Below are 66,410 nucleotides of genomic sequence, written 5' to 3'. Positions count from 1 at the left end.
AAACAACATTGATAAAGGGAAATAAACAATGAAGTGAAGAGGCGTGTTTTGTTGGACAAGGGTTTGGCATTTATGTAAGTCCCTAGGGAGAAGTGACGATCCTCGAGAAACACAAGGAAGTAACAGGATAGCACGCAAAGAGTGTGCCGCGGGAATCAAGTGGGGGAGAATGTTAGTTGCGATTTTTCTCGTATTCATGTAGGCTGAAAAGCGGGTTTACGTGGCATTAGGGTGAAGTGTGAGAAATGAAGAAGGGTCAATACAATCTAGTTGTGGGAGTAATGTTGGGGGATTTGTGCTTTGAATTTAGATTAGGGATGATTATCATCATCTTGGAGGATTTTAGTCGAGATTAGTCATCGATGCACAAACTATTCAAAAACCCACCCAATGATGGATACAACAGGTGGAAAATAGCTGTTATATTGAAAAGACTAGTGTGTCTCGCTCTAGAGACTCGATTCTCAAGTCAACTAGGGTGTGGCATGGTCAATAATGATGAAGTGATTTGCCAAACTTTTATTCAAAGTGAAGGTTGGCATGTCGTTCCGATTCATATAACGTCGCATGGGTATGCCTTGGTTAGGAAAATTTTGGCTTGCGATGCCTTGAAAGAAGGTATGTAAATTCACTCTTTTTCATTTTTGGCATATTGTGTTCAATTGGCTTGTTGCGGCTCCTCCCCCCTCCTCTCCATGACCCGAATGGCCCACTAAGCCTAGAATCTCTGAACCCTATGACCTCTTCCAAGCAAACAAACGGTGCGGTGGTTGCAAAACGCTAGCGTGGAGGTATGCATTGAGCTTGCGAAATCGCACACCGCACAGACACATGGATACAGAAAGATCAGCGAGCGAGTGATGCCCGGGTGCCCAATAGTTCTTTGACGGCGGGGCAGAGAGAGAGAGAGAGAGAGAGAGTTTTGACAATTATGTTTGTGTTAACATTTCTAAACTTTTCATTTTGATGAAGTAATGACAAGTCGGTAATATGCTTAGCCTAGATTCTTTAGCCAACTGCTTGACATGCCAATAATTTGAAGAGTAATACAATACGTGAACGTGTCCCTCCTCAAATTTGATCTCTTGTACGATCGACATTGCGCCAAATCAGTAGAACCGACAGAACTCGAATTTGAGAGACACTCAAAGCTTCTTTGCGAGAAACATCCAAACAGGAAAAGCAAGACAATGAAGGCTGTCTTGTTCTTTTTGGAGTCGAGTCCTCCCTGTCTTTTCTGGCCATTCACAAACAATCTCATTGCATCCTTTGTTTGGTACAACCGATAGATATCTTCCCTTGTATTTTGGGCCCCGTTTTAATAATTCCCTCTGTCCCATACGGAGCACCAGTCAGTGCCGGCCCCAGATTTGATATATCAAACTGAAGGATAATAAGAATGCAATGTAAAATGAAAGGACAACTCTGCAAACCATTTCAGTAACGAGTTAATGAATCTGTGGTTCCAAATACGGAAGAGACATAAGGCTAGGTAGAGTTGCTTGAAAAAAGACAATGTTCTTGTATCTCTGCATCAGAATCTGGAGAGGGGTCCGAGCGATTCATCACGATCTTGCTACTCTCATTGCCTCCCCTTTTGACCCAGTCATTCGAAGCACCGATCTCTCTATGTTCATTAGCCATAAATTCATCTTCTCGTCATCATTCTTTAGGGTGCCAAAATTAATAATTTTAACATGACGTGACATGAACTATTGGAACGAACTATATCATGGAATCCAATGCAAGATTTCAAGAGTTTCTGACCTTGGAAATCTGTCCATTACTTTAGAGTGAAGCCACCAGTTGTCGGGTCCTCTCTCTTCCGCAACATCTCTTGTCCGCAGATGGCTCGGAATAAGAGCAACCTGGACATCCAATCGGTTCGAAAACGCACATGATGGCGTACGCCTCAGCAGCCACTAGCGATCCATGAACCTGCACGGAAAGAAATACCCAACAGGCAACAAGACAGAATCTCGGTGTTCTTGGAATGACCCACAAGAGCGATCATTTCGCTGGGCATTGCATGGTAGGTTCGCTTTCGCTTTCTGCCGTTCCTGGAGGAATCGATGCCTTGATCTAAGCTTGCTTCGTCCACCGATTTAGGATTTGGAACTTTGGTGGGTTTTGAATTGGTGGGCTCTGTCGTTTGGAGTATCTTTTACCTAACAAAGCTGGCCCAAAAGGAAGGAATAGTATAAGCAGCTAAATGGGTGTAAAGTTCCTTCAATTTGAAATCGAGGAGTTTCACTATCAAGTTTCGAATGGTCCTACCATGGGGAATGAGATCTCATCACAATCATGAAGTCTTGTCTTTTCTTAAGTCTTGGATCCACTTGAACACATTATATTAGGGCAGACATTAATAACGGATCGCCTTTGAAATGCTATATTGATAGGGAAACAAAATAATTATATATGATTCAATCCAAGTTTTTCAATGAACCCGAATCGGCAAGTTTCGGGATTTTTGAACTCTGATGAATACAATGATGAACTTCTCTTATTGCTCTACCAATTTGCATGGACAAGTTTATTTCTTAGAAGATGGGTACTTTATTACAAATTCGTACTATAGATGTCAACTATGTAATCTATAAATTATCTAGGATTATTCATAAATTTGTACTATTGTCCTTCATGGATCATGCTTTGCTTGACTAAAGTATTCATTTTGCTCAGGACAACGTTTTCCTCCATCGCTAGTTAGAGGAAATTTTCTCCAACTGTACCTCTGATCCAAAAACTATGAATACGGATGCCACCCTCTTTTAATTTTAGCTCAATTTCAATCAAAATGATGCCTATTTACCTATAATTTGCCAATCGAAGACATGGTTAGACGAAATTTCCTTATATTAGAGATGGAGGAAAGCATAGTCCTCAGCAAAATTGCGTGCGTTACGCATGGTAACTGGATGGGCTCAATAAGCCCATCAATCATTTGGGCTGCCTTAAACTAATTTTGAGTCTAATCCTCCCGGCTTGATAAGCTGTATTTGCCCTTTTAAGTAGGATGGGCCTATGTAATGCATTAAAGATCCAATTCGACCCACCAGAGCCCGATTCTTTTTATACATAGTCGTTCTTTTTCATTTCATCTTCTCTGCTGTTAATGTCCTGAGCGGGCTCGAGCAACGTGACTAGAGCAAGGTTTCATAAAATACTCATAATCTAAACAAAAACAACTTCCGGAAAAATGTTTATCGGATTTTCAAACCTTTTAGTTCACAGAAATAAGCTAATTAAAGAAAAATTTTCGATCAATGAGATAAACACCTTCAAAAGTGGGGAAAATAATTCTCTCTTTTCAAAAAGAGGAAATCATTTTTCCTTTCTCCTCCTTACTGCATTCCCACATCGTTTTGCCTGCAAATTTGCCCTTGACAAACTTCAGGCCATCTCCTTTGCCTTCCCTGTTGGTCCCGCCCTCGCCCCGGCTGATCCTCCCTCTCCCCTACTCGACCTCTCCCTCTTTGACATTGATCTTGTCTTCCAGCCCCTGATCCTTGCCCTTGACTCCGCCTACGGCAAGATCGTGGAGCCCGTGCTCGAGCGCGCCTTCAAGCTCTTCTCGCTCAACCTCATCTACAAGAAGATCAGTGACGGCGCTAGCTATGGTGATCAGGCGAGCGTTGGTGGAGGTTCGGGCTCGACTTTGAGGCTGTTGCAAGGCATGAATCAAGCAAGATCAAGGAGGAGGCTATCGAGTTCGATATGCTAAGGGTTGCCAGCGATACGGCCGCCTTGCATTTTGATTCGAGGTGATTGCTTGGTGCATATACTGAAGACTTGTTACAATGCGTATCTTGGTGAGGTGGAGCCTCACCCTAGGCCAGTTCCTGGTCATTGCTATGGCAAAGCCGGTCGAGGAAGAAGGAAAAACAAAAGGAAAGAAAGAAAATGAAAAAAAAAATCAAATTTTTTGGTCATTCTCCCAAGATAATCAAATTAGATTTTTTGCACCAAATTGTGGAAAATATTTTTTAGTTCATTTTCAGGTTTAAGCTAAAATCGAAAAATATTGTCATTTTATAGAAATGTCATATTTTTTTTGTGAAATAAATGGAGTATAATTTCGAATTTTACCGTATTGAAAATTTACCATCATAACGTAAAGATATCATGGCATTTCAAGAAAGTAAAATGGAAATGTTTTCATAATTTCTTTTTTCAAATAGATGATTGAGTTGAACATGGAAAGTTTTTGCATTTCATTAACTGATATTATGGGAATACAGGAGATTAGCTACGGAGCATAATAAATATCAAAGGGTCTAGGGAATTTGAGACCAAATGGCGAGAAAAGGTTTTCCAACATTGGGCTTCGAGAACTCAAACCGCTATAGTATTAGTCTTTCTTGAGCAATGAGCTATTTGGACATATACATATATAACAACTTGGTCCAACGAGAGCAGGAGTAATCGTCGGAGCCAAAAGGATCGGGATAGAGTGCAGCTTTGACTCTAGGATAGTGATGGAGGCAAGAATGAACTGAATTCCACATTACTTGAGTATGATAAGGTGAAGTGCCTTATATGTGATCGCATTTGTCTTTCTTGAGCAATGAGCTATTTGGACATATACATATATAACAATCTAATCCAATGAGAGTGGGAGTAATTGCCGAAGCAAGAGAGGACTGAGATAAAATGCAACTCCAACTCTAGGATGGTGATGGACGCGAAAATGAACCAAATCCCACATCGCTTGATTGTATGTGATGACATGTGTTCTAACTTGAAATGGGACATTTATTGAATGAAGCACAGAGGAACAAAACTTTGTAGCTTTCGGCCCAGAGCGGATAATATCATTTACAAGCAGGACTAAGCTTAACAATATTCAAGTAGGTCTTGACATTCTTTGGTAGGAGCTCTCTCTTCCGAGGCCAGGTGATCGGAGCCAAGAAGTGTGCTTATCAGTCTGAACTCTCCGACTCCAAAATCCGTCTCTCTTCAGATTGCAAACTAATATATCTCAGGGCTTCGACGCACGTTAGGATTTTGCTTGAGACGCAACAAAAGAAATTAGAAAATTGAGAAGCTTTACATAATTTTTTTCAGAAAAAAAAAAGATTTAATTTTACGTTCTCTTGCCGATACATGAGGCGAATTTCTATAGTTAGGTTTAGCCTCCAAACCGTCGCTGCATATTCAACTTTTGCTTTGCAGCATCCATGAGAAATTAATAAATTCTGGAAATTGGCTTGTACCCACCTTCTCGGTTTCTTCACCTATTCTCCCGCCTCCCTGTGTGCGCATTAGACTTCCTAACTCACTTTAAAACTTTAAGCTTCATCTTCAACCCTCGTCACTCTTGCATGCGCATCCCACGACCAGCAAACCTCACCATTTCGTGTTGTTGAAGCTACCGTGACTGCGCTGACATTGATCTGATTATATCATCTTACATGTGTTGGATATTTCTAGTAGTTTTGAAATAATTAGAAATTATGATCATCATGAAAGTCATTATTTTTTTAACGACTTTCTAATGGCCATATAACGGCTTTCTAAAGGCCGTATAATGGTCTTCTAACAGTTTTATAACTTTTGATTTATTACTTCATAAACTCTTCATTATTTTATAACGGTCTAATTACCAATCGATTTATGACGATCTCCTAACGACTCTCTCTTTTTCTTGTTTAAATATAAATTAAACTTCAAACTACAATCTTTGAACATACAATATGTTCTCATACCTTTCCTTTTCTTTTTGCTGGTTACACACAAAAAGTTATTTTGTTTCCTTCTAATATTTAGTGCGGAATATTGAGAAATGTCTGTTGTATCTTGGGAGGATAGTTGCTAAAGCCTTACGCACCGAGTTTCGTATTCCGAGGAGCAGCATTATTCTTAAAGACAATGCTTACACGCCTCGGACATTTCATTTTATTTTCTAATATTTTGTAATGTATTTTCAATATTTATTATTATTTTATATATCCTTATATTTTTCCAACAATCTTAAGGATAATTATTCCCTAGTCTCGTCATCTGGCTCCAGTTTCTCCGGCAGTTTGATGTTGGCTCACAGTTCTACTATCGTTGCGGTTCTTCTTAATCAACCGCAACTCACTTCAATCCATTGATTGCAATTCCAATGGGGCTCCGGCAGCTTTATACTCAATCTTCCATTGCGTCTCTAGCTCTACCGTCGTATATCCTGCTCCATGATGCTCAAGAAATGACGAATCCATCAACTGAGAACCACACATACCAGAAAACAAAAGGACCCAGTAAGCTTCACGACATTTGGTGAAAATGAAGTCAGGGCGTAGAACGTGAATGTTGACACCTAAATTTTGGCGACCCAGTTATTTCTTCATAGAAAATTAGGGATTAATTTTTAAGCTCTAAAAAAACAGAAAATAAAAATAAAAATTGCATCAGAGCAAATAAAAGGGAAATAAGGAGAGGATCAATTTGATTGATTATGAATGGAAGGAGGAATTTCTGATTAGCCACCCTTGTTCCAGTGAATATTCAAAACAATAGTAAATGTGGAAGCAAATTCTCAGTCAAAGAAATCAAGTGAATAAAAAAGGCAAGAAGTTTGATAAAAGGCAATGAATCAAAGCATTCGAGGAAAAATCGTTCTTCGATGTGCAATCCATGAATTAAGGCAATAGAGAATGGAAGCTCGAAAATTACTATGGAAAGCGGCGTTTGAAACCACTATAAAATGGGGACATTTCCTAAATAGAAAAGGGGGAGCGACGAAAGGGAGAATTCATGAGAGATAGAGTGAAAAAAAAAAAGAGAAAAAAAAAATCCCTCTCTCGTTCAAAGGACGAAGAAGCCAAGATTTATTTTCTAACAATTTGCAGAAGAAAAAGAGGAGAAGTTAGTAGGGAGGAAAAAATCCATAGCAAAGTCCCAGGCGTCCGATGAGCCGTGCTCTGGGCTTCTTTCCGGTTTCCCTTTCATCATCTCCAGCGCCCTTTAAAAATCCATCAACCTCGGCCCTAAGTTATCCAACCCTTTCCTTAGGCCGAAACCCACCCAACATTCCATCGTAAACCTCTCCCATGAGTTTTGGGTTTTCCTCTATCGTATGGTAGTTTTTCGTTGATCCCTTCGTGCTGGCGCCATCGCTAATTTGCTTCCGCTCCAATCCTCCCCCTAATCTCCATCCTTTTTTAAATGAATCGGCTCACCCTGATCGCCGCCAATTCCTTGGAATTTCAGACTTTTTATCTCATTTTTCCTGTGCGAAGAAGCTTCTCACATAATCACTCCTCCAAACCCTAGTTGTGCTCTGGGCTTCTTTCCGGTTTCCCTTTCATCATCTCCAGCGCCCTTTACAAATCCATCAACCTCGGCCCTAAGTTATCCAACCCTTTCCTTAGGTCGAAACCCACCCGACTATCTTGCTCGAATCCTCATTTTGCTCTTTCCCACCTTCAGCCCAACCCTTTCGCCTTTGCATACTCTTCGCCTAACCATCTATTTATACCCCCTTCATGAAACCGCCTCGCCTCGATGTATTTGGCCCGGCTACCCTTGCAGAAAAAAGAAAGCACGCAGAAAATATTTGTCTGTAGTCCCGATTTCTTCCATAATCAAGTATCAAAATCTTAACCAATGAGCTTACATCGGTCACCATCAGTCATCTGGTTTCAACACCGCGGCTGGTCACAAGATCTCTGTCCTAAGGTATTATTTACTTCATATGGCAGATTCTAATTTTGAAGCGAGCAGGTTAGAGGCACTATGTAGAAGCTTGGGTAATTTATGGTCTGAAGATGATGTTATAGATGTTTCGAAGGGTATCTCTGCTGAAAAGTTAAAAGAATGTCAACTAACATTATTTGGCAAACTCTACTCTCGACCGAATGTAAACTTCCAATGCCTGTTTGGCAACCATCCAAAACGGGGCCAAATGCTTGATTCTTTGTTTCGGAATCGGTTTCGGCTTAGAATCGCGTTTGGTAAAATTTTTGTTCCGGGGGGCATTGGAATAGAATCAAGAACAAAAAAAAAAGTTGATTCTTATTCCGAGAACGAATTTGAGAATCAAAATCAAGAAATTTTCTTCTTCCCTTCAGCCAATCTCGCGATTGCCGTCCACCACCGCCTGCCACCGTCCGCCGTCTGCCGCCGCAGTCCACCGTCGCCGCCGACCGCTGGTCCGCAAGCTCGCGGAGGCAAGCCCGACCACCGGCGAGCTCGCCGGTGGCCGGAGGTGGGCCTCACTGGGCGGCGGGGTTGGGCAAGCCTCGCGACACCTAGCCCCACCGGTGGCCGGGCGAGGCTTGCCCGGCCCGCCGGTGGCTTGGCGGGCCTCGCCCACCACGAGGCGGCCGGCCACCCTGGCGGGGCTAGGCGAGCCTCGCCAGTACCGGCGAGGCTCGGCCGACGAGGGCGGCGACGCTCCGGTGAGGTAGTCGGCGGGGAAGAAGATGAGAAAAGAAAAAAAAAGGAAAAAAAGGAAAAAGAAAAGAAAAAAAATGAAAAAATGAAAAAAAGAAAAGAAAAAAAGGAACAAAGTAAAAAAATTATTTAAAAATTAAAAGAAATTGATTTGGAACTAATTAATGAACACGGTACAAACACAATTCTATTCCCGGAGAATCGGAAATTTTGGACAGTTACAAACGGCTTAAAATGCTTAGAATCGGTTCCGGGAACGAGAGAATAAAAAGAATCGGTTCTTATCGAATCTACTCCAGGAACGAATCGTTACTAAATGGGCGCCCCAAGCCTTTCTCGGCCACAATGAAGCGGGCATGGAAAAACGAGAATGTATCACGCACGGTTTTAAAACCAGGTTTTTCTCATTCTCTTTTAAATCGGGCGATAAACGAGAGGTCCTCGATCTTTGGGCCATGATCCTTCTCCAGCAACCTACTAGTGCTCCAACAATGCGACCCTGACACTCCCGATATTTGCTATGACTACTCTCATTGTCCTTTTTGGGTGCAACTATTTGATAGAATTACAATGGTTGTAGTCAGAGAGATCGCCTCCAAGCTTGGTGAAGTTCTTGAAGTGAAGCTGGAAGCGAGAGGAAACAATAACTACAAGGTTGGAAAAGCAAGAATCAAAGCGAATCTAGCTACACCTCTCAAAACGAGTTAGTTGTTAATTTGGGAAGCAAAAAGCTATGGATTGAATTCAAGTATGAAAGGTTGCCACATTACTGTTACTCTTGTGGTCGAATTGGCCATTATGCCACCACCTGCAAAGAGATACCATACAAACAAACAAGGTTGGAGGAAGATATACCGGGTAACTATGGTAACTCGCTACGAGCTGAGGTTTGGGAACTCAGCCTATATGGAAAAATTTTCTATGGTAAGCAAACCCCACTCTTTGAAGATGTAGAAATGGTGCCGGAATCTCCACGATAGCGGAAGCCCATGAAACACAGCAAACACAGAAAGTACCAGAGCAGCCCCTTTTATCTCTCCACGCCTAACATTTCTCGGAGGAGGCACACGAGCAGCAAACTGAACGCCCCATCTCTTCCTGAGCTTTAATTATTAAGGAAGGCAAAGCTCCATAAAAGCGAGATAGCAGTTGTTTAGATGTGGATTCCATGCTGTTAATGCACAATGAACATATCAAAGAAGTTGAGAAAGAGAGACAACTCTATCTAGAGTCAGAAAGAGGCCCAGATAGGGCCAAAACCAGATCTATTAAGCTCTCCACATCAAAGAAAGGTAAGCGCTTTTGTCCGTATGGAGCCCAAGCTTCCAAAACAACAATTTCTGACCGCCTACAACTAGTGGACATTCCTGTAACAGAGGAGGACAAATCAACTCAATGGACTTTGGTGGCTAGCCCTAATAAGCCACCGGTGTACCCATGAAACTATTAAGTTGGAATTGTCGGGGTTGGGTTCTCCCCTGACAATTCAGGCTCTTAGGGTCCTTGCAACCTAGGAAAGGCCTAATATAATATTTATTATGGAAACTAAAAATCAAGAGTATGCAGTGCGAAGACTAAAAAGACGACACAAGTTTTCTCACAGCTTTTTGATAAATCCAGTAGGGACATCGGGAGGTCTAGCTCTATTTTGGGATGATCAGGTAACCATTTCAATAGATTCACACTCTGAATACCTCATCAACCTGCAATGCCTACCTCATGATAGTAGAGAGTATATGCGGATCACTTTTCTCCACGCTCCTACTGCTTTCAATGATAGAATTATACTCTGGGAGGAAATACAAAGAGCAAGCGTATACAATCACCTTCCTTGGTTGTGCATTGGAGACTTTAATGAAATTCTCTATCATTGGGAAAAAGTGGGAAAAAGGATGGCTGAACACTATCGACTTACTACATTCAGGGATTTTCTATATGCATGTTCACTAATGGATTTGGAAAGTAAGAGATGTGCCTTTACCTGGACGAACAGGAGAGAGGGAGATGAAAATATTAAAGAAAGGCTGGATAGAGCTCTTTGTACCATGGATTGGAGAATAGCTTATCCAAACGCCGAAGTCACAGCCCTACCAGTTATTGGTTCCAACCACAGTCCTCTCATTCTATCAACTCTACCCAACCTGGCACACAAACGGCGAGAATTTAAATACAAAGCATATTGGGTGGAAGATGAATATTGCAAGAGGATCATCAAGCAAACATGGGAGGACTCTCAAAGGAAGAATTTGGTTGAGAAATTGCACATTGTGGCTACCCAATTAGTGGCATGGAGTAAAAAACGATATCCCAATGCGCATAAGAAAATAGAAGAGCTGAAAAAGGAGCTTCTGACTCGGATGAACAACCATACGTTGTAGTATGACCATGGCAGAATTCAGAACATACATAAAGAGATCGAAGCACTTTGGCGACAAGAAGAAATGTTCTGGGGATTACGATATAGAATAAAATGGCTCAAATGGGGGGACAGGAATACAAAATTCTTTCATGCTACCACTATACAATGAAGAAACGGAAATTGCATTACCATGTTGATGAATGCCGAAGGAGATTGGGTGAGGGACAATGAAACTCTCAAGCACATGACGACGGATTTCTTTAAAAATTTATATACAACTATGGGTCCTCGAAATTTCCAGCCTATCTTGAATAACATACCATCGTCAGTTGATGCAACTATGAACCTTAAACTCACTGAAGCTGTGACTATGGAAGAAGTATATGAAGCAACTCACCAATTGGGTGCTACCAAAGCTCCCGGACCGGATGGTCTAAACGGCTTATTTTTTCAACAACATTAGCAAGACATCGGTGGGGATATCCTGAAGGAAGTGCAGCTTTTCTTTGAGTATGGAACCCTTAGCCCATCCTTGAATAAAACCCAAATTATTCTCATCCCTAAGAATCAAATTCCAGAAAAGTTAGAACACTTCCGACCCATAAGCCCGTGCAACTTTATTTACAAGATCATCTAAAAAATCCTCACAAACAGACTAAAACCATTACTACCAGACTTAATTGCTGAGGAACAAAGTGCATTCGTGGGGAGCCGCCTAATTTAGGATAATATTCTGATTGTCCAAGAAGTTCTCCATAGATTAAGAACTCGAGACAAGAGAAGAAAATTTCAAGCTATTCTCAAGCTCGACATGCAGAAAGCTTATGACCGAATAGAGTGGAACTTCCTGCAGGAGTGCCTAAGAAAGATGGGTTTTTGCGATAAATGGGTGCAGTGGATTATGTAATGCGTCACTACAGTGTCTTACAGCATCAAGTTTAATGGGGAGTCCTCTCAATACTTCAAGCCATCACGGGGTATTCGCCAGGGGGACCCTCTATCCCCGTATTTGTTTATTATAGTAGCTAATGTCTTATCCCACATGATGAAACAAGCCATTGCAGAAGATACTATCCAAGGAATTAAGCTGAACAGAAACTGCCCAACCCTCTCTCACCTACTATTCGCAGATGACTCTATTTTTTTTCCTAGATGGTACAGTCAAGAAATGTCAAAGCACAGGTAACCCTACTCCACCACTATTGCTATGCATCGAGTCGAGCCATAAACCTAAATAAATCGGGATTATTTTTAGCAAAGGGTGTCCGAGAGCCTTTGAAGAAATATGACGTCGATCTTGAGAGTTCCCGAAATTGCGAAAATAGGAAATATTTAGGAATACCTTCGGATTGGGAGGGCTTTAAAAAAATATATGTTCGCTTGGATTCTTGCCAGGATAAACTCGAAGCTGGAGAGTTGGAAAGAAAATTTGCTATCGCGAGCAGGTAAGGAAACTCTCCTCAAGTCAGTTGTTCAGGCAATACCTCAATATGCAATGTCAATTTTCAAAATCTCAGTTTCCATTATCAAAGCCATTGAAAAGAAAATAGCTAATTTATGGTGGAGAAACACAAATAAGACAGCTGGTATTCACTGGAGAAAATGGAGTCTCCTAAAGCTTCGCAAGCAGGAAGGCGGCCTTGGCTTTAAAGATCTTCAAGCTTTTAACACCGCCATGCTAGGAAAACAAGCTTGGAGAATTTCTCAGTATCCGAACTCACTTTGGGTCAACTCATGAAAGGACTTTACTTCCCAAGCTGTAACTTTTGGAGCGCAGGGAAAGGCTCGCGCTCTTCGTGGGGTTGGCAAAGCTTATTAGCAGGAAGAGATGCGATTGCTCCTCAAATTATGTGGGCAGTAGGTAATGGTCAAAAATTTCGATTCGAGAAGATAAGTGGCTAAAGAAAGGAAAGATTGGAGGAATAGTGAGACAGAATGAACCCAACAAAGTAGCCGACTTAATTGATTTTAAAACCTCAACATGGAAGGAAGATCTTCAATATTCTATGTTCGATGACTCCATAGTGACAGAAATCAAAGCAATCCCCATCGGCCTCCCAAATATAAAAGATAAATTGGTTTGGGCAAATAACAACTCGAGGACTTATACTGTGAAGAGTGGTTATTTCTTGACCAAAAAAACCTACTACTCATCAAGAGACATTACTGACAACATCTCACCAGATTGATCCACACATATGGAAGCTGATCTGGAACTCCGTCGTACAACCTAAAATCAAAATTTTCCTATGGAGTGCCTGCAATAATGCTTTGCCTACTTCGGACAATTTACATAAGAGAAAGATTGTACCTGCTCCAACGTGCCCGATATGTAATCTGGAAGCAAAGACGGTTGAACACACCCTGCTCCTTTGCCCTTGGACAGCATATATCTAGAATGAGCCAACCCTGCAAGTCCACATAGATCGGGTGGGTTTAACAAGATTTGATGACTGGTTGAGCAAACTTTTTGTAGGGCCAAGGAACTCACGCAATTTTGAACTGGTTGCCACAATTTTATGATATATATGGAAGGATCGCAACCATTTCATCTTCAACAAACACCCCCTTAACCCACACCAAATCATGTCCAGAGCTGCGACGTCACAGGAATGCTTCACAACGTGGAATAAAAAATCGCAGCATGGGAAGCAAGGCCAAAATCTACCTCACCTTGACAAGTGGCGTCCCCTGCCCCCAGGTGTTCTCACAATAAACATTGATGCTTCATTTGAAGATGCTTATTCAAATACCAACTCGCCTACTATGTTCCAAGAGGATGACGTGTGTAACAGTGAAGACATTTCAATCTCTACCTTGGCTTCAAGCTCCATTAGTGGCACCTACTCCGACAACCCAACTGACTCCCCATCCTCCAACTTTGACAACAAGAATGGCTCAGAGAAACATTGACATATCGCACAATCCGCAAGCAAACAACAATACCAAAAAAAATAAATCATATAGAGCTATTCTACCTAGAGCTGAAGAAAGAAATCTAGAATGGGAACGATGTTTACCTGGTCTACACAGAGAGGCAAGCCGAGAATCTCTTAACCAGCATGTGACGCCCAGCAACTGTCGAAAGCAAGTTCACAGGAAGTATCCCCTGAGTGGTGGCCCCAACACCGCCTGCCCGGTACCATCTACATAGCCCTTTCACAGTTTAATATATGCAAATGTAGAAAATAGAGCACAACTCCAAAGTTGGAGGCCAAACCAAATTGACTCAACAACCCATGGCGGCAGACAAACAGAGAACGGAGCTGCCCCTGCTTTTTTGGTAGGTCAAATCAGAGCATCACAGATGGTTTGGGGCAGCCCTTACCCGAACAACAGCGACGATGGAGAAGAGTCAAACATCCCGGAGTCGCCCAGCCTAGCCCAGATCTGGACCAGAGCACGTTCGCTAGAGATGAATAACAGAGGTGCAGAGAGAGATTGTGGCAAGCTCCCCCTAACCAGAAGCATCATCGACGAAGCACCTATTGAATCCACAATACCAGCACATGACCTCAGATCCAACAGATCTTAGTCTCTAGTACAACAGAAAGAGAGCAGGAGAACTAAAGATGCCCATTTTGCAAGCTGCTGCAGATCTGAAGAAATGATGGGGGCTTTCACTTACCTGTGCGGCAGCATTGCAGAGGAAGAACCCATTCCATCTCCTGACCCCGACCGGAACGAACGATTTGCTGACTGCGGGCTTGTTCCAGCGCTGCAAGCCACCACGCCCATACAGACGAATGTTGGCTTCTCCGAATCTCAACAGCGAAGAACTTCCTCTCGAGCTGCTGTAGCTTGTATCTGTAGATATTCCTTTGGTATTATATGAGATGGGTTTGCAAAAAATGTTGAGGTGAGTTCTGCTGAACAAGTTAAGGCCGTAACTTGAGTCGAAACCCTAGATTTCTTAGCCCCAATTCCCTAGAAAAAGAAATAGTACTTTTATCCGATTGTCGTCTGCTAGTAGAGAGTGTCCTCTCCTCATCTATCTTTAACTGGACAGTGCAACCCCTAGTGGACTGGGTTAAGCAAAAACTGAAGACTATGTCGGGACTAACTCTCGCCCACTGTAGCTGCAATACCAATAGAGTAGCCGACTGGATAGCCAAAGCCCAGCATATGGGTTGTCTTCCTAGAAACTGGGTTGTTACCCCCCCCCCCTCGACTCTTTTGGATTTACTATGTATTGACGCACTTGCTGTATATGATCAGACTCTCTGTTAGTAATAATATACAGCTTTCTTGTCCTAAAAAAAAAAAAAAAAGTCCCAGCGCTCGATGGCGCCACCTGCCACCGCCCCGAACACCTGCACCCGGAGTAGCTCGCCACTATGCCCTTGTTGCCCATGCGCTGCGCCTCAGCCTGCTCGTCGTTGATGTCCACTCCCTGCAGCAACTCGACTCCTGCAGTAAACCGGTGCTTGCAACGACAAGCCAGTCGACTTCCACCCTCTGCAGTAACCCAACTCCTGCAGCAAACCAACGCTTGCAACCCCGAGCATCCCTCGTTGCTGCACTTCCGCCATCTTGAGCCCTTGCACACAACATTGACCTGCTGTTGTTGCCTCACTGTCCTCGATCCCCGGCGCAAATCCCACGCGCCGGTCCCATTTAAAAAACAAAAAAAAGTCAAGGTAGTCTTTTTTTTTTTTTAATCAAGTTTCATTATTATTTAATTGGAACATTGGATGTCCATGTTCATTTTATGAATATTTTAAGCATTATCCAATGGTTTTGCCCAAAATTGTTGTAATTATTAATTTGATCCGTAAAACATCGGATCATTTTTTAATTATATTCATTTTTGGGCATTATGATAGAAGTTTGATTATTAAATCATTATAATTATTAATTTGATCTATAAGACTTTGGATCAAATTTTTAATTATTTTGAACTTTCTTATATGTTGTGATGTTTAGGGTTAAAATAATCGTTAATTTAATCCGTAAGACAACGGATTATTTTTTTCGGTTATTTTAATCATTTATTTGATAAATATCCTAATTGTCTTGTTTATAATGTATGTCTAGTAATTTTGCTTGTCTTGAAAAACACTATAAAAAAATCAATAATCAAATCTTGCATCAGAATATGTTGGTTTCATAAATTAGGATTGCATTTTTAAATTGCACATTCAGGTAATTTTTGGAATAGATTAGGATTAGATCTAAATAATTTTTTTTTATAGATAGGGTCTTAGATAATGTCTGCACATTTTAATAACCTCTTTTTTAAAGAAAAATAATAATTTTCTAAGGTAAGATAGGGTTTGAGTCAAATTAACACCTAAAGCATATTAGAAAATTATTCTTTCTAGACAATTTAGTTAGGTTTTTTTATTACAAATTTTAATTAAAAAATACAAAAATATTAGGTGCATGTCAATTAGTTTGCATGTTAGGTTCATTTAATTAAAAATTGCTTGTTAGAAAAATTAGGTCATATAATTAAAGTGCATGTCATATAGTATAGTTCTAATTTCAAGATAAGAGAAAACCCAAAAATAATTGCTTACTTTGTGTGTTTATTTCTTTTGGTGCAATTTATTTGATTGTTTAATAATTGTTGAGCATCCATGTGATTATCTTATTGCATGATAGTGAGATTAAAATTAAATCCAAACTGTGTGCAAAAATATTTTTAAAAATAAAATAATGGTATTGAAAGGGCATTAAAGAAAATCTAGTGTAATTAAGTCCCCGTACCCAAAGTCTCTGGTTTGTAGGAGTAAAATAATTCTTCCATTATTTGTGTCTAATCGGCCTACCGTAAACTGATTAGTGGCGACTCTTAGATAAAATCCTTTAAAAAAACTTGAACCTAAGTTGCGTGAATTGGTATGAGCTTGGGAGAGCCCGAGCTAAGTTTAAGACTTAGTAGTCCATTAGCCTAAATCCTAGGTGGTGCACCCAAAATTTAGGTCACGACAATGAACCATGACACAGCTGCCTCATCATTATTGTGCGTGGTATTGCCTCACCACTACCAGGTTGGGTCTTATCCATTAAGCGAGCCGCAATTAATTCTGAATCATCTCATCTTGCTAATTGAAGCCAAGTATCGGCGTCGGACCATCAGGTCATTTCATATCTAATTAAACCAAGATTTGCCAAATTATCTCTACTATATTGTCTAGTTGAGTACCCTACGTCATATTGTATTTTGAATAGTTAACTATTTTGTTTATCGGGTACTTCAGACCGCATGCTTGCAACCCAATTGATAGAGTTCTTGACCCACCCATAGATGGTTAGTTCCTATTGCATTCTGTTTATAAACATTTTGATGCCCAATTGATGTTGGGTTGGTTGGGTTTTGTTGGGTTTCCGTAAATGGTTGATTAAAATGCAATTGGATTGGATAAAGCTTGGATCGGTGGTGATTGGATTGAATTATGTAGACTTATAAATCTCATATTTTAGTATGTGCCTTTTGAAAGTAAATGGGTTGGATTGGGTTAATGAGTGCAACATAATGAAGGGGAAAGAATAATCACACGAGCGTTTCATGGGAGCCTTGCAATGTATTGTCTAGTTTCTAGAGTATAATTAGCTACCTTCCATTTCGTGTTTCTATGTTGAGTTGATATTTGTTCATTGCAATATGTTTGATGACTAAGATGTAATAGTGGGTGTGGATCAAATATTCGATTACTCGAGCTAAAGTGACATGTTGTTCTTTTATATCAAATTCAATTTTACATTACATTTTTCTTATTAAATCTTGCTAGATAAAGGAGGTTGTTAAAGAGCCTTGTAACAAATTCACAATTCCTTAAAAAAGTATTTCATTTGAATTGTGTTGTCATATTTCTATACACTGTTGCTCACTTACGTCTTTTCGTTATCATTATCGATGCTTAAAAATGTAAAAGACAATATAGTCATAACATGCCGTGGATGGATACATTGGTTTTGACTTTGCATAATTTCTTGTTTTTTCTATGAAGCGTGTGATTATCTTGAAATAGCTCTATTTCAAAGTTAATATTTTTAATTAAACATTAGCCACGTCCGATTATTAAGTGTGGCAAGATTTTTCCATGTCCACAGTGTCTTTATTTCACTCGCCATACAATGTTGTGCGTGTTCATTGAGTTGTTGGTGGCTTATGTGTTTTCCTTGTATAAACCTAAGAGAGAAAATCATTTGAATAATGAGGATGAAATTGTGTGATCTCAAAAGTCAGTTATATCTTTCTATAGCTCTTTTACAACATCTATGGGCTTCAGTGTTTGAAAAATTAATTGTTGTATCTCGAGGTCTTGCATCTTTAGCTTGACGATGGATAATTGAGATGGTAGATGGGATAATGACATTCTGTCTTGTTTCCCCAACTCTGGCTCTAATTGTATCCAATTATTTGGAGTTGTATTTTTAACCTATATATGGGGGAGTCGTAATTTTAAGAGTATGCTAACTCTTTTTGTGTTTTGTTATAGTCTCTTCATGACCATGAACTGAAACTTCGTATGGTAATTATTTTTCTAGAAAATAAGCCCTCTTGCTTTGAGCTATGTGCCAACTTGTATTGGGTACTTGAAGACTTGTTTGAGCTTTGCAATTTAACCTCCTTTAGTTGATTGCTGTGGAGATGAAATTTATTTTTATTTCTTTGCATCCATAGCCAACATAGATCTATATTGAATAAGATTGATATCTTTTGTGAAACATTTTGTTAAAGGGTGACTATTGTCAAGTTTATTATAGTGAATTTTTCACTATATTATAATGATACGGTAATGTTAACTAGATCTTGGATTCATATGAGATAAAATCCACTAACAAATATGTGTTCACCTGGTAGAAGTGCTTGACATAAAAGCAATCGAATGAAATCGTGGGGGAAATGACAATCCTATTAAACCAAAAGTCGACTTGGTTGAAGTAGATGATTTGATGAAGTAATTGATGTAGTCATTCCCATGCCAATATTGTGGCTAATCGAAATTATGGGTGGTATACTCAAGTGTTACCAGGCATATATGTGTAAACAAAATGCTTTATCCTCCTAAGCTCCAATGGGTGAAGGAGAAGAAAATATTTACTATTCTTTGGTAAATTGTGAACTATTCACGTTCTTGAGAAAAAGAGAAATTTTTTCTCAAACTCATATATGAAAATGAGGCTGAGTAGTTGAGAGACTCTTAGCAAATATTCTTTTGGGAAAATGACACATTTTGTGTTTATACATCATGATTGCCAAGAGACAATAGGCATGCAAAGATAAAACTTTCAATGATAAAAATTGACATGTCTGATTGAGGGATGACATGGTAAAGTAGCTGCTTAATGATAAAATTATGTCCAATAATTATATGAAGTTGGAAATGGATTTTGGCCAATCCTCTGACTATATATCGAGGGGAATGAGACAAACCAACTGAAGAAATCAACGGTGACAGTAACCCAACCTATGTGATTGGCGATTTCATGAATTAGATTCATATGGGTAATAACAAGTCATTTGTTGATCTAGTGCACTACTAAAAATTATTGTCGATCCTAAGGTGAAAATATCGCAAAATTGTAAGGAAAAAGAGGTTGAGCTAAGCTTTTAATGAAATTCCATAGTCATTATTGATGGTGTATTAAACTGCATAATACACTTGATGGAATCATCTATATAAGTGTGGAGTGGGGCCACTCCTATGAGAATTTTTTATGAAAATCTCTAAAGCACTTATGAATAAACCAAGCCTGCACATGACCTATTAGCGCAAAACTGCGTTAAACAACAAAGTTTGTGAGAGTATAATTTGATTGGTGAAAATTATAATTCACAAAAAGAAATTTTTGGTTCATAGAAGTTTCAAATTTCACTAATCATTTCGTGAATTATATTTCATTATTTCTAGGGCTGGTTCATAGCCTAACAAGCACCAGTTCTAATGCATTACTCTCCAATAACCCAGCATTATTCTATTTTTCTTGTCAAATTTTTTTGAAATATGTGGGGGATTGGTGAATATTTCAAGTAGTTTTGAAATATTTAGAAATTATGATATCATGAAAGTCATCATTTTTGTAACGGTTTTCTAATGGTCATATAACGGCTTTGTAATGGTCGAGTCTTCTAATAGATTTATAACTTTTGATTTATTACTTCATAAACTTTTCATTATTTTATAACGGTCATCTTTTTAATTACCAATTGATTTATGACGATCACCTAATGGCTCTCTCTTTTTCTTGTTTAAATATAAGTTAAACTTCAAACCACAATCTTTGAACATACAATATATTCTCATACATTTCATTTTCTTTTTGCTGGGTTATACACAAAAAGTTGTTCTATTTCCTTCTAATATTCAGTGTGGAGTATAGGAAGGTCTATTATATCTTGGGAGGATAGCCGTTGAAGCCTTACGTATCGAGTTTCGTATTCCGAGAAGCGAATTATCCTTAAAGACAATGTTTGCACGCCTCAGACATTTCCTTTTATTTTCTAATCTTTTGTAATGCATTTTCAATAATAATTATTATTTTATATATCCTTATATTTTTCCAACAACATGTTTGACAATTAGATTTATATGTTTTTATATATACATATGATCTCATTTCATCTAGGGGTGAGTGGTTCCAGGTTCCTTACGGGTTTCCTCATTTTTGGAACTTGGAATTGTCAAAACTAAGATTCTGAAACCTAAATCCACATTTTGGAACTCGGTTCACTAAGATTCAAACCTAAACTAAATTGCGGGTTTCGGGATCGGTTCCAAGTTCCAACAGGTTCTTTTTTTTTTTTCATTTTTAGTTAAAAAAATAGAGATGAATGCAGTAATAATAAACAAACTTGTCATTAATCAAAGAGAATATAGCATGAACACAATCTATAATACTCATAAGCGTTTAATATTCTAAAATGTGAACTATTTCTCTTTTACAAAGTCCAGCGGTTCACTTCACAAAGTTCAGCCTTACCTCAGCAACCCTGCACCAAAATAAAGCCATATCCCTCATTGTTTTACAACTTTCAATGACTTCAGCAACTTTAGTAACAAAGCTTTCAAGTGGAGCTGCATGGATATCTCTCAACAATGTTACTAGAGATCTGGTCCTTCCTGCTGTCCAATTCAATTTGATTTTCATCTAGAGTTCTTGGTCCAAAGACCTTGTCTTTTGCTTCATACAACAAAAGATAGAGTTGAATGTAGAACCTACAACCCACAACTAGCAAATATAAAGCTGCAGCATGGAGTTTGCCGCATTTGTAGTTTTATACCAAATCTTTTTCCATGTAGTGTGAAATCGAGGATCCGTGTTAACTAGTGTGTACATTCCCTTAGGCACATCATGAGTTATCCAAGGATATAAGACAAGTGGATCAAAAGCCATATACATGGACTGTTGAACATTTTCTCTTAGATGGTCAATACGTGACAAGAACATATAACGAAAGAGCAAATCTTCACGTTTCAGGTACAGGACAGGCATTGATTTTTATAAAACACAAATTGAGTCGGGAATTGCAAAGAATGGCATGAAAACAGAAGAAACTTCATAAGGTGTACTTGAGTATGATAGAATTGATAAATTATCAACAATTTCTTTTTCCACGTAATGCGTACACAATGCACATTCACACATAATTCAATAGATGATAGTGAAAAAATAAAGTGAAAAAAGAATGGGAGGAAAGTGTAAGAAAATTTCTCTGCAACCTCACATTTTAAGCCTAAACTATATCAGTCATCACAGACAACTTATAGGCAACTGATTTTTTGCTCCCAAGTCCTAGTTTTTCATACTAAGCCATTAGCCAGAAAGAGATGGCTAGTTGAATTGCATAAGAGATTTATCAACCAAAGTTTTTATTTTCCCAACATAAGCACATATTCTTCCTTTCAAGTTGGTGACATAGGTCGGTCAACTAAGCAATCAGAATAAAAATGAGAGCACTAAGAAATTAATAATTAATTACATACCTTATTCAATATATTGATAGGTAAAGCCAGCTGGTCCAGACTCAGAGTTCTTCACACCTAAAATGAGTGATCTTAACTTTGACGAGCTCAATAAGCAACATTCAGCACGCAATTCATCTTTCTGATTTCATCTCGCGAACTTTAAATGCATGAACTCTAAGAAAACAGAATCATCACGAGCGATCATCCTACATAATAGCATTCGACTTGCTGAACGGAGCCAATGCAAGAATCAGAACGAAACCGCATACACACAAACACCCACCACAAGGCCGCATTATAATGAGCACGAGCGTTGCCCTAGCCAATGGGGGGAAAGACTAAGGGCATTCGACTAGTTGAATTAGAAGGAAAGACAGAGAGAGAAAACTCACAAGAAGAGGTCAGCGGTGGCATCGAGGGCGAGCGATGGTGGCGTTGAGGGCAAGCGGCGAGCTGTAGCAGCGTCACTCGGGGAAAGCTCGGAGCTGGGCGAGGGCGTTGTGGGTCGCGGGCTTCGGGCACAGCGAAGGTAAAGCAGTGGCGTCACGGGATCATAGCAGCGGGGGTGAGCAGCGGGTGGAGCAGGAGCGACGTCGGGTTGTCGTGGGTCGGTGCAGGTTGCAGGCGAGGCACGGCAAGGCTTGGGATCTACTGCAGAGGGCTTCTGGTGTCAGTGCAAGCGAGCAGGGAGTCACTCCGAGACGCGGCGGCTAGCAGAAGTGCAGAGTAGGGATGTGGTGAGGGAATCTCAGGTGGCGTCGAGCCGAGGCAGAGAATGGGTGAAGAGAGAACTATGAATCTGAAACTGAAAGTGTCGTATATAAAAGTGAAAGTCAATTTGGGGCTTTTTTTTAGCCCCAACCGTACCGGTTCCCGTTCCCAGTGCCAGTTTCGATTCCCAGAAAAGGGGAACCGGAACCGGTCCCTTTAGAATCAAGAATCATGCCCACCCCTACTTTCACCTATCAAGTTTTGTCTATTCTCAAGTATGTCCAATCCGCTAATCAATTTAATATTGACTTGCACGTGAGAAGGGATGTTGAAATGTCCTATGTCATTTAAAAATATTTTTTTGAGTTTCTAGATTGATTTTTTCTAAGAAGTATCTAGTGTAACATCCCGGGCCCCACTGTGTAATATTGTCCGCTTTGGGTCACTCGCCCTGGCGCGTTACACAGGTTAGATGGACCAAGCCTTATAAGCTGACCAAGACCTCCCTCCCTAGGCGATGTGGGACAACCAAGCCTTATAAGCTGACCAAGACCTCCCTCCCTAGGCGATGTGGGACAAGAGAGGAGGTTGTCACTCCCTCCCTAGGCGATGTGGGACAAGAGAGGAGGTTGTCACACTCTCTACCTTTTAACAGAAGAGCGTCCGCTTTGGGTCACCCGCCCTGGCGCGGACGAACCGCCATCCCAGCTATGGTCTTTTCTCTCACGGCTTTAAAACACGTTACACAGGTTAGAGGGACCAAGTTTTATAAGCTAACCAAGACCTCCCTCCCTAGGCGATGTGGGACAAGAGAGGAGGTTGTCACATCTAGAATCTTGCACCTTGAGATACCATGATTCCCAAAAAAAAAACAATAGCTCATCGGTTGGTTTAAAAAATCATGGTCGGATGTGGAGGTTGGTAAAAGTTTGGAGTTCAAAATCACGATTTCAAGATTTGTGATTCCATAATCATTCTTTACACCGGATTGATGGAAGAGGAAGCAGAACCGATGATTTCGACTCAAATCTATATATTTGTCACACACCGATCAGTGATCAAGCACTTTTTTGGATCGAGATTAATCGTCTTCCTATCATGAACCAATAAAGCCATCTATACACGGAAACAAACATGATACACATGTATTTATTTTTCTAATACATTCGCGATATACTTAAACATACTTATCTAAATAATATAATTCGTCAAGTGCGTCCTAATACGGTACATCTAACATGCCTAAATATAAGTTATAGTTACGGAAATCGTACCTATCATGTCAGGAACAGATTGGAAATTTCACACGTTAAAGGATCGCGACACGGCATGTTCACAACATGCGGACACGGATGATCGGTCTTCAACAACACGAGACAGGCAAGTTGGCGCAGGATAACTACGTTTAGTCATGGTCGAGAGGCAGTCCTAGGTAAGGCAGGACAAAGCGACACGGAACTCTCTTTTTTCGGGGTAGCTAGCGAGCGGTAACGACAAAGGCAACGTGGCCAACTCCTCCATCCGGAAAACTACATTTGGCTCCGAAAGCATCAGCGTATTTCGTTCGTTAAGACCAGCGTCCCACGCTCTCTCATTGGACCAGCCGTCGCTGTTCTAGCCTTCTAGGGCCGCGGGCCGCGGGCCTCGTGTCCTCATCTGGTCCTTCAGAATCTCCCTTTCTCTTCGCTAACGAATAATGACTAGTGCGGGGCATCGGGTCTCGTTAGTTTGATCGATCACTTTCGAAAACATATTCTTGAAGAACCAATTTTAAAGAAAATGATCGATTTTTATTTGTTTAGTTTTTCTAGGGGAGTGATTTCATTCTCACTAAAAAAAGTTATTTTGCTTTGATCTAAGCCTATTATAGATTGATTAATTTTTAGTCATCCGAATATCGAAAAAGTTACAAAATAATTTCTCGAAAAATCATTTTCCTTTGAATTGATGGGACCCCAAGGCTTCCATAGGAAATCACATAGAAAGGGGAACCGAATCTTTTAACTTTATAGATGACGATAACTCCGAATACTCGTAAATATTGTTCGTTTAAAATTTACCATTCGTGAATCTTGAGAAAGATAATCCTGATTCTTATATAGTTGACTTTATAAGAGTGAAGAACCTATAATATCTAATTAGCATTGATCTAAGTACTGAAGTCATCAGCTTTATAGAATATAAAGGATGATGGTAACGAATATTATATCAATAGACTAATTTCAAGCTCCTATACTTTGATTTGAGAATGACAATACCAAGCATGCAAACCAGAATCCACCTTTCTTCTTTAACGAACAATGATTAGTGCGGGGAATTGGGTCCCACTAGTTTCATCGATAGCTTTGAAAAATATTTTATTAGAAAATCAATTTTAAAGAAAATGATCCACTCTTATTTGTTTGGTTGTTTAGGGAGAGTGATTTCATTTTTACTAGGAGGGAAGCCGTTTTCCTCTAATCTAAGCCTATCATAATTTGATTAATTTTCTGTTGTCCAGTTGCTAAAAAAGTTGAGAAACAATTTCCTGAAAAACCATTTCCCTTTGAACAGATGGACCTTGAGGTTTGATCGGAAATTGCATTGAACCAAATCTCAACATTATAGGTGGCAATTACTGTAAATACTCATAAGTATTGCTCGTTTAAAATTCACGTTCTTCTAGACACGATAGAGATGATCCTAATTCTTATACAGTTGACTTTATAGGAGCAAAGAACCTATAATATCTAATTAGCATTAATCCAAGTACCGATGTCATCGGAATCATAGAATATAAAGGATCGATGATAACGAGTATTACGTCAATTTACTGATTTCGAGCTCCCATAGTTCGACTCGAGAATAACAATACCGACCATGCAAACGAGACACGGGTTCCCCACGCTGCGCAATTAATTTCACCTAGTTGTACTCTTGCTCACCATACATTAATTTTTTTTTTTCCTCATTTGAGGCTTCTATTTTCCTTTCACAAGAGGAAAAAAGAAGAAGAAGGGATTTTCGCATGACCCGTGGCTAAAGTCAAAGGCGGAAAATCAGTCCTGTTACGCACCATCCTGCCGTGCGACGTCATTTTCATTAAATGCTCAATTTAGTCGCTAACACACAAACACACTCTCATTCTTATTTTCCCAGCTCAACCTTTTTATTTTTGGCCAAAAATACCAACTCAACTCGAAATTTCCTTTCTCTCTTTAGCACCCCCCAAAAATAAAAAATAAAATATATATATATATATATATATATATGAGAAAAAAAAGGACGAGAAAAAAAGGATAGTCCCCTCATCGTTCCCGAAATCGCCTCCATTTTTCCGCAATCCCAGTCCCATCCCCTTCGCGAGAGCGAGAGCGAGAGCGAGTGGTTCGATCCCCGCAGGGAAAAAAAGCCGAGATGTGGCGGTGCATTGCTCGCGGCCTCCGCTCTCCTGCCTCCTCCGGCGGCGGCGGCGGCGGCGGCGGCTCCCTCCGATCTCGCGTTTCCCGATTCTTCTCCTCCGAATCGGTAACTCTCCCTCGTTTTTTCCTCCCCTCTCCCCCGGCAGCACTAGCTAGACTGCGATCGCGATCGCGACTGCGACTGCGACTGCGATGGGTTTGGTTTGGTTTTGGGATGAATCGCCGCTTGATTCGGTTTGATTAGTTTCCGCGCTGAGTTTTTTGGAGCTCGGGCCGTTTGCTTATTTGGCCGTCGCGGGGGTTTTGGATTTTGGAGCTTCGTTGCTCGTGGTTTGACCGTTGCTGTCCTCGTTTGGGTTGCTGGAGAAGCAAGAGAAGCGGGTCATAGTGGCTTCTTGGTGTTAGGGTCTTGGTTTTTTTTTTTTTTTTTTTTTTTTTGGGGGGGAAGGAGCTGGTTTCGTTTTGGATTTAGCAAAATGGGGGGAGGGGTGGGGGAGTTGGAGAGTTGAGATGCTCCTTTTGATTTCGAGTATGGAGCTTCTTTCCTGAGTTGTTAATGCGGTTCGTCGGGAGCAGCGTGGAATCCGATTTCACGATTTTTCTTGTTCCATGGCGTCTTCTGCCCTTTCTAGAGTTGTAGATCGGTACCTTTTAGTTTTTTTCTAATGCAATGACAAGTAAATGCTCTATCATTTTGCTTTTTTTTTTTTTTTTTTTTGGGGGGGGGGGGGTTTCAAGGAGGATGAATTTCTCTCTCTAAGTATCGAGTTGAGATTTCCTCTTTTCGTGCTGTATTTCCTGTTGCCAAAGTTAATTGATTGTGTCGTGATCTTGATTGTTTCTGTGGAGGTAAGAATAGTCTTTTGCTTTTTTGTTGCAGTACACCATAGTCGACCATAAGTACGATGCCGTCGTCGTAGGAGCTGGAGGCGCGGGGTTGAGAGCCGCCATCGGACTTTCTGAACATGGTTTCAACACGGCTTGTATCACCAAGCTCTTTCCAACCCGGTCACATACTGTTGCCGCTCAGGTATGAGGAGCTCCTGCTTTCGTTATGTTGCTGATTATGCATGATGATGGGCAAATATTGTCAACAGTGTTCCGTAAAATGATTTTAACATTGAGTTGTTTAATTGTTTCTTTTAACCTTTTGACAACATTATAGCATCAAGTTTGCTGATGCCATGCATTAGATTGAATAGATCGAGAATCTTAGGTCCTACTATGTGATGAAAATTGTAACGCATGAACCATGAAAACATGTAAAACTCGGCAAGTGTCCCAGAAACCATGGATGCAGAAGAACTAGGTAAGACGGTGATACTATAAAGTCACTTGCTTTTGGCTTGGCTTATGGCTCTTAGTTCAAAAAACTATAAAACATGTAAATGACTTTGAATGCCTTGACTTGTATGTTCTTAAAGATATGATGTTTTAAGATATAGGGGGTGTCTGAATTGACTTTTGCATTTTGCCTTATTGAAATATTGCGACTTGCAGACTTTGACTCTTTTCGATCTAAGACTTCTGAAAATTTCACGATAGAAAAATGGGAACACGTAAATTCACACACATTTTTCCATAACTTTTGGAAGTTTTGATAATATTTCAAATTTTGGTGGAAACTCTTTGCTTTCGCTCTATACCAAACAAAGAGGCCCTATCATTAATCATAAGCCACAGCCTATAACCAAATAAAACGAGATTCCAAATGCCAAAAATATGGCAATATTCAAGGTTTAAAGCCATAGTTGAAAGCCTCAACTACTCCGCAACTCACTTTAAGAGTCTGTGGTAACTATTCTTATAGGTGCTTTTGTAAGTCCTTAGCTGTCATCCTAATAAAAGATCTGTTCTAGTTAAGGGTTGAGTACACTCGATGGATCCTTTCAACCTAATTGATGAGCACTTTGATACTTTTCAGCTCTGTAGTGTGAATTTTTATATATATATATATATATATTTTTTTTTTTTTTTTATTCTTAGCGTATGCATGTTGTTTGTTTGCAGGGTGGTATAAATGCTGCTCTGGGAAACATGAGTGAAGATGACTGGAGGTGGCACATGTATGATACTGTTAAGGGGAGTGACTGGTTAGGTAGGCTTTTCATGGTCAGATTTTAGTTTATTTAGTTTATTATTGTTCAGTTAAGGACCACAGCATCATGAATATCTTATGATTTGTCTCCAGTTTAATTGGTACTGCCATTTATGAGATGCTTTTGACAATCTCCACATAAACACCTGTCTTATTGAGAATCACATTTGTGGCTGATTAGCTAGTTGTACTAGGCATCTGGTTACATATACTTATTCTCCTTTATTTGCCTGCAATGGAAGGGTAGGCCTGGTTTTTAAACTGGCAAAGATCCCTTTATACACCACAGGCAGTGTCCTAATAGTTGATCATTTCAGGTCCTTTTGTTGTGGCCTTTTAAGTTGTTTATTACATTTTTTGCCAAGATAAAAAGAATTACATATTCTACCTTTAAGAAAACAGTGAAAAGATTTGACATGTTTGCAATTTCAAATGTTCTTGAAAATCCCTATGTCAAGGTCTTTAACGGTTGGGTGAGTTAAGTTTGAAGGAAGGCAAGTCTTAAATGCCAGGGTGAAAGAATAAAAGGCACTTAGAATGGACTATGAACTCTTGTGAAAGCTACTGTACTATTCAATACTAGGTGTTTACATTTTGCAGTATTTAATCAATGTTGAGTCTGTGCAGGTGATCAAGACGCAATTCAATACATGTGTAGAGAGGCACCAAAAGCAGTGATTGAGCTTGAGAATTATGGCCTACCATTTTCTCGAACTGAAGATGGAAAAATATATCAGCGTGCATTTGGCGGCCAAAGCCTTGATTTTGGAAAAGGTGAGGGATGAATTCAGAATGGAAATAGTTGTGATTAATGCAAAATTCAACTCACCTGAAACTCTATTTTGTCTTTACCGCAGGTGGACAGGCTTATCGTTGCGCATGTGCAGCTGACAGAACTGGGCATGCACTGTTGCACACCCTATATGGCCAAGCAATGAAACATAACACGCAGTTCTTCGTTGAATATTTTGCCTTGGATCTAATAATGAACGGTGATGGTGAGTTGATCCACTATGGGACCTCCGTCAGGTTTAAGATATTCAGCTTAGTGAAAATTAGATGAAGTTTAGATACCTATCTCATATTCCTTTTAAGTGGCTAAGGTAGCTTGGAGTTATCAGTGTAATTAACTTGAATCATCTGGACGTTCATTGAGCTACTGCATTATTTTCAAGAAAGATGTTAGAGGAGGTGGTAATAAAATTGCACATCAAATGGTGTTAATTGAAGTGTCAGCCAGCAGTTTTGGTTGTCATTATGAATGGATTTTAGCCCTTAATACAAAACAAAAGCAACTAAGGTTTTGGTTTTCGACTCTTGAGATCAGTTTAGATCTGCTTGAATATGAAAAATCTGATCCTTACACTGGGTGAACCTCTTACTTGAAATTTTTCAGTTAATAGGATTTTGAGTTCTCCTATGCTGTTCCTTTTGTGAAAGGGACCCATCACTATGGACCTGTTGTTTTGCTATTTGCATGTCTTGTGAAATTGTGAAGACAGTTACTTTGAAAGAATGAGCTGAGTGGATTTGTTCTTGAAATTCTTATTCAGGCAGTTGTCAAGGAGTGATTGCTTTGAATATGGAGGATGGGACACTACATCGGTTCCAGGCCACTCAAACTATTCTGGCCACAGGGGTACCGTGTCAAACTTATGATCTCTTTTTTATAGCAAAGAAAGTATATCTCTTCACTTCTTATTCTGATTCTTCAGGGCTATGGTAGAGCATACTTTTCTGCAACATCAGCTCATACATGCACGGGAGATGGCAATGCTATGGTTGCAAGGGCTGGAATTCCCCTTGAAGTCTGTTTTCTGCCTTCCCTACTTGAGATTAGTCTTCCTTACAACCTCTCTGCTTCTTTATTAGTTGACATAATCTTTTTACAGGATTTAGAGTTTGTACAATTTCACCCAACTGGAATATATGGTGCCGGATGCCTCGTAACTGAAGGTTTCTTGCTATTTACGCATATTTGAGTAGCATAAATTTCACACACACACACATATATATATATTTTAAATTAATTAGCTTGTGTTTTCTTATTCATTCCTTATTGTGATGTAGGTTCACGAGGAGAGGGTGGTATCCTTCGTAACAATGAGGGCGAAAGATTTATGGAACGGTATGCCCCTACAGCCAAGGATCTTGCGTCAAGAGATGTTGTCTCAAGATCAATGACCATGGAGATACGCGAAGGCCGTGGTGTAGGTAAGTTATGCTCTAATTAAATTGGCTCAAAGAATTTTAGTTAAGAATGTTGATGCTCTGTGATTTTCATTATTCTTCTTTAATTTGTTTTACTTTGCCGTGGGAGATCCTTAAGTTGATATATTTTAGAGCCCTTTTACACTTTGGAATGAACGTGTACTTGAATATCTTATTCACATAGTCCCATTTGCTATAAAAATTGCTGTTAATTTTTCAGGACCACTTAAGGACCATATATATCTTCATCTGAATCATTTACCTCCCGAAGTACTGAAGGAGAGACTTCCTGGTATCTCTGAAACTGCTGCTATCTTTGCTGGAGTGGACGTGACGAAAGAACCCATCCCTGTCTTACCCACCGTGCATTATAACATGGGTGGTATACCCACTAACTATCACGGAGAGGTAAGTGACACCTCGTATGAGATGAGAGGCTCTGTATTGATTACTTGATTACTGATCAGTGTTATCCTAATAATATCCTAGAAAAACCCTTGGTTTATACCATCTTAAGTGTGTTTGACAGTTGGAAGTTAAAAAGAGGATTTCAGATGACTATATATATACTGGAATCTGTTTTTGGACGAATAGTTTAGGAGGTCATTCTAAAAGCTCTCATTGTCTTTTGGGTTATTTAATGAGTAGTGGGGGTGAGCATAGTTCCTAGGTAGAACCTGGAACCTGAGAATCAGACCAATGGGAACCTGTAGATTCCAGGTTCAAATGTATGCATGGTAGGTTTCAGGTTCTAGAAAATGGAATTTATTTCAATGGATAGTTTCCAAATTTTTAGTTGAAGGAACCTGTAACCTGTAACCTATAACCTACAATCTGGAACAAGTTTTATTGTTTTTCTTAGTTCATGTCTTCGCCCATCTTGCAATATTCTATGACATTCGATGATGAGTGAATAATTTAGAAGCACTAGTATGAGGTTCCATTTTAATATTCATATTTTTCATGTGTTTAAATATAAGTTCCGATAAGTGAATTATAACAGCAAGTGGTGGTTATTAAAGATTTTAATTTATTGCAGTTGTTTAATTAATAGTATAGGTGAAACTTGGGCAGGACCTTAGAAACTGTGGTAGGGTAGGTTCTAGGTTCTAAGGTATATATGGTAGGTGCAAGATTGCAAAAAATGAGGAACCTATTCCAATGGGTAGGTTCCATGTTCTAGGTGGAGCCTGTACGGAACCTATAATCGCCAATCCCTAATGAGTAGGACAGTTTCTGTTATAAAGTATTTAAAGTGGTCCCTAGTCAATCAAAGTTTTATGCAAACTAGTATAATCAAACATTTTGTTATTTTATACATTCAAGAGCAAAAGTACAAGGGTTTGAACAACTGTTTGATGGGATAGGCTGCAGGGCAACTAATGAATGACTCCAGACATAACATGCTGGTTTTGAATCTGAGATTTTAGTAGAAGTCACTGTTTTACGTTCAGTTTAAAAGTGGATGAATAATGAATTTCCTTAACTGATGGGAGTATACAGGTAATTGATTTCTTTTTTAACTCGCGTCAGTTGTTAATTTTCCACAATTATGTGAACTTCAATTACATTAGTTCTGTTGCTGTTTGCTGATTTGCGCACTTTCAACTCTAGGTTGTTACAATCAAAGGCGATGATCCAGATGCAGTTGTTCCTGGACTCATGGCTGCTGGAGAGGCAGCCTGTGCATCTGTTCATGGTGCTAATCGGCTTGGTGCAAATTCTCTTCTTGATATTGTTGTATTTGGGAGAGCTTGTGCTAACAGAGTTGCCGAAATACATAGGCCAGGCAAGTTTAATTTTCAGATTATGTGTGAGAAGTTGCTAAATATGTTAGACAAATTAACCAGACTATGAATTTGCAGGGGAGAAACAAAAACCTTTGGAAAAGGATGCTGCTGAGAAAACTATCGCATGGCTGGACAAGATCAGAAATTCAATGGCTCACTTCCAACGTCTAAAATTCGGTTAAATATGCAACGAGTTATGCAAACCAATGCTGCTGTCTTCCGTACCCAAGAAACTTTGGAAGAAGGTAGGCAAATTCCTTTTTTCTGAGACAAAAGCAGAGGGTGCAAACCAAGCTCTCTTTCATCATGTTATTCTGAGATTTGCTAGGAAAGGGCTTTTGAACTTCAAAGATTCTCGAGTGTGCTAAGATAGGCAATTTTAATATACCATAGGTTTTAAGAACATCTTCTTTGAATGGTTATGAAGAGGAGATAATTTAGGGATCTAATTAGCTATGTTCTACTCATAAAATTGGAAAATAAGCTGGAAATAAAGGTTCGTGCATGGGCCTTTTGATTGTGCTGACTCTATGGTCTCTTTCTTAGGCTTTATTCTTTAATCTCTGACTCTGTTTTTGCCACCTAAATGGTTTGCTTTCTATTTGCAATTCCAGGTTGTAAGTTAATCGACAAGGCGTGGGAAAGCTTCCATGATGTGCAAGTGAAGGACCGTAGTTTGATATGGTAGAGAATACCATCCTTATTTAGTGAACAAATGTTTCTTGTGGGTTCTATTTTTTGGAATAATCTTGAGTTTAAATTCTTTTACAGGAACTCAGACTTGATTGAGACTCTGGAGTTGGAAAACCTTCTGATAAATGCCTGTATCACCATGCATTCTGCTGAAGCCAGGAAAGAGAGCAGAGGAGCCCATGCCCGTGAAGACTTCACGGTTAGTTGTCACTTTCAATCTTCTACAGGATGCTCATCTTATTACTCCCAATTTATTTGTAATAAAGTGAGCTCAACTGCTTTTGCAGAAAAGAGATGATGAAAAATGGATGAAGCACACTTTGGGGTAAGTCCTTTTTTTATTCATCTTGGAAAAATATATTTTTTTTGTTCATCTTAATAAAATATTCTCCTCATTATAGAGCATCTTATTTTCTCTCAGTAAATGCATTTGTTGCATCTGTCCTGAGATTGGGTTTGAATGAAACTGTAGAGATCATATCATTGAGTCATTGAGCTGACCACCAGTGCGTCAAGTGTGATGACTTTATCCACACACTTAGTTTAGTGAATAATTCTCGTAGCTGTCTACCGTAATTTATATCTATTTTGGCCTCTCTCTCTCTCCTTTTTTTTTCCTCCTTTCCTCTTTTCAATTCCTGTAGAGGGTGGAATCAAGGCGTCAAAGGCTCATTGAGCTGCTTTTGTCTGTTTACTTAAATGCATAATTCAACTCTAGAAACATGGATGAAAGTACGTGTCATGGAGCTTCTGCTTTCTTTATAGTCATTTAACCTTCGGCTGGATGCTTTTTCCATCTCCTTATAATCTTGAGTTGTCGCACAAAAAGAACAGGATAATCTGTAGTGCTAGTCTCTCTTGATGTACCTTCGGCGCACTCTCCTGATTGCAGTCTCTTCACATATGACTTGCAGGTTCTGGGAGAATGAGAAGGTTCGGCTAGATTACAGACCAGTTCATATGAATACGTTGGACGATGAGATCGAGTCATTCCCACCAAAGGCTCGAGTGTACTAATGAAGGCAACTAAGATTTGGGTGGCGGATGGTGGCCAGAGAAATGTTCATATGGGCGAATAACATGCAACATTAATAGATTGCAATAAATTGCTTGTGATTCAGCACTTCAGCAACGACTGTTGCTTTCTACAGTTTTGCCAGATTAAATTTTGCATTTGCTCAAGGGAGGCAAATATTTATCTTTGGGGATGGTCTGACATGGGTAGTATTGTATTTCCCGTGTCCTTAACCCCTGGGGGTTTTTCCGCCTTAGTCATCCGAATCTCTCCCTAATGTTATTGTTGCAAGTTCGAAATTGTGGGCCCATGAAAATAAGAATTTGTACCTGGTAAGTTAAGAATGCCCATTTGCAAAGTAAAAAGGTGCACTTTCGGGATGTACTGCATTATTGTAAGTTGGTGATTCCTTCTACGCATGGCCGAGGTTGTGATATCTGTGAATATGCAGCGTTTCTGTGGCGCGTACAGGTTGTTGATGGCAGTGAAATACTATGATTGCACTCATAAAACTCTTACATGTTCCCTCAACCAGGATGGCTGCATCTGGTGTGTTCTGACTTCTGAGATGTTAATTTCACCAAAGCTTTTTGCAATGAGGTTCTATGTATCCAGCACTATAGAGGATCGGTGTTGGTGCCCTCCTTGTAATCGAGCCAAATCAATAAAGATTTCAATTCGTATCTGAGTTTATAAAACACGACTCAAATTCAAGAAAACCCAGATTTGTGTTCATAAAGCTTGAATTCTGCTCAAAGAAACTGTTGAGAAGTCGCGAGTTTGAAACTCTAGTTCAAGTTGGAATTTCCCCCTGTGCTCACTTTACTTTTCTTCTTCTTCTGATTCCTTAAAGTTGCTTAAGGCTCTCTCCACAGGTCGCTCGATTCCGGCTCGTCTTCTGTAGTTACGTCGATTAGCCTGCCATTTCTGAGTTGATCTGTTCTCTTTCGTTGTCGTATGTTTTGCGACGTGTGAACTTTTGTCTTACGTCTTGGTTTGCCTCTCAGATAGAACAGAATTACATGGCTAGGGAAGGGGGATGTCTCGTTCTTTCATTTCGATCGCTAAGTTCTTAATACCAAAAGCAAAATGGCCAAATGGCAATAGATCTTCTGCAATCTTATCCCTACCTTTCTTAGTTACGGAAATAAATCGCCACCTCTTGAGATCACGTCAAGTCCAACCCATAATTAGACTCCCTCCAAAAAATGCCCGCCGAGTGCCTTTTGCCCTTTTGCCTTATTGCAATCGAGACTGTGTCCTTTTAGAAGAACCCAACTTTTCATTTCTCTTCTTACCAAAAATTTCAAAAGATACGTTTGATAAAGGGAAAACGGCTTATACAAAGTAAGATAACTATTCTCTCATGAATTACACACATCTTTCAACTTATTCTTCCTCGAGTATTCTCCAATCTACTTTCTTGAAGGGCAAAGTCGAGCTCGGAAAGGCATCCGACAGGAGCTCTCCCAAGCGAACCGTGTTAAAAGATCCAAGATACATTCGAAACGGTATTTTACCTAATAGGGATCTAAAAGGGTCAGGACAAGACCGAAAACCCTCGAAAGAGAGAGTGCGGGATTCGTTTCGCAAGTGCAGAAAACACACCCACTGAGGGCAGCGGCGAAAGACAACATGGTCCGGCAGGGGGGACAAGAATGGAAAAATCAGAATCAGAAGACGAATCCAACCGGCTGATGATTGTCCTCGTGACTGATGACCACGTCCCCATTGTAATAAATAGTCAGGTTGAAACCCTCCAAAAAGGAGATGACAAATTGCGTCTTGAGGTCTCTCTCTCTTTCTCTCCGACAATTCACGATGGAATGGAGAAGAAAAAAGAGAGAGGAGGGATCGATGGATGCACGTACAGCCTCCACCACCACCACCAAGACCACCACCACCGAAGTGAACGTCTTTTCTCTCCACCGGAGGGACGTCCATCTGCTGTCGCTATTCCCTTTTTCCTTTCTTTTGATTCCACGGTCAATGGTGGAATGTATTGCGCCCCGTGGACTTATCGCTCCCCGGCACTCGATTGCAATGTTTGACCTCTGAGGAGCCGTTGCTGTTGTTCATACGGATGGCCCTTTTCGATTCGCACCACACCAAAAGTCTCGATTCACATCGAATGGATTCATGCATTCGGTACGTATTTCGCTATGATTCAGACGCCGGATCGGTGCAACTCGGTCGCATCGTGTTGTGTTTTCAGTGTCTGCCAGCTTGCTCTCGAGCCCCGCCTCGCCCCGCCCTCCGTTTTTTCTCTCTCTCTCTTGTCAATCATTGCCGTGGTTTTAGAACGCGCTATTGGGTTCGGTATGCTCGGGGTCATTTCATGCTCACAGGTTTTCGTTACGTGTAAAGATTGCATTAATAGGATTCTCAAATTGTCTCATCAAGCAAGGAGGTGTAATTAGATGAGAAAGTCCAATATAATCATATTCCATCATTGCCGCGGTTTTAGAACACGCTATTGGGTTCAGTATGCTAGGGGTCATTTCATGCTCACAGGTCTTCGTTACGTGTAAAGATTGCATTAATAGGATTCTCAGATTGTCTCATATCGAGCAAGGAGGTGTAATTAGATGAGAAAGTCCAATATAATCATATTCCAATCAAACTAGGAAAGAGATTAAGTCATATTTAGTTCTTTGACGTGTTTGATTCATCTTTCTCACACAAATAAAGTTGTATGACGGAGGCAATTAATAGATTGCAAAAATTCGAATTCAAACATTCTAATACTATATAAATTATTTGCAAGATCACCACCATATGTTCTGAGAATTTAAGTTGTTAAATATTCTAACATTAAGCTCATTTATTTGCACTCATTTAACCGCAGCGTCCCTCGTAATTTATATAGTGAACGACAAAAAAATGATGATACTTTAGTCCATTTCTTTAGGCCATGTGTCTAAATCCATTTGTCGTGGTAGGTCGCGTTAAATATGATAACATGTTTGTCTTTCCTTTCAAAATTATACAGCGGTAGATCTTACGAATAGATAGATAAATGGATGGCTGACCGATTGACTAAACCGTGGTTTCGCATAGCTTCTACTCCAGTTTGAAAACGATGTGTGGCAGACAAGACTCTTCCTCGTGTCTCTTGCGTGTCTAACCTTTGTCAGCAAGTTACTATAAAACATCAAAAGGACAAATGACAAAGATAAATTTGTCGAAAAGCCTTAATACCCGATGCCATAAATCACGGTTTAACTCTCTCAAAGCAAAAAAATTGTAGCGATGATCACATCGAACGTCGAGCAGCCAAGGAGGCGACGGACATCGCCGCCGGGAGCTCAAGCAATGTGTAGAACCGCAACCCGTCGCCGGAATCACTCTTTGTTCGGTAAGAGGAAACGAATCCTTCCTCATTTCACAGGCAAATACAGAGGCTTTGCAATGTGCATCACTCCAAGTGTGAATAAGAAATTTGATGATTTGACACTTTGGAATTTGAGACCCATTTGAGAGAGAGAGAGGGAGGTAATGTTAGACAAAAAAGGTGAAAGATAAGGTGCAATGTTGCTGATGGAGGGAGGGGGCCTTTAGAAAAAGAATCAAAGCAATGGAGTGGAGCCCCCCCTCCTCTCCCTCTCTTTCTCTATCTTGTAATCTTTTTCCTAGTCAAATCTTTCCCCTTTCCTTCGCTCGAGCTTTTTGATTAAGACCCCTTTTAATTTCTGTCCACTTAGCTCGACATTAAGAGGGGGACGAAGGCTTGGATACTTACGAGGAAAAGGACATCTATTGGCACCGTGTAGATTGCTGCTAATCTTAGAGATCTTATCTTCCTTGGACTGATTGGACTGCAGATTTACTTTCGGATCGTCCAATTTCCATCCATTCACACTCCTCCACATTATTTTAATTTTTCTGTAGGCCAACGCTGCTGCTGCTTCTTCTTCTTCTCCTCCTTCTTTTCTCCTCTGTAGGCCATTGCTGCTGCTGCTTCTTCTTCTCTTTCTCCTTCTTTTCTCTCTCTCTCTCTCTCTCTCTCTCTCTCTCTCTCATAATTATAGATTCATACTCTAACACTCGCTCTCAGATTTTTGTCCTGCCTCCTTATAGAGCGCGAGAATCGAAACCCACTTCTGAAACTAAATCGTCTCCACCTCAACATCCATGAGAATATGAGGATTCGAACCCCCCCACCTCCCCCTTTTAAATTAGAAGGGTGATAATTGGGACAAACCCTAGTGGTTCGGTTTACTGATTTGCAGCCTAAGACTTGCACTTTGCTTTGGCCATTGCTTTTCGCTTTAACGAGATAGATAAAATTGATTTATCTTGCGAGCTATTTGTGAAAATAAATATTTCTCCTTGCTGTAGTTGTGTATGTGAAAGATTTAGTACAACTCAGCCTTCAAATACTAAATTTAAGGAGTAAAAGTTTATCTTCATATTATTTTTTTGAAAGGAAGTCTTTCTTCTCTTCTTCTTCTTCTTCTTTTTTAACCTTTGATTGCTATTAAAAATGGAATAAAATGGAGAAAACGGGAGGAAATGAAGTTAACTGAAATACCGGTAATAGAAAAGGTAAGTATTAAGTGACATTAAACAATAAAGATTAGTTAAAGTTTGGTGCCCATAGGCACTTTAATGAAACTAAATAAGATGCTCTTAAGGAAAAGAATAACACGGATTAGGTAAAAAGGGAAAAGATGACGATAACAAAAAGGTCAGATGGCAAAAATTGGGTGCCCCATTATATATTTTAATTGGTTAATTAACGTAAGAAAAAATGACCAATTGATCAAAAGTACCGAAAAAATTATAAACGGAAATGATGTGTTTGAGATACCTTATTTTTAGTTTATCGTATCGTGAGATTATCAGTGATATTTATGTTTTCTGATTTTATTCAACTAATCGTTCTTCCTTTCTTATATTTCTTTTTCTTTAAAAGATAAATTCCCATAAAAAAATTAAGATGAAAACCAAACTTGCACCCCTTAAAGATGATATGCATGACATAATATAGAACACCGATCGAAAGTTCAATGGCAAATATCTATGACCCTTAAAGTTTAGAAAGTTTTTGTGTAATTTCCCCGAAAACAAAGAACTCCGTCGTTTGATTTTAAGTTTTTATATAGGATGCCAAAATCATTTAATATGACGTTTTTAGTATGAAACATTGCTAATCATAATTATTAAGTGTCTAGATTTTGATTTTTTTTGGTCAAAGTCCAGATTTTGATTGAAGCCTAAGACAAATTGTGCACATCCATCGTATAACTCAGTCGATCGCGATGTTTTAGGAGCAAATGTGCAACGACGGGAGCAATCAATCATATATTAAGCCGACGCGACGTATGATAGTTATGTGACAATCATGTGATACAATTGACGTATGATGATGTTGTGAAGCATCAAACTCAAAAATTACTACTAAGGAATGTCATATATTTTCATGACCATTCACAAATTTAGCGAGCCAACCATGAGATATGGAGAAAATTAACCAAAAAATCTTAAACATCTTATATTTTAACCAATTCAATCATAGACCTTTCAACTTTACTAACAAAGTCTAAAACATTTTGATAATTTGCTAATCCAGTTAATCCGATCAATTTTGGCTGAAAATCACTAATGTGAATGTCAATTTTCCTATGTGGCACCGTTGGCATTAACGTGGATAACTTTTGTAATTTTTTTTTTTTTTTACCTTCTTTTTTCCCTTTTTCTTTTTTTTTTTTTTTTTTGGTGTGGGTGGCCTCGACTGTTGTCAGGTGGTGCCACGATGGCCCTGGGCAACTCCCTTCGCGTCCGAGGAGGGTCGCCGATGACTCTCACCGACACGAGAAAAAAAGCAAACAAAAAAAAATGAAAAGAAAATTTATTTATTTTAAAAAATTACAAAAATTATCCACGTTAGACCTGATGATGCCAAATACAATAACCGGCGTTAACTAGCAAATTGTCAAAAGATTTAAGATTTAGTTAGTAAAGTTGAAAGGTTTAAAACTAAAGTAATCATAGCGCAAGAGGTTTGGGACTTTTTGGATGACTTTCCTGGGTGATATGTGATGATCACCTGCATAATTCTAATTATAGTCGGTATATATCACTAGCGTAGGAGAAAGTGTTCTGTAAGTAATAGATTGAAATTAACGGACTATCAAATTCCAAAACAGACGCTGTCATCTACAGTAATGGATAAGCACGTGATGAGTAAAAAATCAGTCCCTAGTGCTTGCTCCATCGGTGAATCTGATTGCGTCTCTCTCTCTCTTGGCCGAATAGTAGAGACTCAATTAGATAAAATGGAAATGTTTAGATCTTGGTAGAAACACTTAAGTAGTCAATCCACGGAATCAAAACGTCAAAAGACTCAATTCGATTGACAGTTCAAACATTAAGAACCGGACACCACACTTATCCCCAAAGCATTAGCATCAAACGTCGATTAGAGCCCGCCACTCGATTTTTCCATGTCAGCAAATGGAGTAGGCACATGGAAAAACGACGCGCTTTCCAAGCGGTTCAGTCCGTCGATCATTGCCGCCGGTGCCTAGAGCCCGACTCGCATGAACCGTCGGATCGCACGGACCCGATTTCACATGATCCGAGTTCAAGCGACGCTCTTTTTCTTTCGATGGGTTGACCCGAGCAGTCGTGGCCAACGGCGGTGGCCGTTGCTTTCGCAGCCGCTCCGTCCAAAATTGTCCTTCGCCCCGCCCCGCCCGCCCGGCTTTTTCCCGCTTGCGTCGGCCGCCCGCCCGCCGGGCCCTGATTGGCCCATCATCGCTGGCCGTCTCTCCCGGGTGGGCCCCACTCCGCTCCCCCTCCGATTGGTCCCCGGTCAGCCCCGGGCCCCACGGCCGCCCAAAAAGGATGCGACCGGAGTCTACTCCGCCACGTCATCGAGGGGCCCCACGCCCTTTCTCGCCTTTCGATCCACCTTTTTCTCACCTCACCTCATCTCATCTCATCTCATCTCCGCCCTTTTTCTCTCTCTTACCACATCCCCAGAAAACGACAAACCGGTCAAACGTAAGCCAACGAGCGCTTTTACCGACGCGGACGATGTTTTTCTTTAAAGACCGATCGACGCTCGATTCATGCACCCTCGAGTTCCGCTTGGATTTGGGAAAGTTGATTACCATTTGTAAAGATGTTGAAAACTCCAATTGAGGACCCTCTTTTCGGGTCGACATTGATTCTGGCGCGCCCGCTTTATCATGAAAACGGCGCGGTATTTAGAGTTAATAATAAAATAAACGTCTTTAGGATAGCATGAACATTTCCACAATAATTTATTCATCTTGGATGTGCTTATAAATGTGTACCAATGCATGTATAAAGTTTGCCATAAACTGTAGCAATGCTATGATAAACGAGTTTTTATTGGTTCTGCCATATTCAACGTGAGCTCATCGATGTTAATATTTGACTATTTTCTCGGGTAAATTATGCTCAAAGTGAATTGATGTGTGCTGTGTTCAAACCCTCTCGTGGTGTACTCGCGTTTTGTTTTCATCCTTTCGAGGTGGTGACAACATAGCAAAGCGCTTACGGTAAATGGATTTACGGCAAAGTAAAATCCAATTCAAGACAATCTTGTAATGACAGAAGTTTTTTAGCATGCGCACTTCATCATGAAATGGTCTAGTATTTAGGGTTTGTAACAAAATTAACATCCCTAAGATAGCATAAAAGTATCCGCCATAGCTTAAGCATTTTATATAGGCTCGTGAATACCTATAGATGTATACAAGTGCATGTATAAAGTTAGTCATCGGCTGTAGCATTGATTTGACAAACAAATTTTTATTGAATAAAGTGAGCTGATTGATGCTATTTCGAACTCTTTCATAATTTCCCTACATTTCATTTTTGTCTTTTCGAAGTTGTGACTCTAAAGTAAACAGCCTACAATAAATAGATTTAAGATGAGAACGAATCGGACATATTTATCATGGGTAGTACGGAAATCATCATAGTCTTAGCAAAAGTAAATAAATGTACCTTAACGACTCATGTGCATGACTTATCATTATCCGAAAAAAATAAAGAAAATGCTGAATGATAATTGAAAACTGGAAAAAGGACTTGCACAGAGTTTACCTATTTCACTCATTCAAACATGAAAATCTCAAATCGACTTTGGTCAAAATTGGATATCAATCCCGTCTCGTCAGGGAAAAAGACAGAAAGAGAAAAAAAAAAAAAGAACCGGGCCAAATCCCATAGTAAAAAGTAAAACCCATTTTTTCACCGGTGGGTACGTTGCCCGAGGTGCCCGAGGTGCCCCCGCAATCCCGTGGGGCCCGCAGCGCTCCGGGGAACGGACGGCCGAGATTTCCCGTCACGGCCTCTGGGATTGACTGAGGGGGGGCCCATCGCGACAGTGGCGTGACGTCAGATCGACGGCGACGCCCGCCCCTGACGTGTCGATTTCGTTTCCCCCGGGGACAGGGGGCGGGGCCCACCACGGAGGGGGGGGTGGCGCCCGAGGAGGTCCCCGCATAGTGCGGGAGATAAAAGTCGGTCCACGTAGACTTCTACGTCCGCCGAAGGGTCTTTTCCGGAAGCCTCGTGGGGCCCGCCGGAGTGTAGGCACCACGTCAGCGCCTAGTGAAATTAGAGGTAACTTTTTCCTTTTGGTATTTTCGGCATTATTCGATCTTTTTGACTTCGACCGACCTCGAAATCATTCGTTAATCGATTGCGGTCTAGCCGGAATTTTGATAGTCGTTGGAGGACTCCTCGAATTTCGAGATTTAGGTATGCGAGTCGGGTCGAGTCGGATTGAGTTCGAACTTTGAAACAAGTTGATTTAGCTTGACTAGTCCACATCCTTAAGTATATTTATTAAAATGTATCTATATCATTAGATTTGGTGTAACATATTGCGCTTATAGGTGAGATATACCATATTCAATAGCCCAAATGAATTTTAGTATGTGTGCTATACTTGTCTAATAATTTTGCATCTACAAGAAAGAAAAAGAATAGAATGGATAATCAGTATACTATATCTATATCTATAATTTGCGTTACGTTACAATAATACTTAAATTTTGTATTGTATGGTAATAGGATCTTAATGTTGTTACAATTCTTATTGCGTCTCGTGTACTTTTAAATGAGATAGCCTCGGAAGACAGAAATCTCTAACAATGGACTTATGTAAGGGAATTAATTCTATCATACATCCAAGGAAATAGGCCTAGAAGATTGCAAAAGCCAACGAGACTACGTGAAAACACTTGACCAAATTGATACCATTACAAGGCAAAGTATTGTTGTACGATTAGGTGTATTTCTATTTTAAGTTTATGAACAATGGTGAAAGATTTCACTATAAAAAATCAAACAATGTGATTAATATTATAAAAATACCCTCGAATCACTTCATCACTTTTGTATTTTAAGTTCCAATTACATCTATTAGACTCAGAAATAACGTAATCAACAATACTCCTTCAACCATGACTAAAAACCTTGTCAAAAGCCTCTCTCGTGGTTAACTAGCTAATCTCTCCATAGGTTTGATCTAATATCAACAAATTCAGCTGAAAGCGGGCAAATGTCTATATTATCACTTGAAAACCCTATGATATGATGGAAGCCTCTCCCGAAAGACGGAGAATTATTAGACATTGCCTAGGCACCTCTTTGGCTAGCTCGAGCACCCGCCTGAATAGTAGGGTTGGCAATTCATGTTATCGTCTCATATTGTGTCGTTTCAAACGTGTTAATGTTGACTATATATGCTAAATAACTGGGTTACGATTAAAACATGTCAATTATTGTCAATTTGTGCCGATTAAATGTGTAATATCGTATTATATTCAGATTTTGTCATGCGTCGGGTCGTGCCTAACATTGCCAAACCTTGCCCATAGGCCTTGCAGCCTCCCTGATTATCACTCTGGCCTAGTCCGCTACTGGTCAAAGTTGGGGTGCTGGGTTGAATTCTCTTGGCGCCCCTCCATGTCCTGACTTCTTAATTTGATATTTTGCACACACATTTGAGTCATCTTTTCAAATGAGTTAAAACTCAAAGACATTTGAATGGTACATGAATTTAAGACTTATGATAAAATTAATTGGAAGTTCGGAAATCACGTTCATAAATAGACAGAATTCGACCATAATTAGCGTTGTTGCCAAGTGATAAATCGTCGTACTTTGACATTAAGCTCTTTATGTTTGAGTCAAATTTTCTTGTTTTCTAGTAGTCTTGTGCTCGAGACATCTTCATGGTGCAAAAAACTAAAGGAACTTAAATTGAAAGGCTAGAAAGTTTCCTCTTGTGAGGGCCTCTTGTGCCTGTCTGTTTGCATCGTAGGGATTGTGGGTTGTCAAGATACATTCATTATTTTTAATATTGGTAGGAGCACGCCTCGCACCCCCTAATTGGGTCATTTTTTTTTTTTAATAAAGCCTAGACTCCAACTCTACCTTATAATTGTTTTACATTATGGGGATTTTAAGATCTGAACAAGACCTGATATAAAAGCCTTTTAATGACTTGTTTAAGATGAATTGATTGTAAGTTTTAAGCTTTACCGAAAAAGAAAAATTGATTGTAAGTTTTAAACACGACATTCAACACCGAATAATACTATTAAACAAGTAGCGTCATTCCTCGTTGAAAAATCTCTTCATCCTTCTTTCGTTTAACTCAGGAAAAGTACAAATCATATGGCTCACATTTCACTCGATGATCATTTTCACGTATCTCATCTTAAAAAAACACTCCCCACCTTTTACATCATGGTCCCGGCGTCCTATTACGAAAACGCCGCTCTCTTTTTGAAAAGTTAAGCCATCTCTAAATCCCGAATTCAATTTCTGCGGTGCGTGAATAATGCACGGTTGGTGGTTTCGCCCTTTTATACCAAAAAACTCATGAAACTTCCCGTTGCAACGGACAAGCCTGTCATAAGCGACCAGCTACGATTCAGCGTAAGAAAAAAAAGAGAAAAATGAAAAAAATCTGAAAACCCCAACATTTTTCAATAAAACAATAAACAAAAAGAAAGGAAAGAAAACACCGTCTCCTGTCAAAGAAAGGAGGAGCAGCAGGTGGGGCCCAACGCCCGTTCAGGAACTTTTGGCTGCACTCTCTCTCTGCGAGTCTGCGACTATGGCTCGCCGTCTCTCTTCCTTTTCCTCTCGCCGAACCTACTCTCTCTTTCTCTCTCTAGCTGCACTAAAATCGGACCTCCCCTCCCCTCGTGTATTCTCTCTCTACTTAAAGCTAAAATCTTGCTTCTGACCGTTTGCACATCACTCACTCCCTCTCTTCCTCTCTCCCTCTGCGCGAACCCAACGTCGTCGTTTTTTCTCCTCCTCGTCGTTCCGCCACTGTGATGTGAGTGCACCTCCGGCGAACGCGCTCGGCCGCCGGCGAAGAAGAAGAAGAAGAAGAAGAAGAAGAAGGACGGGAGGAATGGCGTACATGTGCGCCGACAGCGGGAACCTCATGGCCATCGCCCAGCAAGTCATCAAGCAGAAGCAGCAGCAGGAGCAGCAGCAGCAGAACCAGCAGCAGAACCCGCACCACCACCACCACCACCACCACCACCCCCACCACCACCACCAGCACCACCTCCTCTTGGGCATCAACTCCTTCGCCCTCAGCAGTCCTTTGGGCTACCTCCGCCTCCGCCTCCGCCGCCGCCGCCGCCTCCCCCGCCGCCCCGTGCTCCAACGCGGGCTCCCCAATTTGGCCGCCCCCGCCTTCCCCGACCCCTTCCAGGTCGCCTCCGGGTCCGATCCCGCCTTCCCCTTCCCCAGCCTGGACCACCACCACGCGTCCGGCGGCGGCGGGTTCCGCTTCGGCGGGTTCGGCGGCGGCGAGTTCGACTCCGACGAGTGGATGGAGAGCCTGATGGGGAGCGGGGACTCCACCCCGGTGAGCTCCAGCTTGCCCTCCGCCTGCGACGCGTCGGCGTGGCCGAATGCCGCGGCCGATTTCGGGCTCTACTCCGCCGATCCCTTCGCCGCCTGCCCGAGCCGGCTCGGGAGCTCGGACCTCAACCGGGTCGTTAGCCCCACTTGGGGGCCTGCCACGGCGCCGACGCCTCCGCCGCCGCCGGCTGCGGAGGACTCCAAGCCGGCGAGGGTCTCGGCGTCGCCGCCCAGACAGCACAAGGGCGACGCGGCCACGGCCGCGGTCGGGACGTCTTCCGCTTCCGCTTCCGCTCCGCCGGAGACCGAGCCGTCGCAGCCGCTGCTGAAGGCCCTCCTCGACTGCGCCCGGGTCAGCGAGTCCGACCCGGAGCTGGCCGCGAAGACGCTGGCCCGGCTCCGGGAATCGGCGTCGGAGCGCGGAGATCCGGCGGAGAGAGTGGCGTTCTACTTCTCCGACGCCCTGCACAGCCGGCTCTCGCTCGACGGGAGCCCCATCGCGTCGTCCACGTCGCCGGAGGAGTTCACGCTCTCGTACAAGGCCCTCAACGACGCCTGCCCGTACTCGAAGTTCGCCCACTTGACGGCGAACCAGGCAATCCTCGAGGCCACCGAGAAGGCCAGCAAGATCCACATCGTCGACTTCGGGATAGTCCAGGGAGTCCAGTGGGCGGCTCTGCTGCAAGCCCTCGCCACCCGCTCCACCGGAAAGCCCGACCGGATCCGGATCTCCGGCATCCCCGCCCGGGCCCTCGGGGAGAACCCGGCGCCCTCCCTCCTCGCCACGGGCAACCGCCTCCGCGAGTTCGCGAAGCTCCTCGACCTCAACTTCGAGTTCGTCCCGATCCTAGACCCGACCGATTCCCTGGACGCCGCCAGCTTCCGGGTCGACCCAGACGAGGACCTCGCCGTCAATTTCATGCTCCAATTGTACAACCTCCTGGGCGAGACCTCCGCCGCCGTCGACGCCGCGCTCCGGCTGTCCAAGTCCCTGGGCCCGAAGATCGTCACGCTGGGCGAGTACGAGGCGTCCCTGAACCGCGCCCCGTACCCGGCCCGGTTCAAGAACGCGCTGGCCTACTACGCAGCGGTGTTCGAGTCCCTCGAGCCGATGAGCCGCGACTCCCTGCAGCGGCGGGAGGTCGAGAGGCTGCTGCTGGGGCGGAGGATCGTGCGCTCGGTCGGGCCGGAGGCGCCGCCGGGGACGGGGGCGGAGCGGGAGCGGATGGAGGACAAGGAGCAATGGAGGGCCCTGATGGAGCGGGCCGGCTTCGAGGCGGTGCCGCTCAGCCACTACGCGGTGAGCCAGGCCAAGATACTGCTGTGGAACTACAAGTACAGCGAGCTGTACTCGCTGCAGGATTCCCCACCTGGGTTCCTCTCCCTGGCATGGAACAAGGCGCCCCTCCTCACCGTGTCTGCGTGGCGCTAATGGAGGAGGGAAGGTCTCTCCCCCTCCATTTTTTTTTCCTTCTTATTTTCTTCTGGTTTTTCTTTCTTCTTCTTCTTGGGTGGAGGAGGGGGCTTCAAGGGGTATATAGCGAAGTCCTTTTCAAATGGGTAATTTTTGTTCTTCTTGCTCTGCATTCCTGTGTAATTACATATCTTCTGGGTAATGGCTTTGATGATGATGATGATGATGATCCGCAATTCGATTAGCAGCGGGGGTGACTAGTTCAGAGCTTACAGTCAAAGATTCAGGCGTGGAAACCTAATCCTTGAGGTGTGAAATCGAAAGATGTTTCATTTGGGATTTTTACTTCGGTCCTTGGTTAGTTCCAGAAGTTGTTCTTCCCTTAGCTTGGAGTTTTACTTCTTCTTTCTTGCTGCCCTCCTTCTTCTTCTTGTTCTTGTTCTTCTTCTCTCTTCTGGGATTTTGGGTTTAATGTAGGTGAAAGCAAATGTAAAAACGGGGACTTTGTGTACCCCCAAGAATTGAATTTAGGTTTTCTCTTTTTGTTTTTTTGGCTCGGGCTCGGTGTAATTCTTCTGTACATTAGTTTTTTGTCGTTTTCACTCGATTTCTGTAGATTGAAAACATTGAAGCCAGCAGATGGTGAATACTGCTAACTGCTTAGAAAGAAGAATTCAGGGTCGCTTGAAAGATGCATAATTCGAGGCCTCTTTCAGGGAATTGCCATGCACCAGTCGTTTTCTCTTCAGGGAATTGCCATGTGACATTGAATTTTTTCTCAGGAAGTCCGAAAACCCAGAAAACGGGAAGGTGAGAACCGGAACATCCTTGTCTTCCTGGTGTCTCAAACTGGTGTTCAATTGAAGGGCGTTCGATTCATGTGCAGAGCTGGAGCATTAGATGTTAGCCGAGCTCTGTTACTTACTCCAGATTTATCAATGGCCTATTCTCAAATCGAATTGTTGATTGATTAGGCTTTTTGCAATCGATTTCTCTTTGAAAACTACGAATGGGAAAAGCACTCGAAACTGCCATATGGTTTCTTGGTTCCCTCTCGCCGGTCTCTCTGCCAAAATGCGCAGGGGCCACTTTCTCTGTTTCTTGGTCATGACTCGTGATCCTAATGCTTGTCCCTTTCGCTCCGCATTCTCTCTGATTTTCGCGGAAGTTCCGTATCGACATTGTAAGCTTTGCTAAATCTCTTTTACAAGAGCGTGTCGATGAAGTATCGAGTTTTGGAAAGGGAAGGCCATCGGTCGTCGACTGACGCCCCATCGAGAAAATATCGGGTCTTCTCCATGCTTGCCCTGCCATGAGAAGAGGTAGATTCACTGAAGTTCCTTTCACTGTACTGTGATGTTGTTGGTATATGGCGTGCGCGTGCAGGGCATCGCTTAAAATACCGAAATAATCTCATTGAGCAATGACAATTATCGCATCCCATCGAATCAAAAAATCTCTGTTGGAACTCGAATTTACGTCCCATGTTTATATAAAAACCAGTTCGAGGTCGGGTCGTTTTCTAACTCGTCTCAGCCAGAGAGACAGAGCCACAAGAAGCCTTGCTTATCACAACCCTCCAAAACACAATTCGTACGCGCATTAACAGGGGATCGATGCTCGACTACAGCTTCTTGAACCGATCGCTTTCCGGGGTGGATCGGACTCGGATGTCTTAACTCCATGCCTGATCACCAACCTTCGAAAGGCCTCAAAGATTCAAAATTCATTGGGGCAAAAGCATGAAAGCGCCAAGAGAAAGGAGGCTGTGAGAGAGACAGGGAAAACAGAGTCTCATGCGAAGTGCGAGACAGAGTAGGCAGGCAAGTGGACTAACCCTGTATTTTGGGGTCCTCTGGTCCTAGTCATAAGCCACTGCAAAAACCAGAAATAAGATAAGAGACTTTGGGCTACTCTGAAAATTTCTGGTATTCATAGGGCCCCCCTCCCTCGTTACGTTCCATTATTGGCACCCGCGAATTAGGTAACCTGGCTCCACAATCTCGCCCTATTCCGATGAATCCCCGGTGTGCCGGTCGATGTGGCGGGCCTCCTGCAGGAACTTGCCGTGTTACTTAGTAAATCAATTCTGTGAACCGATCCCCGATAGCTTGAGAATTATCCTGTTTTATCATAAGTAAGGCTAATCTAGGTTCATGAGCTCCTTGAAGTAGGGGAGTGTCCCCAATTTGGTATCCTAACTAAAATTAGAATGAGGTCAAACGTCACTCGACGTGGATCCCAGAATGTCACCGAACAATTCCACCCTGAAAGGGCTGATTTTTTGACTTTTTGTCAAAAAAAATGGCTTTTATTTGTTTGGATTAAGTCTGAAAATACAAGACCGAAGCTTCGGAATACGACAGATCCAAAGGGCTCTCGAGAGAAAAAAAGGGTAGGAAGTCCGGTTGTTATTAGGTGAGGTCAATTTTGATGGGCGGGATAGGGTTGGAGGAGACTGGTTGGAGTCCACTAGTTTCAGCCTTTAGCCATTATTTTTGGGGAGACTTTCCCAAATGGTGTCATTTCTCTTTTTTCATTCGAAGGGAAAGGGGAGATTCGAGGACGTTGGACTTTGGTGTCTTGAAAATTGCCAAGACAACGGTTGTGATTTGTTGGGGAGGTGTTTGCCCTTTTCTCGATCGAAATTCGCAACTTCTACTCAAATTGGTTTTCTGATGGGATTTTGTCATTGGGAAGGCTAATTTTAGGTTTTTTTTTTTTTTTTGGTAAAAGATAACTCTTGCTGACACAGTTTGATGTCATTCTAAATTCAAGTTCCCAATGAAAGTCGATATCTTTTGTGAGATTCAGGAAAAAAAAAATTGGGTCGGAATTGAAAGACGAGCTATAATGGGTGCTTTTTTATGTAACCCAAAAAAAAAATGTTTAGGTTAAATTTTGTGACCCTTAATATAATGTTACCATACTTAATGAGAATAGGGACTCTTAATTCTTGTGCAAGATTTTGTTGTAATGAGATAGGACAAGATTTTACTGAAAAATACACCGCATTTGTTTCTATTAATAAGCCGGCCTGTAGCAACACAATATTGGTTTAGGAGATTGGCAAGGTTATGGCGATGCATTTTGAAATGATCATGTTGAAAATTGCCGAGACAACAATTTTTAATTTTGGGGGAGGTGCTTGGCCTTTTTGATCAAAATTTGCAACTTGGTCAAATTGTTCTTTATGGAATTTTGTGACTCCATTTTGAAATGATCATGTTGAAAATTGCCGATTTAATTTTGTGCAAATTTTGTGAAATTGTCATTGTGAAAGGGTCAAAGGATCCCTAATTCTCTGGTGACAAAGCATCTACGGCCATGTAACACGATCACGGTTATAAAATGGTAGCGTTACAACTACCACACAAAGTTAGTGATAAACAACTTTGAGTCCCTTTTTCACAATAGAACATAATATTCGAGCTCTTTTACTCAACTGATCTCAAAGCAAATGCATGCAAATTGCCTTCTTTATGTGATTAGGGCAGCTTTTTCAAGGTTTTTTTCCGAAGTGAAAGATATTGCTGATTTAGACATAAAATCTGAGGCATCAAATTGAAATTGATTAACGTAGCTTTTTCAAGGTTTTTTTCGAAGCGAATTATATTGTTGATTCCAACATAAAATTTAAGACATCAAATTAAAATCCTTGAGCTGTTCGACCAGCTTCTTACAGACCCCAAAAAAAAGAAAAAAAAAATCAGCTTCTTGAGATTTAAACATACGTCGAGCTATAAAGTGCAATAATATTCCGGGGCGCTTTTTTTCCGGCGGCGAGGGTGACGTCATCCTCTGAAGTTTTCCCAAACCCCTCCGCGCGCGCGCCACGTGCCCCCCCGACGCTGGCCACGCGGCGCCCCGCGAAAGAAATCAGCTCGCCGGAATCGGATCCAGCTTGACCCAGTTCCGACCGGAATTCCGTCTATATAAATCGAGGCTCGGTGGCTCCCTTCGAAACGCAGATCATTCGCGCTTTCGAAGAAGAAGAAGAAGAAGAGGATGAACTCCGCCGTCAGATCGGCATTCACCAGGAAGAGTTACCGCTCGCCCTCCGCAGCCCTCCTTCGCCGGAACGCGCCGCCGCCTTCCCGCCCGCTCGCCACGGAGGCCGCCCGCGACATGGACCAGCGCAAGGCGGAGCGCGACGCCAAGGCCAAGACCGGGTCAGTTCAGTAGCGCCTTCTTCTTCTCCGTCGTTCTCGCTTCTTTGATTTCCACTTCCAGTTCTCGCGCGCGAATGATTATTTAAACGGGTCGGGATGTGTCGGAAGGCCGGACGCGATGGCGCACTCGTTCGGAGAAGGCTACGCGACGAGGTCCGACGAGGAGGGCTTCGGCGGGATCTACGAAGGCAGCAAGTCGGTGAACAACATCCAGGTCGACAGGGATATCCATGCGGGTCATCCCGGTAAGGAGCAGCGCTCTGATGTCTCTCGATTTAGTTTCTTATAGTGCTGTCTACGTTCATGGAGAAGTTTCGATGATGCTGACTCGAGTTCGCGTTCGTGTTCGTGTCGATGTTGATGTGGCCGGCGGCGGCGGCGGCGGCGGCGGCGGAGCGAAGCTTACGACAAGGCGCAGGGGAGCGAGGCGAAGGAGAAGGAGAAGGCGCGACACCAGACCAGCGCTTCGTCTTGAGCGATGGCTTTTGCTTTGCTCGTTAATGCTGAATATGATTTCGTTTAATTTATAATGTTAGTTTGTGGGCGAGTACGAGGGTTTTTTTTCCTTTCCTTTCTGCTAAGTGGTTTTTGTACTATCGATATTTGGATTACAAATTATTGCCTTTTTTTTTTTTAATCTTTTTACTCTTGATATTTATTAAATGGAGAGATAGGTGAGTCTATTGAAGGTAATAAAATAAACATGACACTTCTTGAAGCGCCTTTGCAGGGCAAGTCCTTCACTCCATAGGAGGTTTCCCTTAGGGTCTCAATCGATCCTAATAGTCGACTACTGGGATCAATGGAGGGTGAACCTCGAGGGGTAGAAAAATTTCGATTGATTAGGGGACGATTTAAGATTTTTTTTTTTTTTTTGAAAAGTGGAACTTCTAAGAAAGCTATTTGAATTGAATGAAAATCCTTTACCCAATAGGGTGTTTTCCTTAGTGTCTCAATCGATCCCAATAGTTGATTGCATGGATTGATTGAAGGGAGAAACTTGAGGGTTAGAAAAATTTCTTTGATTTGGGGAGGATTTAAAAAATGTTGCTTTTGATAGTGGAACTTCTTAGAGAGCGATTTGAATTGAATGGAAGGAAACCTAGCTTCTTAGAATTGATATTGCTATTATTGCTCGAATTAAATTGAAAATTGAAAAGGTAACCAATGAACATAATACAATCTTAATAAGAGTGCGACTAATTTATAAAAAAAAAAAATGATTTCAGACTCATTTGTCTTTTGCGAAATAAACAGAGATTGAGTTTGTACACATAGAGTCCATATATCTACCATTTATGAGAGAAGATTATGCAGTTTCTTACTTTCGTTTTCTTCCCAAGTTTTTTTTTTTTTTTATCAATTTGTAGTGAACATATCGTGTGTGAACGTGGCCTAATGATTTTAATAATGGACGCTTCTTTTGTCAAATTTTTACACGGGTGCACGGTGGTCCACCCCCATGTCGGACTTTAGAATGCATTTGTTGGAGAATTGTCTTCAACCTCCAACAGGGTTTCTCTCACGTGACCCGATTTTGGACGTTTTGAATCCAACAAAACGGCACCGAAATTTTACCTAAAAAAGGGGACATTTAGGTTGAATGGATTTCATTGAGTATGTGCATTGGTTGAAGAAACGAGAAATCTCCGATTGCTTGTACACGTTCGAAATGAATATCAGCTGACAAAAAAAAAAAAAAAAACCCTAAAAGATATATTGTCTCGAACCGAAGCGTAAAAAAGGTCATTCTAGTTCAGTTATGCATTTGGGTAGAGAGAAGCTATTCCGTAGAGAGATTAATCCACTAAAAAGATAGCGCAGGTGTGGATAGTCTTTCAACTTGAGATGATTTTGATGGCGGCGCAAAGGAGAGAGAGATACATATCATTTGGTGAAAGAACTTTTGATTTAATTAACTCGAGTGAACTGCTTGAGGTAAGAAACTAAGCTCATTGACTTTGCACTTTTCCTCAAGTCAGGATGTTGAAGATATGATTGGATATTATCAAAGATTCCAACTATGATACCAATTTCGATCATGGATTGATTGATCAATTGAATCAGAAATTGTTCCAATTAATAGGAAATTATAATCTTTGTATAATTTTTCCATTGTTTCTTTCATTCTTACATTACAAATAGATCAATGTACATGATGCAAGATATAATATATAGAACAATTTCTCTCCAAAATTCTTCTTCATTTTTTGTACTAGAGCCGACTTTCCTGACCTAGTTTTCGCATTTCTTGAGTTGCCTTCGGTTCTTTCTCTGGGTTGTTATTGCAAATCCATCTCCTGCAAAATAGACCATCAAACCGAATAGGAATTCACACTTTTTTTGGTTGATATCATGGCCAAAAACAAGAACACCGAAAGTTCCTCAATGGAGGAAACACCTAACTCACCTACATCATCACAAAACCAAATCCTGACACAAACGGAACAAATCGATTCCAGTGGAGAACACTTATATGTTCAGCACCCTAACGATGCCCAACGCATAGCTGACGGTAGTCATGCTCCTACTCTTGCTCTAGCCCGATTTTTTGGCTCAACCCAGCGGTCACTAATCCATTGGTATCCTATTTAGGACCAATGGGCCATTAGGCTAGAGCAAACATAGGCTCAGTCATTCCAGTAGGCCATCTAGAGAGGAGAGGATTCCGAGCTTTGGAGCCTAGCCTAATGCAGGGGGTAGAACTTCCTTGCAGGTGAAACCAACTCGAATGATGGATCGAGTCAGACAGATTCGGGTCACAAATTCGGACCCATATCGAGGGAAGGGGCAAATTCCTACCTAGTTTTTGGACTTAGTTTTGCGTCGTATGTCTTTCCACTCAGTGGCGGCAGCTACCCGATGCTCGGCGACCCACTGTACACCTCACCAGCTGACGGGCCGGAGATTTGACTCATCACCTTGCAGCTTATTGAACCGGAGACCTATAATGCTTGGGCTCGGGATCTTTGGCAAGCACTCATCACAAAGGATGAGGACAGCTTTCTCAACGAAGCCATCCCCTTTCCAGTCGAGGAGCACCTACAAAGACATTGGCGAAAATGTAATCAGTTAGTTTGCACATGGATGGGGAATTGCTTAGCCCTTGATGTCGCTACTAGACTACCATCGACTGAACTTTCAAAAAAATTCTTGGAAAATATTCAAGAAATGTATGGATGACTCGATCGAGCAAGATTGTTCATGATAACTCAAAGCATACCCGAGTTGAAGTAAGGGAACCTCTTAGTTACCGCTTGCTTCAATCAGCTCTCAACCCTTTGGAACAGCTCGAGGCGATGGAGAAGCGGCTTGAGGGTCCTAAAGCCACTTTTCGACAACACAGAGAGACTAAAGAAAGAGAAAAGGTGATGCATTTTTTACTTATCTTGAATGAGTTGTATTCCTCATTTCGATCACAGATCTTGGCGATGGAACCCACACCACCAGTCGAAATTGCATGCCAACTCAAATTCTTAATGGAAAAATTCATTTTGAAATGTTTTACAACAAGCCACCAGAAAATGACCGCTTTAGGGTATTTGGTTGTTTATGCTATGTGACAAATGTGCGCCCTCGAGATAAAATGGCACCCCATGCCACTCAATGTATATTCATGGGATATCATACTCTTCAAAAATGATGCCGTGTTATGTAGATATTTATAAGAAATTTCTTTGTAAGTAGGGATGTTATATTTCATGAAGACGTATTTCCATTCCTGGAGATGATACCCTCATCACAATCATCCTAGCCCTCTTCAGGGAATCGCTGGCAATTTCTATTTGATGAGGATTTAGCCATTGCAACACTGTATTCTTTTATTGCACCATAATCATCAGTGCCAATTTAGGAGGAATTTGTGAGCTAGTAGTTGTTGCCAACTTTACCTGAAGATAATTCTCCTATTTCCCCATGGTGGTCGCAACAGAGAATGTTCATGAACCTTCATTAGTGCCTGCACAAGTAGCAACAGATCAACCTTGATGTTTTAAGTAGCAGCATACTTGTCCATCGATGTGGACCAAAGATTATATCTACTCCATTATAGGCTATTAGGTACACGGTATCTTGTTTCTTCATATGTCTCCTATAGTGAGTTATCTCAAGAGCATATGTGTTGCATCGGTCACATTTTAGAAGAGCAAGAGCCATCCCCATTTGTTGAAGCAGCACGTGACCTTCGATGGCAACGTGCCATGGAATCAGAACTCAATGCACTCATGGAGAACTATACATGGGATATTATGCCATTACCCCCTCATCGAAAACCGGTTGGTTATAAATGAGTGTGCAAAATCAAGTTCAAGGCAGATGGCTCAATTGAGTGATACAAGCCTCATTTGGTTGCCAAATGATTCACTTAATAAGAAGGTTTTGACTATCATGAAATATTTTCTCTTGTTGCAAAAGAGGTAACTATTCACTCATTCTTGTCAGTTGCAGTTATTCTTAATTGGTTGTTACATCAAATGGATGTTCACAATGTTTTTTTTTTCACGGAGATTTGGATGAAGAAATTTACATGGATCTTCCATTGAGTTTACGTAGACAAGGGGAGGCTTGAGTGTATCGTCTATACAAATCCCTATATGGACTAAAACAAGCATCCAAGAAGTGATGTACCAACTTCATTGTTGCACTAACCAATGTGGGTTTTTAGCATTTTAAACATGATTATGCTCTATTTACACGGACGGCTGGAAAGTCATCTATTTACTTGTGGATATACATCGACGATATTCTTGTTATGGAAAATAATGATTCTCATGTTGTAAAATTCAAATAATATCTACATTCCACCTTCCATATCAAGGATTGGGAACTCCCAAATATTTTCTTAGCGTTGAAATTGCTCGGTCTGACAAAGGAATCAATCTCAATCATAGAAAATTTGTTCACAAATTGTTTATGAAATAAGGTTATTAGGTTGCAAGCCAACTGTCATACCAATTGAATAAAATGTCAAGTTAATAACTCATGAGTGTGTTCAGAACTTTTCTCCATTTGTTGAGGATCTATTACTTAAGGATCTATTAGGATATTAGCGACTTATTGAAAAGTTAATATATCTAACCATAACAAGACTTGACATATGTTACGCGGTGTAAATCCTTAGCCAGTTCATGTATAGTCCGAAACAATCCTACATAAATGCAGCTTTAAAGGTTATGAAGTATTTGAAGGGATGTCTAGGATTTAGTACATTATTATTTCGGGATTGCAACATGAAGATGACGGCTTACTGTAATACAGATTATGCTACTTGCCCAATGACCAAAATATTCATTACTGGTTTTTGTATCAAGTTGAGAAAATCATTAATCTCATAGAAAATGAAAAAGTAGTCAACCGTATTACTATCATTAATTGAATCAGAGTATTGAGTCATGGCAAAAACTACCGGCAAGATAGTTTGGATACAAGGACTGCTTTCGGATCTTGGAGTACAAGTCAACGGACCAAGTGAATTATTCTATGACAATGGTGCCACACTCAAATTGGTAGCAAATCTAGTCTTTCATGAGAGAACTAAATAAATAGAAGTTGATTGTTACTTCACTTGAGATAAGATCAAAGAATGAGTCTTTATAACAAGAGGAATTGGGACAGTCTTGCAGACATCTTCCCAAACCATTGTGCTAAAAGTTGCATGCGTATCTATTAAGCAAGCTAGGCATCCTTGACATATATAGGCCATCAGCTCGAGAGGGAGTGTTGAAGATATGATTGGATATTATTGAAGATTCCGATTATGATACCAATTTTGATTATGGATTGATTGATCAAGTGAATCGGTGATTGTTCTAGTAAATAGGAAATTGTAATCTTTGTATATTTTTTCCATTATCTCTTTCATTCCTACATTACAAATAGATAGATGTACATGATACAAGATATAATATACATAACAATTTCTCTCCAAAATTATTCTTCATTTTCTATCACAGGATTATCACTGTCCTCTAACTTATATCGAAAGTATTTCGATACTATGATATGGTGACAGTCATCGATTGTTCATCTAGATATCTTTCGATGCTCATCATCGTGATGGAGATGAAGCCTTTCAATAGTGACGCAAGAAATTATTAATAACGCTCACTTAACTTAGGCAAAACTTCACAACGATGTGAGAAACGATGTGCGTGCGTATGCTTCGCGGGAAGAGTCACGTTATCGGGCCACTTAGCCTATGGAATAATGGGCGATTCTTGCCGATGCGACGTCGAGGTCATAGTTGGAAAGCCATCGGGCGATGGTAACGATCTCATGTGCGACTCTTTCGAGCACATGGCCACGAGCGGCTCTAATCGATCGATAGAGTCGGATCGGGCTTCGATTCAAAGGTCGGACCTAACTTGCTACTGGAAAGGGCAAAAGTGAGATTTTAGCCCGGCCGGGCCGAAAACAGGGCCAGGCCCGTTAGTTTCGTAAACCCGGTCCAAGAGCAGGCCCGTTTAGACCGGCCGTGGCGTGATTGACATGGAATCCGCACGCCGCACGTGCCGCGTGACGACGACGACGACGACGACGACGGAAGCAAAGGAAAAGTAAGCCGTCCTCGCTGTCTCCAACGCATTATTGCGAGTAAACAACGGGCAAACGCTACTCCACGTGGCCTCCCCGCGCGCCTTTGATGGTTCCTCCGCCTTCGATCCTGCCCGTTCATCGGCTGAGCAGCTCTATATGATCACGTAAACTCGACTGCTCACCCCAGGAATCCTGGTCCAGTTTCTCTCTCGATTTCTCTCGATCGATCGATGCCGATTTCGCCATCCGAATCGCGCGGATCGCTGCTCGATCTTCGGTTCCATGGCGGCTCCGCAGCAGCTCGGAGCAGCTGGTTTGTGAAGATCGAGGCGGATCGGCCCGGCTGAGGTGAGCTTGTTCAGCTCGTACTCCTCTTTGATCTGTCTTGTCGGATTACGTTATCATCATCTCTATTACCGTCTGTTGTTCTCGTTCGATTCGAGGCTGAGGATGGTGTGGTCGCTGTCTGGTTCAGGTTTGCTGGTCGTGGAATACGTGTGAGGACGAGTTCAGGCTCGATCGCGTCGATTCCATGGCGGGCGATCTCGCTTCTCCTCGGTGGCCGCTGCGACGCCCGGAGCGATCTCCTGCCATGCTGCTTCGCGGCGGTCGGTTCACGATGTCGCCGGAGCCGTGTCCGGTGGAAAGTAGCGTGTGGCGAGGTCAGCCTAGGGTTTTGTTGAGCATCGATAGGGCTCTTCAGAGGCTGAAATGAAGTTGCTTGTCTGTGTTGTGACGCGTTGGAATCGTTGCCGAGGTTGTGGTGATGTTTGTTGAGACGCGGATGTATGAGAGAGGTCGGGGACGAGAGCTGCTCTCCTGACTTTTCGAGGGGGGTGCTGAGTCTCCGATCGTTCTTTTGTCATCCAGGCCTTTGCCATGACGGGTGCGCTTGCATGGCGGGTCGAAATGTCAATAAAAGATCACTTTTTTGGGGGGTTTTCGAGGGGGAGATCGCACGGGGGTTTCCCGGGTTCTCCTCTCTCGTGTGCGTTTCTCTTTCTTCTTCCTGTGCGTTCGCTGAGCCCGATTTGCCCTTCTTCACTATCTCTCTGCGATGGCCCCAAAGTTTCATCCGAAGACTCCGAAACTTCATCAGCAGGCAAAGCGTTTATCCTCTATTCCACACTGCGGAAGGTGATGCTCTAATTCGAGGTACTAAAATCATCTTAGGCATTGAGTTCAAATTTGAATTGTGCAAAGCATAATGCAAGTTTCAGACCTCGCGTAACTCATACAACTAATGCCATATATACTTGGGATATGGGAACCGTATTAGCGTGAATTTTAATGACGGTTTACTGTCTTTGGAGATACTATGAAAAATTCTAGACTTTTCAAGAAAAGTCCAGGACCATTGGAAGGCCAGACAACTATAAGAGCTACCACCACGTTCTGATAAAAGGTCAAACATATGTGCTCAGTGCAATGCGGAAGTAGTATGTTCACCGATAATTGATTCAGTGAGGTTCATGAATAGTCAAGTTTGCTCAGTAGGGCTCTCGTCATACCAGAATTGGCATAATTGTTCTCATTTTATGAGGAAAAAAAGAAAAGAGCAAATAACATTTGTTGTATCGCATTTTGTTATCTTGCTTGAATCATAGCTGCATCAATAGTATCATGAATTAGTCTTTTTTGATTTATGTATACCTCTATTGAATTCAGTATTATGTTGATAACATGGCAGCAATCAAATAGGATTGACATTATGATTATTAATTACTGGTAAGTGCTATCTGATTTTTGCGCCTCGGTGATTCGGTTTCTGCATCGACCTTGCCTAACCTCTGAGGATACATCAAACTGCAATATCTCACATTGTTAATTGGTTGGTGATCTTGTACCTTTGATCGAGCAACACCAATTATTGTTTCGTGCTTTGAGTTATTCCTAGTTTAGTTCTGTAAGCTTGGCCCCTGCATGCAAAGTACGTTTTTTTAGCAGTCATGTAATCATCTATAGCAGATGTACTGGTTCTCTATGGGTGATGAAGACCATGGTGTTTGTATTGTCTTGGTTTCCTTGGCAAGTAGCCGATGCACCAGAGCTTTGAAAGCAAATTTGTTACCGGGTATTGGACATAGGCAATCTCCTTGAAGTGGGGAAATGGACGGCTAGATTCTCCCTGCTGCTGATTGCATGAAGAATGAGGAGGCGGAAGTACCCCCTGCTGCTGGCTGGCTGTCAGTGCAATCACCATTATGGTGGCAAAACCGGATGTCATCCAAATGCTGAATTATCCCTTGCCGCTGGATGACTCTGACTATGTATGACTTTATGCTGCCAGACTTTGAAGACTGATAACAATTTACTTTGAGTTGTACGTTGGAAATGGTCATGCTAATTTTCTATGTTGCGATTTGCACAACTGATTGGTGGCTTCTAAGTAGTAAACATTCTCCTAATGTTATCCTTTGTTATAGTTTGTCGTCTGAAGGGAGTTTTTTTTTTTTTTCTTATCTTTTTATGAGACACGGTTTGTTCTAGTCAGAGTTTTTCGTTAATGATTTGCTATTTTAGATGGATAAATCCTTGGAAAACTATATGCCTCTTCTTTTATAATGTTTTTCCCTTTTTGATTTATTTTCATTTGTGTTAAATGCTACTATTACATGGTTTAGTATCACTTCTCTGTCTCTTCTTTTCATTTGATGTCAAATGTTTTTCTGTTACCATTTGAATGGTTTGGATTGTTTGTTCTATTTTTGTATTTGCAATGTTAATCTGATTAGCGAAAGACCTCAAGTCATTTAGCACCTTGTTGATGCTTTAATTGTTATATGCTTTGATGTACCAAGGTACTCGTTGTGTTGGAGGCATTGTTGCCCTATGGTCGAGTAATCTGATGAAGAGGGAGGATGATAATTTTTGGCTCCTTAACCTGGATCTCTTGCCTATTTCTTTTTGGGCGGCGAAATTGAAAATGGGTACTGGGTAGACCTTCCATCTGTTTAATGGAGTGTTGGCAGTGCAGTTTATTGCCATATTTCTCCTGAACCTGAGGGCATGTTTGGTGTGAGATGGTCTGTTTTCTGATTCATCTCTATTTGAGGATGATTTTCACTGATTATCACCCCAAATATCAATAATAAAATGAAGATATGCATCTTAATTCTGGACACATCAAATTGAAACATGCTCTGGAAATTATTATTCGTGCAAAAAAAAAAAAAAAAAGTATTTGTTTCCACCAATTAAACTTGTTTCAAATTATTAGGGAAAACTTATAAATATGCTGTCTGTTTTCATTTGCACTGAGGACGAAAAACGAAGACAGTTTCACAAACTGAATGGTCTTTTGGTTTTGTTGTGTAAAATAAATTAACACTAGTACTGATCTCACTTGACGTCATTGTTGTTTCATCACGGATATGAAGTATCAATCAATCATTGTTGTTATCTTGGTCGGGAGCCCTCTGCAATTCTGGAAGGTGGTTGAATGATGAAGATGAGTTAGGACATTCCAGCAGTGAAGCCATGGGCACTGGGCAGCATTGTTATGAAGCACCTGGATTTTGTCCATTGGTTGTGGCTCTTTGATGTTTGCAGATGTGCATTATTCAGTTCATGAAGGTATCAATACCTCAGTTTTAGATCAAGTCCTTTTTTATACTTGTAAAAAGAAAAAATGTCTATGATTTGGTCGTTTCATTTTGTGTTTGGGGGAGTGATACTGGTGGTACTGTGGCTGTGATCATGATCCGGGCTTGTCCTGAGCAGGTTGTCACTCTGCAAAGCCATGGAGCAAGGGGTGTAAGCCTGGACTACAGTGGTAAATTCACTGTCTGTTTGTTTTGGTTCATGTGCTTCTGAGATGTTGGGGTTGCTTGGATTGTAGGTTATGCCTAATTGTCATGCACATCTGTGCCGTATGAAGTGCTTCCTTCCGATGTTCTTATGAGTGATCTTGAAAGCCCTGATTCTCTTTGCTGTGTTTTCCTCTTTGCGACTTCCCCACATGATTCAGTTTGCGCCTGTTGTATTTGGAATGACTTTACCTCTTTGCTTTCTGGAGTTGCAAATTAGATCTCTCTACTTACTTGCAATCAGATTTCTATAATTCTATCTACCTTTTAGCTTTATGCTTCCTTTTTTTGTTTCCACTGTTTAACAGTAAGAAATTTGACATCTACGTAATGTAGCTCGGCTCAATATTGTTTTTGACGACATAGATATTGTCATGTAAAGTCGCTAGAACTTTTTCATTACACAGGAAATCCTATTGCGGCTTTCCAAAGAACATCTTGTGCTAGAACCAGATCTCCTAGTTTCATGATCTCGCATTTGTTGATGTTTCTATTGGTTAAAAGGGTTCTGATGTGGAAACATGTGCTCAATAAAGATTGTGAAGACTGAATGTGCCAGCTACTGTAAATAGATCCCATGTGGTCGAAATCGTGCATTGCATAATTTTTTTGTTGATTTTTCTCGCATAAACTAGCTGTCATTAGTGTAACTCAAAATTTGGGGAGTATCTTGCCTAGTTTGTGCCTTTTGTAGTTCACTTTTGATAATAGGAATAATGTTGCGGATTGCTAATCTTGCATGGCATCGGACAATGGGAAAGTTTGTGTAGAATTATTATTTTTTTTTTTTTTTTTGGGGTACTTTGCGGAGGACAGATGACTTTTGGTAACTTTTTTTTGAGTTGTTTACTAGTATTCTTTTTCAGCTCTTCTTTCCTTCACTTTTCATTGACTTCAAAGTTTCAGGTACTTGTTTTTCCTGCAATCTCTTTGATCGATAGGAATCGTGAAGCGAGATATTTAAACTTTGTAGATAAGGATTGATGACTATTTGTTATCAATTTATATTAGTTGTGAGCTTGCAGCTGGGACAGAATTTGAGCGTCTCTCTGTACTTGAAAGATCCGAAAGCTTATAACGGGAGAGCGCTCAAACCTCAGCCGAGAGTTGAGGGTTTGAGAGGATGGTGGTTCGAGTCCACCCGGATCTGGATTGTGTCATGCTTATAGCAAGTGACAGTGATGATGTGATTTAACCGATAAATCGCGTCTTTTCGCATGCTTTTTGATGGGTGGATCAGGATTGTGTCATGGTTATATCAGGTGATGTCGTGACAGTGATGGTATGATGTAATTGATCATTCACCCCTTTTCGCATGCTTTTGATATCATTCCTATCAAACGGTGCCTGAATTGATGTGTGGAACGTCACATGAAATGCCGCCTCCTACTCAGATCCCGCTTAATGAGTTAATGCCCCAGGTTAGGCCCATTAAAATGGGCTTTACGCATCCGATTGGGATACGGTTATGATCCATTAGAGCTGGCCTGTCCAAAATTAGTGTTTTGGAATTTGTTTTTTTCGATATTTTCAAACTATTATCTGTATCTCCTAAAAAAATTAGTATATGTGTCTGACTTTTTTGGTTAATGTTTTTTTTTTTTTCCCCGGGGGATACATATATTTTTGAAAAGATTAACCTTTTCAAATGGTGACCGACCAAAAATTATAAAAATGAAAAAGTTGTGTTTTTTTTTTTTGGGTCAGAAAGACTATTCAAATGCTTAGTTATCACGCAGGAATCCTCGGGCATCGGCAAACGCGGAACTAGACGACACCCAAGGTGAGATTGGTGGGACCCGTCCGTTTATTTAAAAAAAGGAAAAAACTAACAATTTTTTTTCTAACCTTGCGTGTCGTATTTTTCTTTTTGTAAAATAAATGGACGGGTCCCACCAATGTACTCTTGCGTGTCGTCTAGTTCGGCGTTTCCCCGTGGCCGGAGGATTCCTGCGTGATAACCAAGCATTTTAATAGTCCACCCTGTATCCAGCACCGCAGGATCCTAATCCACCGCCTCCCGAATTCCACAAGACGACGGCCAGGAAGGCACCACGTGGCCTTTGGATCCTCTGCCGACAGCGTCGTCATCTCTAATCCTGACCGTCCACCGCCCTCAGCTTCTCTTTATAACCCGACTCGCCCTAGTTCTTTTTTTCTGTACTCCGCCTCCGATGTACGATCGTCCCTCTAGCCGCCGATCCGCTCCGATCCGCCTCTGATGGTCTCCTTCCTTCCTATCCGGCCATGGCCGTTTCTTCCTGCGATCAGATCGCTCGGGGATCGTCGCTTCCATGGCGGTTTCGATCGTGCGAAGCCTCGAGGGTTTGTAACCCTAGCTGATTGAGGTAAGCTTCTGCTGTTTGTTCTAATCCATCTCGAAGGAGATTCCTATGGTTCCAGTTCTTTCTTTCTTACGATTTTCTGCTCTGATCTGTGGTTTTACGAATTCGTCTTTGTGGTGGGTTTTCATCCCGATCTGGCTGGTTTTTAGCCGTGTTGGGGACGAAGGAAGCTGAATCTGCAGGCCTTCGTAATGATCACCGGACTCTGGAGCTCAGCGGTGCTCGGTGAGGACGATCTGGCGGCGGTCATGGAGGAAAGAAGGGAGAAACTCCCCGAGTTTCGATTGCTGGACGGAATCAACGACTGTAATCTATGTATTCGCTTGGGCTACGTGTTCGACGATTTGTGAGTGAGGTACTGTCAGATCGTGATTTTGGGAGGATGTATGAGATTAGATCGGGACGAGATCTGGCCTCCTTTGCTTCGGGGGGCCGACGAGTTGCCGATCGATCTTTTGTCATCCCGGCCTTTGCCATGATGGGTGCGCTCGCATGGCAGGTCAACGAAAGTCAATGAAAAAAACACAGTTTTTCGGGGGTTTTCGAGGGGAGATCGCACGGGGATTTGCCTGGGATCTCCTCTCTCTGCGTGTTGCTCTTGTTCTTGCGTTCTTTGTCCCTGCTAGCTCTCCGCTATCTCTTTCGATCGCATCGCTCGCTCCATCCATTCAAATTAGGATCTGAAGGAGACACTCAACGCTTCGTCAACATCTGCCTAATATCTGATGATGCAGAGAAAGGTATGAGACAAGGGTTTAAAGGTTGAGCTGAAAGTTTAATTTTTTCCAATATGCCGACAGTTACATGGGCACAATCACGTCGGAGCACGATATTTGTCTTCTAATTGAAGTTATATTCCAGTTACATGGCACAATCACGTTTGAGCACGATATTTGTCTTCTAATTGAAGTTATATTCCCTGAGTTGTGAGCATCATAAATTCACAATACCTAAGCGACCTTTGCTCGTGTTATATAATATTGTCTTAACAGCGATATCGATCTTTTAAGTTGGAGCATGCCCTCCATCTTTTTCATCACGAGATGGGGAAAGATCAATTAACTGGGTATGTGTTTCTGAAAATCTGCAACCTCGCTTGTTATTCTTCAGTAATTCAAATCAATGGGTTTTTATCTATTCAAATACTGGAAACGTTGTTCTGTTCATACAAACATGCTGCACACAGGAACGGAAATCATTTTATGTTTGACTTACCACTTTCCAATGTGAACGCTGCCTCAATTAATTGTCGCTCTCAGAAAACATGACTGCTCGATGCTGCGTCTCTTTTTTGGGTTGTCTTTTGCTGTACGGTGGTATTGTCAATTTTTCCATTTGTGGTTGATTACTCTCAGTTGAATTGAGTTGACACCCTTCCCTTTATCAAAGAGGGAATGTTTTGTAAGGATTACTGTATCAGAAGTACTGTTCGTTGTATATGTTCCTCGGCCTATGTGGTCATCAATGATGCTGAGAGACTCGTGGATGGATTCTGGGTTATGATGAGCCAACTGGATCTGCGAGCTTGTTGCCGTGGAAGGCTACATCCTTGTTGCTGGTGAAGTGGAAGAATGAAGATCGAGAAAAAGCTGACTGGGCATTCCTGTTGTTGCGGGATGAGAGGTGACGTTTTTGCTTGGTGTGGGGTTGTGAGCTGTTGTATTCCCTTCGCTAATTTTGCAGGATATTTTACCCGTGCTCCAAGTTTGTCTGATCTTGGATTTGATCATTGCCATGTCTAATAGACGGTGAAAGACATTTTTCGTGCATGTGAAGGTCGTCTTGTGGTGTTCTTGGTAGATCATTTGATACGTATGTGCAGTTCCGTTAGAATGCTGATATTGGCAGTTTGTTAGATGAGTTTGAAGGATTGGTCCTTCAATTGTTCTGTTTCTATCTCATTGATCAAAGGTCCTTAAATTGTTCTGTTTCTATCTTATTGATCAAACCACTTGATGGTTCACAGCTGCAGAACAGTGGGACAAACTTGTAGGATTATTCGCTCCTTAGATGAGTATGTGTCTTCGCGTGAATAGCAAGGGTTTGTCGTCTTGAATGGTTTCAAAGGTGAAGGCGAAAGGAAGGAATCTTCTATTTGGGCAAAGCTTGATGCCTTTTGATCTCCGTCCATACGTTCGACATCTGCAGCATTCGCGTGAATAGTAAGGGTTTGTCATCTTGAATGGTCTCAAAGGTCCCGAAAGGAAGGAATCTTCTATTTGGGCAAAGCTTGATGCCTTTTCGTCTCTGTCCATACGTTCGGCATCTGCAGCCATGCTCTTTCCAATGGCTATGAAAATACTGATTTGCTGCATGTTCATAAGGTATTTATTATTCTGGATTTGGTTTGTGCCGTGATCAGAGGTAAATCGGTGAGGAATTATGTTGAGTAATCGCCTTTATTTTACATGTAGTTTTTTAGGACCAACCGATCTTACTCATGATGAAAATTTGTGGGGTGGTGCTCGTACTCCTTTTTTTTTATTCTGATTTTTCCTCAGCTGTTGAATTTTCAAAATCGTATGATTTCTCTCTGTTTGTCCTAGTGCTTTGCTTGATGCCTTGATGCGAATCAAGTTTCAAAGATTGGGGAATATTTTTCACATAATAATTGCTTTTGAAAGATCGGAAGGATTATATATGATCTGATTAAATCTGTCCGGCCGGGAGT

At 41.4% G+C, this 66,410-nt stretch overlaps 3 protein-coding genes and 1 long non-coding RNA gene across 8 annotated transcripts; all 4 read left to right on the top strand.

Moving 5' to 3' along the window:
• Nucleotides 1-25,770: 25,770 nt before the first annotated feature.
• On the top strand, nt 25,771-33,966 carry LOC104419754 (succinate dehydrogenase [ubiquinone] flavoprotein subunit 1, mitochondrial). Its single transcript, XM_010031511.3, is given in 17 exon segments — nt 25,771-25,881; nt 26,656-26,805; nt 27,786-27,873; nt 28,501-28,647; nt 28,731-28,871; nt 29,427-29,512; nt 29,589-29,681; nt 29,766-29,829; nt 29,944-30,087; nt 30,305-30,492; nt 31,699-31,873; nt 31,950-32,018; nt 32,021-32,119; nt 32,489-32,558; nt 32,646-32,766; nt 32,855-32,892; nt 33,482-33,966. Coding segments are annotated over 17 exon segments (1,887 nt in total). The 3' UTR covers nt 33,585-33,966.
• Nucleotides 33,967-44,693: 10,727 nt separating this feature from the next.
• On the top strand, nt 44,694-47,578 carry LOC104419753 (scarecrow-like protein 4). Its single transcript, XM_039302218.1, has one exon. The coding sequence runs from the start codon at nt 45,005-45,007 to the stop codon at nt 46,895-46,897; it is 1,893 nt and encodes a 630-aa protein (XP_039158152.1). The 5' UTR covers nt 44,694-45,004; the 3' UTR covers nt 46,898-47,578.
• Nucleotides 47,579-50,864: 3,286 nt separating this feature from the next.
• On the top strand, nt 50,865-51,588 carry LOC108955389. 2 transcript variants are annotated; one of them, XR_005546345.1, is made up of 3 exons: nt 50,865-51,051; nt 51,160-51,296; nt 51,453-51,588. XR_005546345.1 is itself a non-coding variant. In XM_018863152.2 (2 exons), exons 1-2 carry the CDS (start codon nt 50,888-50,890, stop codon nt 51,338-51,340), a joined length of 345 nt encoding a protein of 114 aa, XP_018718697.1. In that variant the 5' UTR covers nt 50,865-50,887; the 3' UTR covers nt 51,341-51,588. The 2 variants fall into 2 exon arrangements, 1 of the variants encoding a protein (XP_018718697.1); XM_018863152.2 differs by having other exon boundaries at nt 51,160-51,588.
• Nucleotides 51,589-57,734: 6,146 nt separating this feature from the next.
• On the top strand, nt 57,735-66,209 carry LOC104419752. 4 transcript variants are annotated; one of them, XR_005546503.1, is made up of 4 exons: nt 57,735-57,933; nt 58,061-58,722; nt 59,622-63,742; nt 63,889-66,209. It is a non-coding gene; the product is annotated as an uncharacterized LOC104419752 (long non-coding RNA). The 4 variants fall into 4 exon arrangements; XR_005546502.1 differs by having other exon boundaries at nt 57,736-57,933; nt 58,061-58,740; XR_720850.3 differs by having other exon boundaries at nt 57,748-57,933; nt 58,061-61,161; nt 61,309-63,742.
• Nucleotides 66,210-66,410: the final 201 nt, after the last annotated feature.

The sequence above is a fragment of the Eucalyptus grandis genome, chromosome 9 (genome assembly GCF_016545825.1).
Source record: "Eucalyptus grandis isolate ANBG69807.140 chromosome 9, ASM1654582v1, whole genome shotgun sequence".
NCBI lineage: Eukaryota > Viridiplantae > Streptophyta > Magnoliopsida > Myrtales > Myrtaceae > Eucalyptus > Eucalyptus grandis.
Note: the sequence above shows the minus strand (reverse complement) of the source record. Positions and strands in the feature narration are given on the sequence as shown.

Coding starts and splice junctions, on each gene's coding strand:
- LOC104419753 (XM_039302218.1), top strand. CDS start 45,005: ATGGCGTACATGTGCGCCGACAGCGGGAACCTCATGGCCATCGCCCAG.
- LOC108955389 (XM_018863152.2), top strand. CDS start 50,888: ATGAACTCCGCCGTCAGATCGGCATTCACCAGGAAGAGTTACCGCTCG. Junction 51,052..51,159: donor GACGCCAAGGCCAAGACCGG/GTCAGTTCAGTA, acceptor ATGTGTCGGAAG/GCCGGACGCGATGGCGCACT.